General features: G+C 43.7%; 1 protein-coding gene across 3 annotated transcripts; it reads left to right on the forward strand.

The window, feature by feature from the left end:
- Positions 1-9,616: 9,616 nt before the first annotated feature.
- Positions 9,617-52,941, forward strand: EHF (ETS homologous factor). 3 transcript variants are annotated; one of them, XM_040258997.1, is made up of 9 exons: positions 9,617-9,785; positions 31,183-31,282; positions 34,956-35,201; positions 37,638-37,700; positions 40,985-41,053; positions 41,173-41,241; positions 46,862-46,924; positions 48,599-48,794; positions 48,898-52,941. In XM_040258997.1, the coding sequence occupies exons 2-9, from the start codon at positions 31,186-31,188 to the stop codon at positions 48,995-48,997; spliced, it is 903 nt and encodes a 300-aa protein (XP_040114931.1). In that variant the 5' UTR covers positions 9,617-9,785; positions 31,183-31,185; the 3' UTR covers positions 48,998-52,941. The 3 variants fall into 3 exon arrangements, with proteins under 3 accessions (XP_040114931.1, XP_040114930.1, XP_040114928.1); XM_040258996.1 differs by lacking the exon at positions 9,617-9,785 and adding an exon at positions 18,995-19,317 and having other exon boundaries at positions 46,865-46,924; XM_040258994.1 differs by lacking the exon at positions 9,617-9,785 and adding an exon at positions 18,999-19,317.
- Positions 52,942-71,834: the final 18,893 nt, after the last annotated feature.

Consider the following 71,834-nt stretch of genomic DNA (forward strand, 5'->3'; position numbering starts at 1 on the left):
AGCAACGGTGTGCCCTCAGAGAGCTGGGACTGTCTGCCTTTGAGCCTTTATTTTCCAAATTTTAATCACTCCAATTTTATTAACTCTATTTTTCACTATGTCTATGTACCTGTTTATATTATTTGCTTACTAACTTTCATTTTGACTTGCACTGACTCTCTTTTACTTTACTAAGTTAGTTTTCATGTGACAACATGTAACTGTTAAAATAAAAATTATTATTTGTGCTTAAAAATCATCTTGTCATCCTTTGAGGGCCACAGCTCCAGGGAATGGGGAAACTGGTAAAGACTTTTTTTTGTCTGCCCTGGGTCTTCACTGCTGTACGTGAGCTTTCTCTAGCTGTGGTGAGCAGGGTCTGTCCTCTAGCTGGGGTCCGTGGGCTTCTCACTGTAGAGCATGGGATCCAGGTGGGTGAACTCAGTAGTTGGGATGTCCAGGTTTAGTTGCTCGGTAGAATATGGGATCTTCCCAGGATTGAACCCATGTTCCCTGTGTTGGCAGGCAGATTCTTAACAACTGGATCACCAGGGAAATCCTGGTAAAGATTTTTGAGCAGGAGAATGATCTAGTTGCTTTTTGAGAAGGCGGCAAACTGAAGAATGGTGGTGCGTAAATACAATTCTGGTTCATTTGTGACTAGAATGGTAAGGAAAACTACCAAGGTGAGTTTTGGGGGGCAAGTCAGTTTCTCTAAGGGCTTCAGAATGAAGCACGCAGTAACTGCTCTCTGTCTCTTTCCTTTTTGGTCTCAGTTTACCCTCTTTCCCAGCAACTCTGCCCTACCACCTGCTGCTTGCTGCCAACAGGTCTGAGGAGTGGAGATAGGTTAGAACAAAGAGTTGTCTACTGGGGGTCAGGCCATGGGCTGGGTGTGATCCATGGTGGGTCTTGATGCCCAACAATTAAGTCCATGGCAGCACAATGCCATGGCTTCCTAGGCCCATCTTACCTGGTTGTTCAAAGAATGTTACCCCCAGCCAAGGCTCATGTTCATGGAGCCTTGACCCATCCCCTAACAAGCCTATTTTTCCCAGCTGTGCATTTAGTGTCCAAGTTAAGGTGACCTGCCAACTGAAAAGAAAATGGATTGGCAAAAATCAGAAATTTTCCAGGGGCTCCCTTCCTCCAACACAGCCACATACGATTGTGAGAGCTAAGGTTGGACTCCCTGAGGTTTTCTGCTCTAGTGAGTCTGGCAATTCCTGGAGAACCACGAACAGGTGAACTTGAGGATGATAAACCTCGGTGAGACTTTGAAGTCTTTTGGTGCTGATGGAGAAAGCCCCTGAACCATCTGGTTTTGGGGTTGATGGAGAATGTCTATGGCAAGCTGACCATGCCCTTTTTGGCCTCCATACTTTCCACTGTAAGGAAGCGAGCAGACTGTGGCCAGTCTCTTTCGCTTGGGGCTGTCCTCCTGAAAGAAGTTTTCAGATGAACTGACTGCAGATTTTTGGTTCAGTTTACAGAGGAGTTCCTTATTTCAGTTTTACTGTATACCCACCTACACAATTGTCTTTTGGTTCTCAGAATTTCAGAGCTATTAACCTCCAACCTTAAATCAGGATTCTCATAAAACTTTCCTGGCTCACAGTCATAAAAGAAACTAGGTCTCAAAATAGGTATTTGGTATACTGTCCTTCTCCAGGAAGACAAATTGACTAATTCCAAACCCTGTTCTCAACATGTGGTTGCTAAGAATGGAGTTGGGGTGGGGTGAGAAAGGGGAGAAAAATCATACACATGCCATGATACATGTGGGGAGATTTCAGTTGGATTTCCCCCAAATATGGAATTATTCATAAATAATTCCAAAGGCTTCTTTCTTGACATTCCACCAACGTGCAGGTGCATATGTTTTGAATGGATTAAATGAATAATTTATTTATGCAAATGAGGCTATTTGTATAGTCCCAGCGGTTGTGCTTGTCAACGATCAGATATCATATCCAGGAGGTTTCTAGGTGCATTCTTTCCAGAGGCAAGAGCAAGTCTAGAATTTCTAGTTTCTATCTGGAAGGCATTTAGGAGCAGAATCTGATTGATTAGTATTTTACATTTTCTTGAGACACTCTCAGTTGCTTATGAAGAATGGGATTGAGAAACTGATGACAACCCCCACCTCTAATGAAGTTCCACTGCTTCCCTCAACTGTCATTAGTAATACTTTGATCATCACTCCAACTCTTGACTATTCTTCTGCCATTTCTGCATCTAGAGGCTGTGGGACTTAGCCTGCCTAGGGCTATTAGGCTGGGTGGGTGGCAGGGTGACCTTTGTGTCAAGAGACTCATGAATTCCCAGGCAAGACCAAGTCACAGCTTTTTCCAATGGGTTTCCCCTCAATTATTATTCTGGGCATTTGGCTTTTTAAATATTTGGTATGGAAGGACAGGGGTTGAAGACTGTCTTAGAAGATCCAAATCTGTTTGCCTGTCTTATACTTTTTTTCATTTCAACTTTACAATCTCGCTCTTACAAGAAACAGTCACATCTCCAATTGCCTTCCAGAATTGAGCTTGGCTTTTCCTGTCCCTGTAAGATATTATGGGCTTCCCTGGGAGCTCAGATGGTAAAGAATCCCCCTGCAATGCAGGAGACCTGGGTTTGATCCTTTGGTTGGGAAGATCCTTTGGAGAAGGGAATGGCTACCCACTCCAGTATTCTGGCCTGGAGAATTCCATGGACTGTATAATCCATGGGGTCGCAAAGAGCTGGACACTATTGAGCGACTTTCTATAATCCAAAATTCAACACACCGTTGAGCTTCTCTTTTTTGAAGATGGTTGTGGTTGACTTGTTTTGGAATGACACTGGCTTTGTCTGAGCTCCAGCAACTTGCTTTACTGTATGGCCTTGGCCAAGTTACTTCTCAGGCTTAGGAGGCTCAGCTCCCTCCTCTGCAAAGTAAGAAGAGAGTTAGTACCTTTCTGATGGAGTTTTGTGAGGATTAAATGAGGTGATGCAAGTTAAATTCTAGTGACTGGGACGTGGTTAAAAATGAATAAATGTGAAGAGCCATTATCATGCTTCCATTCTCCTATAACGTGTCCAGCATCACTTCTCACCTTCCCTACTTTGTTTTTTGAAATGTGGAGAATTAGTTCTCTCATCACCCTTATGTTCACTCTTGCCATTCCCTGCTTGACCACGTCCAATGTACCTTGATTCATGAACCTAACATTCCAGGTTCCTATGCAGTATGGTTCTTTACAGCATCAGACTTGACTTTCACCACCAGACACATCCACAACAGAGCATTGTTTCTGCTTTGGCCCAGCAGCTTCATTCTTTCTGGAGCTATTAGTAATTGCCTTCTGTTCTTTCCTAGTAGCATCTTGGACACCTTTCAGCCTGAGGGGTTCATCCTTTGGCGTCACATCTTTCTGTCATTTAACAATGTTGACAGGGTTCTTGCGGTGAGAATACAGGAGTGGTTTGCCATTCCTTCCTCCAGTGGACCAGGTCTTGTCAGAACTCTTCACTATGACCCGTCTGTCTTGGGTGGCCCTGCATGGCATGGCTTAGCTTCATTGAGTTACACATGCCCCTTCGCCACGACAAGGCAGTGATCCATGAAGGGTGGCAGAAGATGGGATGGTTGGATAGCGTCACCAATTCAATGGACATGAACTTGGGCAAATTCCGGGAGATGTTGGCAGATGGTGAGGGACAGAGAAAACTGTCGTGTTGCAGTCCAGACACAGTCAGACACAACTTAGCGACTAAACAACAGCACCCTTATGTAACTTCATACATTCCTAAGGGGATCTCTTGAGATTTAAGCTCCATACTTCAAGGAGAGAGTAAGCATTTCCTGAGAGCCCACCAAATGCCAGACGCTCTGCTAGTGCTCTGTACATTTCTAATTTAAATATCTAAATAGCTCACTGAAAGTATTTATATACCCAATAAACAGATGGGAAAGTTGAGAGCTAAAGCGTAAGTAACTGCGACAAGGTCATCCTGGTCAGTCTGACTCCAACATCTCTGTCGTTTTCACTGGACCTGCTGCTTCCGAGAAAGCTGAGTTGTCTTTTTTTTTTTTTTTTTTTGAGGATGAGGAAATAGGTTCCGAGCACCCTGATCTTGCAAGACCACAGGTTCTCCCCAGTCATTAGACATTTAGATTGTGATTTTACGTGTTTTCTACTTGGATCTGAGAGTTTGCTGTCTCTCATGACCCCTGGCTGAAAGAGATTAGGGACTGAGAACTTCACTCAAGTTCAGCCCCATTATAATGAACCTCTTGGACAGTAGGAACCTAGTCTTCTGATTTGTCATTAGTGGAATAATACAGGAGCCCACAAAATATAAATAGATGGTGATGAATGCAATATTAATTATTGTCTCTGCTGTCACTCACCTTTGGAGGTGTCAATTTGGTCGGTGTAGGCAGGAGCCCCTGAGTTGTATGGGCGATCCTGATGATGCATTAGGGCAGAGCAAGGATACATGGGTCAGAAAAGGCTGAGTGCCTGTGGGGGCAGGGATGGGTGACTGATTTGGGCAGGCTGCCGTCCCTCACCTCTTGATGTATCTTCAGCAGCATCTCCTTACTCTGTTTTAAACTTGGAGGTTCCATGATAGTGGAAAAAGTTCTCACAGTTAAGTAATACATTAAAATAACCTCTATAATTGTAAGAAGCTCTTGCCCACACAAAAAAGAAGAAAATATAGGCTGCAAGAAGGTGGCCTGGAAGTGGAGAACTTTTGCCTTGTCTGGTCTCTTGTTGTGAGACGGAGAAACGAGCCTTCCTGAAGACCCTGATGGAAATGGTGTTTAGACTCTCAAAGCAGTTTGATTCAAGAAGCAAAGTGCTTATGCCAACAGTGGAGTTGGCGTTAAGTCAGGGCACCATGTAAAGTTGTCTGGGAAAAGAGAGAAGGCCAGAAAGAGAGTTATAAGATATAGGTGAAGCAGAAGGAATGGGTCAGGAGTGCGTTTAAAAAGGCAAGAATCGCGATGTCTTGGAGAATAATTAAAATATGAGAGGAGAGTTCAGAACACTTATCTTTGGTGCATTGGTGATGCATCCAGATGCCTGAGGTGTATTGGTGGGTGTGTGTGCACATATGTATACATGCATTGCGTCATTTGTTTTTCCAAAAATGGTGAACGACCCACCCCTACTCCAGCACCAAGTTTATCCCCACCTCAGCAGGCAAGTAGGACGTTCCATTGGCAGAGAATATTCTCAGTGTGTAGGCACAAATGTTACAGCAAAAGACAAGGTCACAAAGCGCTTGCATAGCTGTTAAGAGCTATCAGTGTCAGACCTTCCAAATGGAACTCAAGTGCGACCTTCAGAGCCCAGGAAGCTGCTCCCCAGAGGATTTGTAGACCCTTGGGAATTAGATCTAAGAAAGATGGAAAGATTCTGGAAGCACAGCTCTTAGGAGGGAGTAGGGTGTGAGGCCAGATGATATTTATTAACCCTAGTTCCTTATTTAATTCTAGCCAGCCCCCTAGTCAGATAATTCTTTACATCAGCCCCCTCCTCTCACCAGAGTTTCTTGTTCCTGTCAATTCTAGAGTAATATTCTTGTGTGGCTCTCACTAAATTGCCACATTCTGCCCTGGAGGTAATTCCATGTCATCAAGAGGGGATGATAGACAGAAACATATATAAACACACATTTGCTTTCAAAAATAAATATAGGGCCTCTAGTTAAAAGGTGCTGTGTAAAGTAAGCCAGCATCCTTTTTTTTTCACAGCAAGCACAGTGCTCTCATTAACCTTGTAACCACAGCCTGTGTTGGTATTAAGACTCGACCCCTTAGGGCTTGATACTTGGCTCAGAAAGATTCTTTGTCTTGGCCTTGGTGTAGGAATTAAGGTCCCTGGGGTTCATTGATTCTGAGATGTGGATCTCCTGGTAGACATTTCAACTGAACTCAGGGTCCCCAGGTCACTGCACATAATCTGGCTTGGTTTGCTCTGCCCCACTCTTTCTTTTATGGGAACTAGCATTACAACTTGACCCAAGGCCTTGACCTGTCTTTGCACAGGTCTGAGACAGTGTTACAGCCTTGAAACCAGGAAGGTTTCTCTTCAGAGTAATTGAGTTTGCAGAGTTGGTTCCAGTTCTCAGTTTTATCTCGATCTTAACCTGAGGGCAGGCTGCTTTGCCTCTCTGTTTTATGTCTTCACATCCTTAAAACCTAGGCAGTCATCTCATTGCTTCCCTTGGTCTTTATCAGTCTCCAGGAGATCCTGGGAGCATAGAGCAAATGGAACCTATACTGGGGTTAGAACTCTGATGGAATAATGAGACTCTTACCTGATTTCTCCTCGAGAAGGTAATGACTTTCAAGAAATTAACAATGTGTTTATAAACAGACTCTGGTATGTTTAATGGTTTTGTGGTTAAACTTTTAAACTTACCCATGAACGACATGCTTGATATGTTTAATGCTCTTGCAGTTGAAGGTCTCATCATCAAACCCAACTTTTGGCATTTTCAGTTAAAAATCGAGTAAGTAAGTAGTGTTAGTCAGTCGTGCCCGACTCTTTGCGACCCCATGGATGGCAGCCCACCAGGCTCCTCTGTCCATGAGATTTTCCAGGCAAGGATACTAGAGTGGGTTGCCATTTCCTTCTCCAGGGGATCTTCCCAACCCAGGGATCGAACCTGGGTCTCCTGCACTGCAAGCAGATTCTTTACTGAGTGAGCTACAAGGAAAGCCCTTGTAGCTTGATTGTAAAAATCAAGCTTGTCTTGAGTGTAAAAATCAAGACTGCCATCCATTCTATCATCTCTATCTATCTATCTATCCATCAATCTAATATGATATAAGTGCTGTCTCTTTTACCATAGAGTAAAAGACCTCATACTTTAAAGGAATTTCTCTATGGATGTGATATCCGTTGATTCATCTGTCTATCTTTGTAACCATACATCTGTCTAATTTGATGTAAGTGGTGTCATATTGAAGCTAATCATAGGGTAAAACACCTCATACTCTGAAGGGATTTCTCTATGGATGTAGCAGGCCTAAAAATCTTTTTTTTTTTTTTTGATGGAGGAGGATGTTTTTGCTCTTAAGGGAGGCTTAGCCAAGTTTCAAGTAAAGAAAAGAAACAATGCTTAGTAAGAACCCATTAAGGACCAAGCACATTGTTAGGTACTTTGTACATATACATACTGCTAAGTTGCTTCAGTTGTGTCCGACTCTGTGAGACCCCATAGATGGCAGCCTACCAGGCTCCCCCATCCCTGGGATTCTCCAGGCAAGAACCCTGAAGTTGGTTGCTATTTCCTTCTCCAATGCATGAAAGTAAAAAGTGAAAGTGAAGTCATTCAGTCGTGTCCAACTCTTAGCAACCCCATGGACTGCAGCCTACGAGGCTCCTCTGTCCGTGGGATTTTCCAGGCAAGAGGACTGGAGTGGGGTGCCATTGCCTTCTCCATATATATATATATATATATATATATATATATAAAGACTCCACAAATAAAGTGGTTTATGACACTTTGTGACACTTAGTGACACTTAGTGACTTCTTTTCTTCCCCTTTCATCATTTCCATCCTCAAATGACTTCTCAGGAGTGCCTTAATGGAGTAGTCCTCATAGAAAATGAGCAGGGTAAGAGTGGATGAAGACATTGGAGATGTAACTGGAACTCTTCAACTAGAAATATTAATAAAAGAGCCTGGAATTCAAGGTGGCTGGGACTGGACCTGAGAATCACATCACTTTTGGAGTTGTTTTTGAAGTTAACCACTTCCTGATCACACCCCCTACCTCCCACATATGTCCCTGGTTAATTTCAGGCAAAACTGTAAAGAAGATCAAGTTTGCTTCCCGGAGTTACACTGGTACTCATAACACCCCACCACCCCTTCCCACAAACACACATACACACGCACACACACACACACACCTGCACACACACACACACAGCACCCCCATGAAGTGAGTGGGGCTGCTAGTTCAGATTGCTCCTGATTCATCCTTTAAACAAAACCCAGTCTGTTCCCTGAGGGCCCTGCTCTCAGATCTGGAGCTGATAGACTAATTAGGGCTAATGTGATAATGGGCAATAATGACATTTACTGTGTTTATCAGATATTTGTGTTTTAATAAGGCCTTTGGAAAACACGCAGGTTTAAGGTAGGGAATGGTGGGAATGTTTAGTGAGAGCCAGGGAGATAGAAGTGTTTTTCAGAGCCCCTTTAAATTGTACTTACAAAACCTTTAAAACCTTCGAGACCTGCCTGAGTTCTGAGGCCCTCCTGGACCTACCCTCCCACCAAGTCTTTTACACCTTCCAGAACCTCAGCAAACATGGTGCCCACACTAGGACAACCAGCAAAAAAAGAGGGCTACTGTCCACTTACTCGTCCACCTCCTGTTGGGCAATGGCTTACTTTTTGTTCTATTAAGTTGTTCCCCATATACAGACTTTCCTTTTTTTTTTTTTTTTTTCTTCAGACTTTCCTTTTTTGCACAAGGAACTTCTTGGTTTTGATCACAAAATCTTTGTCTCTTTGCCAAAACTCAAATTCCCTTTCCCCTCCCATAGAGGGGAGGCCTGGTGAGTTCAAGAAATCCGTTTAAACACTTAGCTCATGCCAGGCCAGTGTCTAAGGAGACCCAAGACAGAAAGTTCATAGTATTTTTCCTTGCCGGGAGCTGACATTCGCCTGAATTGGAGGAAGAGCATCTGTGAGCCAGTGAAGCAGGCCTCTGGCCAGGGCGGGTGGGAATTGTATGGATATTTGAAATCCATGGATCCTCCTTCAAATTCCATCTTCTTGCCCCAAGCGTGTTGTTGTATTTCTAGTTTCAGCATCTTGGTTTTTCTCTCTCGAGCTCCTATAGGGAGGGTTGATTTATAGTTAAAAAACAAAAGACCATGGAAGTGTCAAGAGGAAGGATCTGGCTAAGCAGACAACCAGATAGTCAGGCCTTTGCGTTGTTGACAGCTGACTCTTCTACTTTGTCAACTCAGGGTAGACTCTCCCTCCCAGGACACTTCCTTCAAATTTTCCAAAGCTCATTACTGGGACTGGGGGGATTGGCTTTTCAAAGTCCACTGAAATTACCAAGGGTCCATGACAAGGAGGTAATCATGGTGCCTGGAGAGAGAATTTATGCTTCCAGCAACCTGGCCGGGAGCCCCATAAAAACTTGGTGTCTGTGTGGCAGGAAAAAGATTTTGATGTTGAAGCAGAGTGGACTGAACATAAATTAGTACATGAAGACAGAGGTTTAAGAGAGCCCCTGAATCCCCTATACCACCATCTCCTCCAGATTTGAGCTTCTGCTCACATTGCATTTACATTCTCCCCTCCTGGTGGTGTCTTTGGGGAGCAAGCCTGGTGTTTTTCACCTGAAACAGCCTCTAAGCTGAAAAGAACAGTCACCACCGAATCAATTCCTCATCCATTAACAGGTTGTCTCTCTGTTCTCGAGACACAGGCATAACCTGGTTAGACCTGTTTTGTTTGAACACTAACGTGTGAGTTGGCCAAATGCAAATGAGCAAATGTTTGTAATCCTTTATTTTATTTTTTTAAAGGGCCCGGCAGCCAATCAGAAGAGGGGGAAGTGACTTAGGGAATTCCCGGTTGGTGGCTTATTGCTTAACATCCTACAAAATGATTTAAAATTATTGTCATGTGCATTGATCTTCACTCTGATGAGGGCTCAGACGTGATAACACTCCTGGTTCCCTGTCCCCGTACAAGCTGGCGTGAGTGCTTCTAGCAGTCTTCCCTCCATTCGCCACAGCTATTGGATTTCCCATCCAGAATCTTTAGGTAGATGAGGTAAGTCCTTATTTTTAAACCTTCTTTGGAGTCTGGAATTCAAATACCTGAGTGGAAAGAGAAACCTGCCTTGAATCAGACAGAGGAAAATAAAAGAGACTCCCCGAGGCAGCTGGCAGGAAGTGAACACGCCTCAGCTGTGTTCATCTCACTGGGTCGTCTTAGGATTTGATTTTGGAGGGCGTCAGGCTGACTTTGAGTGCTATCTGAACTCCCTGCGTGGAGTCTGGGCTTCCAATCACTGAATTTAAAAGTCCCCTAGTTTCCCTCTCTTTCTGTGACGAAGCTATTTCCCTGGATTGAGTTGTGAAATTCTGAAAGCTGGGACAGGTTCTTCTCAGTAACGAACTGGTTGGCTAAATTGCTGTTGGAGCTCAGAACACACGTTCTCATTTTCTAGAGATGTCTTCTGTTGGTGATTTTCCTGACTCATTCCATTATTTGTAGGGAAAGGCAGATTCATCTTCAGTATATTCTGGTGTTGGAAAATGGCTGGAAACAGGCAAAGGTGTATGCATTCAAATTAGAAAAAGTGTTCAGGCAGTGTGGGTAGGCAAGGGTATGGGGGAGCGTTGCACACCTCTGTCCAGAAAACAAAAGCAATTTTGGCAAAGAGTTTTGCCATATCATAAGGAGACAGACCAGCCCTTTGTTCCATGACAGGATACTGTGACCAGACAGGCAGACATGAGTCAGCAGCACCAAATGTCTTCTAAGACAGGGGTTCTTTTGATTTTGTTTGGTCACAATGGAGAAGTATTGGCCTCCATGTGGATAGAACTGGAAACAGTGGGGAGATCATCTTTGTGTTGGTAATGACAATGCCGAGTCAGGAAAGTGACATTTTCACCATCTGTCTTTGCCAAGATTTAGCGTACTGCTGGGATTGTGGGAGCATGACCTTGTTAAGATGAAGCGTAAGCTTCTGGGCCTAAGTTCACAGGTGTCTCGCCACACTGACCTTAGTAACAGGGATAGAGTGAGTGAGTGTTTGGACTGGAGAACTTTTCAATGGAAGGTCTAATTCAGGAGTTTGTTCTGTAGGCATGGTTGTGAGGATGTGTTTAGACAGAGCTTTTCACTGCATAAAAGTATAGTTGGGGCTCATGAGTGGCCATGCGCTAATTCCACTGAAGTCAAGGGAAGAGTTGATTTCCAACAGGAGAGATGAAGTTGTGTTATTAGGAAGAATTTTAGGGGTAAGGGATGCTACCAGGAAAGGCTCTTAAGAGATTTTAAGAATGATTTTATGTAGCCCTATAAAAGTGAATAATCTTTAATTCTAAAAAAAGGAGAATGACTTTAATAGCTGCATTTGGATTTTGTAGAAGGCTCCATTTAATCTTCTTTTTGAGAACTTGAGTACAGAGACTATGAAATAACTCATCAAATTCATCTTTTTATAACCTGAAATCGTGCAGGATTACATTATTTCTGCACTATCACTAATGGCTTATGTGGACAGACTTTAACAGAATTGTAAAGTAAAAATTAAAAATAAATAAATAAATTAAAAAAAAAAAAGACAGTGGAACGTGAAATGAAGGTCATTTGAAAATGCGTGATCACATTTGAAAAAATAATAAATATAATGGAGATAATCCTCCGTATTTCCAAACTGTTTTAGAAAGGCACTTTAGAAGAAAGTAACTTTGAGGGAGCAACTGTGCTTTCAGCTCTCTTGCGTTACTGTTCAAAATGGCGGCATTATTTGGAAATCTTTTGGGTGATTGTGGGGAGATCCAGGCCTTGTACATATGAAAAATATCAAATTCAATTATATTTTTTCTTTTGAGTTAAAAAGCATCTATTTGTTAAATTTAAACAATGCCCTTTGATTATTTTTTTTCCTTTTAAAAACAAATATACTATGCGTGCCCTCAGATGGAAATGCCTTGGGTCTTTCTGGACCTCTGAGAAGTCTTATGTTCACACTCACGATTCCACATTTGTGCTCCCTTTAATTTACTAACTTTATGCAGATCCTCTTTCAGTACCTTTTTGATGATTTCAGAGGCCGAGACAAAATGGAAACTGAGAGGCTAAAATATTTACTCCACTGCATTCAGTTAGCTAACCAGAAACTGGAAGGAACTCATATCAGGTCCTAGGCCAGAATGTGAGGGCTGTGGGTCAAAGTTCACTTCTAGGAAGTAGAATTTAGTGTTGTGGATTCTTGTAATGTTATATTTCTTCTTCATCCCCACCTACCCCCTGCCCCTAAATTAAGGTTAGCCCTGAATTGTGTTCTTTAGACCATCTTGCTTTTTGAAAACTCAGTGTAGGAACCCTGTTTAATGTTCAAGCATCAAGCCCAGTCGCAGAGGTTTACACAAATCATTCAAAAGTGATTCAGTCTTTGCCTCGCTTCCTCCAGTTAGAGTCCTCCCTAAGTCCTTTGGAACAGATGGGATTTTCAAAGACCTCTGGGAGATGGGGTGGGGTGGATACCGAGAACGCCGTGGTAGAAACTGCTAACACACTTGAGAAGCAATGCCACGGTTTGGAGGAATCAAATACAAAGTCGGAACGTGATTTTCGGTGATACCTTTTTCTGCCGTTTCAGACCATTTCTCTTGTTAAGATCCCTCTCTGGTAGAATTGAAGTGACAATCATTTCTGTTGTGGGAGAGGCCCCAGTTGGGAGGCTTCGGCTCCATGCAGCTTTGGTGTTGGAGACCTGGCTTCTCACCCTGGTTGTGTTACAGGGTAACCAACCGTGCTGAGCTCTTAGCTGGGGTGAGGCATGCCGGCAATGCGCGGGGGATGGTCGTCTGAAGACTGAGGCAGGACGGCAGCCCTGTCTTGGTGGATTCTCTTAAATCTGTTGCACAATCACTGAAGCGACAGGGAAGATAATAAACTTTGTTTAATATTTTCTTATCTAAGTTTTCATAATAGGATTTTAAATCATATGATTTGTTTTGAGGAGCAGCAATTGTGCTCTTATTAGATATATGTGACTATTATGTTTATTTAAATCAGACAGGGCTTTAGAGGTCCAGGCTATTAAGCTGTGCAGGAATTAGAATGCAGTGAGGGAGAATGGGTCATGTTCAGATGGAACATATATTCAAGCCAAGTGGCTTTGACATCAGGAAGTTAAGATGTGCAGGAGTAGAAGTTTTCATGGATCCCTCAGAGTTATTTGATTAAAGAATTATTGGACTTCAGAAGGAAAAAAAATGTCTTTACGAATTCTCCTTGAAGAATCCCAGACTCATGTTTTGAGTGATGGGAGCACGGTGTAGACAAGGCCGGGTGCAGGACAGTCCCGGACTGGCAGTCAGGAGACCTGGTTTTGTAGTCCCAGCAAAACTATGTGCCCACAGCAGCACACTCCACCTCTCTGGGCTTTTGATCCCTCATTTTGAAACCTGATCATCCTGAAGATACACTTCGGTCCTCAGAATCTGGTGACTGGGGAAAGCTAGCTACGTCTAGAGGTCAGCAGGTTTAACTTGAGCCTGTGAAAGCTGAGAATGGGATGAGAGATGCCCTCCTGAGGATGAGACAGGAAGGAAGACCAGTTGGAACTCTTAAATGGCTTCCTTGGGGTCTACAGAACTTTGGCCCAGGGATATGCCTGGCTGAGGTACTGCAGACTGGATACCGGGAGACTTTCCTAGGGGTGCTGGAGTCAGTTCCCATGACAATATCCCGTCTTTATCAACTGTCTCATTTATTTGAAGTCAGCGTGAGTATAGAAGCAGATGCAATTTTGTGCAGTTTTGTGACCACTGGAAGCCCCTGGCATACACGGGTAGGCACTCTAATGCCCTCTTCTGTAAAACCCCGAAGCAGCTGGCTGAAAAGTGGATATTCAGGCCCCCCTGGAGGCCACTCAGATTGTGTGGTGCTGGTCAGCTCACTTGACTGATTGCCCATGAATTACTGGGTAGATTGGATGGGTGTGGGCTCACCTCCTATAGAGGAAGACCTGAGGAGTCATCAGAAGAGGAACATGGCTGGTCCAGCCACTGGGCAGCCCACCTAGAGACTCCAGTCTTTACAGAGGCCCTCGGCCTGAGTCTGGAAAAATCAGAGCTTGTAATAGAGTCAAGCAGGATGGCCCATTTAAAGAGGCTCCCAGGGCTTTAATTGGCCTTGTTTTAAAAGAGATACCCTGTAAAATACCCCTTTGAAAACTGATTTCACTAGCACCTAACCACACTCTTTCTTTGGGCTGTTTTACGGGGCTGAGCCCCTTGTTCTGGTTCATTGGATTCATATTATGTCTTCTCTTCCAATTTCCCCCAATACCTTGGCCCTGAGAGTTTCCTTCCTGTCCTTTTTCAGCAGCGTCTTTGTTATTATTAGGGGTATCTGTTTATTTATTTTAAATATGACCAGCATTTTAAACATGCTTCATACATTCCAAATGTGCCTCTGATGAAAACCAAGTCCCAAATCAAAAGGAGCCAAAAGGCCTACTATAATATTTTGATTACTGGACTATTAGACTACCTCATGAACCCCACTATTATAATAACTACTTATTTTTACTTTTGTAGGTCCTTCTCCAGATGCACGCTTTTTTTTTTGATGTTGTGATTGTGGTGAATTTAAAAGTTCCTATTTAGCCACGTACCCCTCACTCTATCATAGTCACCACACAAACGGCCTTGGGGGCTAGGGCTTTATGGGCGTGATTGTGACAAATTTAAAAGTTCCTATTCAGCCACATACCCCTCACTCTATGTCATAGACACCACATAAAGGGCCTTTGGGGCTAGACCTTTTTTGGTCCAATTGTGGATTTGAGAAATTTTAGCTCACCTGCCATCCCTTTCTTGACCTGATGCAGACTTCTTCCAAAAGTCTATTAAGTCTCTGTTGGAATATGAAAGAGGTCTTCTATTTCTAAATATGACAATGGGGCTTGGAGCATACGACTGTCTCAAAGAGATTTTGGGGGGGGGGTCCCTTTGAGGAAACTTAAAAAAAATTCTCTCATAACAACTACTGATATATTCTATTGGAGGAGGTAAGTGGGGCCTGAAAGGTGAAGATTATTTCAGCCTGTCTCCATGGTAACTACTGACAAGACTTGTTTTCTTCACAACTGGACTTTAGATTTGGCCTCAATTCAGCCTCTGTCCCAGTTATGTCCACTGAGAAAATCAGAGGACACCTAGCTTACCTTTCTAACTCCCTTGACCAGAGGCTGTGGCTTGAGGAACATGGGTGAAGTGTAGACTTTGGCTGCTTGTGTATCTCAAAAGGCAGGAGGCTATGGGTTTTTGTTGCCTGGAAGCAGTTGGAATGTGGTAGAAAAAACATGAGGTTAAAGTCAGAACACCTGGGTTCACATTCGACTCTGTCACCAAGTAGCTGAGTGACATTGGGTGAATTATCTAAGCTCCAGAATATAAGTTTCCTCATCTGGAAAATGGGGCTAATAACATCTGCACAGGCTATTATAAGGATTAAATTAGACAAAGAATCTGAAAGCATCCGGACCCATGCTTGTGAGTAAACAATTAGTAATTGTGGAATGGAATCGGAGGATCAGTCCTCAACCTGGGTGTTTTCAGTGAGTCTCTCTTGACAAGGAGTGTCTGGATAATTCTGGGAGTTTGTTTGTCAAAATGATCGACGTTGGCTCTGTACTGTGACTCTGGGGAAGAAAGGCAGCGGGGTTTTCAGTGGGGAAGGTGGGCAGCAGGGAGGTAGGATGAGGCATGTGAAGGGGGATCTCTTAGTGGAGCCTTGTGTTGAGCTGGCTGCAAACCACCACCCACCGGAGCCTCAAGGAAGACCTGGGATAGGTACATAGCACGTTGTTTTTTAATCCTGTCTTGATGCCTGGCATGTATAGGCCTCCAGAAGAAATTGATCTTTCCTGCAGTCCACATGACTAAGCACAACTTTATATATGTTGCCCACCCCTTAAATTCTTGAGAGTCTCCAGATACTTACTGGCCACGGCAGCTAAGGCATGAATTACTCTGGATATTCTAGAGGCTTTGAAAAAAATTCCTACTTATTTTGGCAAGGCACTATGGGGTCTACCTCCTGTAAATTGTTCAAATGAGGCTTCTGGCCATGTAGCAGTGGTAGCTAGAGGCTCTTTGAATTAAACAAGCCGTCCTTGCTACAAAAACAGGAAAGGTTTCTAACCTGGGATCCAAGGATCTCTTAGTGTCCATGGGGAGAAATCAGAGGCTATGTGGACTTGGATGTGAAAACAAATAAAATTTTTACTTTCAGTAATTTAAAATTCAATATTCAATGTGAATTCAATTCAATTTCAGTACAAGTGTGGCATACTAAACTCCTCAGTAGCAATAGCTATAACTGATTATCATGCAGAAAAATTACAGATATTTTTATATCACATTGCACTTGTTACAGATGTCTTAAAATATCGATATTCATCACTACTTTGATATCATGGAAGTTATTGAAACTGGACTAGCTATTCTTGTTTAATGTACTAATAAAGAAGCACACGGCATCATTGACTCAATGGGCATGAGTTTCAGCAAACTCTGGAAGACGGTGAAGGACAGGGAAGCCTGGAATGCAGCAGTCCATCGGGTTGCAAAGAGTCAGACACGACTGAGTGACTAAAGAACAACAAAGAAGCACGTATATTTTTATGTTATCACACATTTATTTCTAAAAGTATTTTGAAAATTGTATTTCCATATAAACTTCCTTTCTAATCTTAGTATTTTACTTTGTCATTTCAAAAGTGTTATTTTGAGGAGTCCATAATCCTCAGTGGACTGCCATATGGGTTCACAGTATAAAGAGAAGGCTAAGAGCCCCTAACTTATAGCATTCTCTCACACACGACTGAGGAAATGAACAGCAGTAGCTAATAGTTTCTATCAGAGTGGGGTGTGTTTTCTTCCCACCCATCGTTCTTGTCTATGGGTAGCTTTGGAGTTGTCAAGGGACCTTGGCATCATGAAGATAATAACAATAATAATAATCATGCTAATAATAGCTAACCTTTGTTGAGTGCTGCCATAAGCCAGGTGCTATTACAGGCATGTTCCATGTCATATTTTGTTGGACTCTCCTAACTCCTTTAGGAGCTTTAGACAGCAAAAGGTCTCCCTGCCTTCCATGATGATAGAGCAAGGGCGTAGGTAAAGGCAAGAGTTGGGACTGACGCCTTGGGACAGGGCTGGGGTCAGCGTAATACAGCCACCTCAGTCATGCAGGGTCCAACACTTAGAAAGCACCTGTGCTTGGTTTAACACTCTGTTGTTGCTGTCTTGAAGTTCTTAACACATTTGGGACAAGGGGCTCTGCTCTGGATTTTCCTTTTGCACTGAGTCCTGACAGTCACGTAGCTGGGCTCCCTTGGATATGATGAAATTATTCAAATGTGTGACAGCTCCTGATGCTGGGAAGCTGCGGGGAGAACCCCGGCTCCTCCTTATCGTGCTCATCTAGCTGACCTTAGCTATTTTGATTTGATCATTTTGAGTGTCAAAGATGTCCACTGAAGCAAGGGGAGGAATATCTGAATGATCAGCTGGAAGGAGTTTGATCCCTGGGAAAACCTTTCTGATTGGAAGTCGCTTGCCTTGCTAAGGAGTATTTTCATGTGTTATTTTCCAGAGGGCTTACTCTACAGGTCAGGGAGCTAGAGGAAGCAGAATGAAGTGTGTTCTGGAAGAGAAAATGAGACTTGGTATGCCTAGAGTCTATAGGTCTTGCAGCAAGGCTCTAGAAAGGAATATGACTTTCTTGTCTATGGTTGTTTAATGATGGTCTGTACAAAGAGAAAACCCTACTTCTTCTAAAGAGGAGATGTTCTAATGCATGAGAGAATTCATGTATTATTTGTTTCTTAAGTTGCAAAGATGATGCTGGAATGAGTCTAGTGAAGTCCTGTCTGTTTTATGGCTACGTTTTTACAAACATTTGCAGGGTCATGGGTGTGACGGAGGTCGGGGAGAACTCTCCTAGACTTCTCAGAGGGATGGAATGCAGGCTCCCAGAGCCCTCCCCTCATTGGCGTGACGTCCACGACACAGTGGGTCTGACATCAGGACCCATGTGTGTTGGCTTAGTCGTCAGATGCTTTTCCAAAGGAGGCATAATTTCCCCTTAATGTTTCAATTTCCTTGTGATTATTACCACTCTTTTATCACGGCTAATAAGTCTGAGGTGACTTTAAGCAGCCAAACCCAATCGCTGAGTCAATCTGGGGCTTTCAACTGGAAGCCAGGCTGAAGTTTTGACAGATGGGTTTGGGTGGACATGAACGGGTGTTTCGGTAGCATCCACACAGATGGACACTAAAATAACTTTCAACTAAGGGCACAAGGATGATTAGTATGCTTCATGCTCACATTTGGGGGAAAAATTATACAGCTGTACTTAAAAGGAGCTCAGTTTCAAAAATAAAAGTGTGCAATCCTAAAAGACAATCACCTTGTCTTTGGAAATACAAGAGTCCATTTTCAAAGCTACGAAAAGTTATATGGCACTTTCCCCTCATACCCCAATACATTTATTATAATACATCCAACCATTTACTAGCTTCGTGTCTTTGAGTAAGTCACTCAAGTTCCCTGTGCCTCCTTTGCTGTAAAAATGAAGATATTAGTATCCACGTCTGGGGTTATTGCAAGGAGTGAATGAGACAATTCCTGTAAAGCCTAGTTCAATGCCTAACACATCATAAACACTCAATTAATATAAACTGTCATCCTCGTCATAATTTTGATTGCTGTTTTGTAATTATACCATCTGTGAGATCCCAAATCAGCGGCTGTTGATCTTTCCCTGACTGGGGCATCTCAGTCTTTCTCTGGGAAGAAACTTTAATCTCGACCTGGTCAAATCCATTGTCCCAGTCCATCGCAACCCTCCCTGGCTCCGATTCCATCCTCTTAACCTCCCTCCACCCTTCCCGCATTCCTGCGTCCTGGATCTTATTTATTTTTCAGTCAACTGAGGGTGTTGTTGAATCTTTTATTTTTCTGGCTGCCCAATTTGGTTCTGAGGCAGTCCACTCCCTGTCCTGTTCATGACAAGAATGCTTGGGAATGCTCAGCCAGCCATATCCCTCCTCTGTCAGAACACTCTGTTCTTAACGCTCCTTGAGAAGAGGCGTTTCGGAGGCTTCCCCCTACTGCTGTGACCTCCCCTCCCCATTAAGCCAATGGTCTGGTGATAATGAAAGCCCTATGGCTGAGAGAAAGCTGCGGGGAGGTGGTAATCTCGGGGAACATCACGCATATCCTAGGTTTTCCGCTCAAGGCTTAAAAAAGAGATACTAAGAGGCTTCGCCTGCCAGTGTGTGTTGAAGGCTGGGTGATGACACCACCGCTTAATTAGTGTTGTCATGATCTCCATTTGAGTGATTTGTTTAGCTCTTTGTAGCCCTTTCTGGCTTGAGCACATCATGTGATATTGACAAACTGTTGGGAAATGAGAGCACGGTGATGCTTGAATTAATGCGGGCATCATACAGTGAACATCTTAGGTCCTTTCGAGAGGACACCTGGGATCTCAAGTCACTTGGCAGGACATGAGTGAGTCTACACAGCTTGCCTTGGAGGTAGGTATGGCTAACCTCCTTTCCCCATTGGGAAAGCTATGGTCCAGGGACTGGGGGTTTTCAAATTATGCTCATTGCCCAGGGCTGGATGAAAGAAGCCTTTGGGAGAGCCACGCTGAGTCTCTGCTTGGGGACGTAACCCAGAGACCACACCTACTCCCTGAACTTACTGACTTTCGGAAATCAACCATTTGGAAGAGTGTGGTTTGGGTTATGATCATAACCTGGCAGCCCCTTCTCTGGCCTTGTTAATCTGATTCAGGATCTTAACCTGGGCTGGCTGGAGGCTGGCCATGTCATTCTACAGATCTCAGATACCCCTTAGCGCCTTCGTAGAGCCAGCCAATGGAAAAGTACAGTGTCTTCTGGCTCCTGGGCCCTGCCAGCTCTGGCTGGTCTCTTCGATACCACCTTTTCTTCTTAGGGAGTGGGAGGATAGCATTCAAACTGAAAGCACAGGTTTTTCTTTGGTTTTTATAGGAAAAACAAATTGGCATGAACGCTCTGTCAAACCAGCTCAGGCTGTTTGGGCAGATGCCTTTCTTTGCTTTTTTCTGTTTATTTTCCAACAAATCAATGCTTAACTGCGTTGTTATTGGAGCAGAGCAACAGGTGCAAAAAAATAACTCTGCTGCCAACTCAAATGAAAAGGTAGGACTTATACCCTCTGGGAGGTATTCAGAAGATAACAGAAGCCCCTGCCAGCAACTGAATTAACAGCTCTGTTTACGGTGGGTTTTATGTTAACCTGCCCCTAACCCTCTGACACATAAACACACTATTGTCTCAGGGAGAGACATGCAGCCATCCAGACAACCAGCTGCTTTATTCTGTCCTGTGCGGAGATTAGTTTTGGCTGAGGCTGCTTTGCGAAACTCATGGCTGCCAACTCCAGGTCTTGGTGAAGGTTTCCTGTGAAGGCAAGGGTTTGGGGTTGTTGGAGAAAGGAGGACCAGTCCTGGTTTTTCTTTTAAATTAATTAATTAATTTTTAATTGGAGGATAATTGCTTTACAATGTTGTGTTGGTTTCTGCTGTACAATGAAGTGAGCCAGTTATATGCAGACATATATTCCCGCCCTCTTGAGCCTCCCTCTCAATCCCCTGTCCCTCCCATCTAGGTCATCACTGAGCACGAAAGCTGTTTATTTTACACAAAGTAGTATATGTATATGTCAACGCTACTCTCTCAATTTGTCCTATCCTCTCCTTCCTCCACTGTGTCCACAAGTCTCTTCTCTACATCTGCATCTCTATTCCTGCCCTAATCTTGTTTTTTAAGGGAGTTGAAGTTCTTCCCAAGCTTGGTCATTTCCAAATGCCAAAGCAGGTCACCTGGCTCTCCCTGCTCTTGTTCTACTGTAACTCCAGCAGGAGATGGCCAATGAGGCCAGATGACCTTGAAAAAAGCTATTACAACATTTTCAGAAGTGGTGCCCTTGCTGGACAGTCCAGTTGAGCAGGGCAGCTTCTGTGTTTTTTTCACTCTTATGCCCCCAGCACCTAGTACAGTGCCAACATCTAGTAGCTCGTCAATGAATATCTATTAATTGGAAGGGATCAATATACTAGCAGGGCAAACATTTCTTGATGATTGTTTCTCTCCATTGAAGGCTAAGATACCAGGTTTCTTTGGTATGAGGTCTAAAAGCTAGGGTGGTTAATCTTTGGAAGAGCTGTGGTGGGGGTGGGATGGAATAAGGAGTGACTCAGCCAGCTATGAAATCCCCTTGATGAAAATAATCATTACAAAAATCCTCCACAAATGCTGTGTTCTGAGGACTTTGTTTGGCCTTCACAGACTCATACTTGTTAAGTTGCTGAGCACTGTTGCATTGAACAAGATGGTATTGGATGTTAGGAACTGCTTTACTTCTTCAAGTTAGGCAATAAGACAGGGAGAGAATCACTGCAGATGAACTGAAGCTTGAGTTCTTCCGATTGAAATGTATTGCCTCTGACTTTACGAGGACTTCCTGGTGTTTATGGATGTTTATTTTAGGGCCAATATCTGCTGGAGTTCGTTATCGTGTTTTGGGAACTTGAGAGAACTCAAGTAGATGAGTCTTTAACCAGAAGCTCTTAATGGCAAGAGTGCTTAAGGATTGGTGAAGGTGGGGTCTTAAAAGCATAGATTCTGATTCACAGGTCTAGGTGGGACCTCAGGAAACTCCAAGTTTAACTTCTTCTTAGGTGCTGATGATGCAAGTGGCCCATAGACCAGTCGTGTGGCCTCTTCAGCCAAGTAGGAAAATAAGCATTGTAAAGGTAATCTCCCAGTTTTCATACGTACGCCTTTCCAAACACCTATGGAGACCTCAGTTGTAAAAGTAGGCTGGTTTTTTTTTTTGGTTTGTTTGTTTTTGCTTTTATTTTTTGCCATGTGTTGCTTATGGCTACTGTGTTTTAGAAGAGAGATCAAGGATTGGTCAGGAGAGAAATACTGAGGTTCAAGGTGGTGGGGTATACGGTGAATTTTTTACTACATTGCTGAACAGAGGTCCAGAATGACTGTCCTGGGTGCAGCATGGTTCCTCCTTCAGCTGCTGATGGAGAGGGAAAGGGGAGGGCCTTCCTGCTGCCATTGTAGGGAAACTGTGCAACACTCACATCAAGAAAGAGCAAGAATAAAAACTCTCAGGGCTTCTCTCAGAGGTCAGGGTAGACTTTCTTCTGACCCTGACTCCACTACAAGTTTTCTTTTTATTTCAATCCTACATGAGTGCAACAGAGATTTTGATTTAAAGATCCACGGTGTCAATAGATTTGTAGGGGTCAGTGGATGGTGTTTGGAGGGCCTTTTGCACAAAATATGTGCAAAACTTGGTGTGAGTATGCAGTCTGGGGAGGAGAGAACCATAGTTTCCCTTAAGGGAAAAAAAGACTCCGTGACATTCATGTTTCAAAGCTTGCCCTATTTTTAGTTTGCCATACCTGAACATGGTTGATAAAGGCCCCTGAGGTCATGTAAGGGAATCTTGTTTTTTGATCAATTTTGGTTCCTGTCCCCAGTCAGTGTCTGTTTCTTGTCTGAACTGTCACTAAGACTGATAAAATCAGCATAAGATGTGTCTTTTCCACTGGCTTATAGTTAGTAAAGTGTATCTATAATGAATCGACTCTTGGGCTCCCACTAAGGCATCATTGCTCATGTAAACGCTTGAAAGCCCAGGAATAATGCTTCCGATGTTGCCCCTGGGAACATGAAATGTCTGTCTTGAAACACATTATGAGGGTATGAAATTACCTGTGATGTAATGCTGAGAGGATCAAATACATTCCCCAAGCTTGATTCATATTTTGATTCATTTGGAAAACATGAATTATCATCTTCGTTACATTCAGTTAGATTTCACATGTACTTGAATTTTCTTTTCTCCTCACTGGGAGTAGTTCTTTTGAAATGACAGTCATACTGAAACAGGAAGTCAGTAAGCTGTTGCAACATTCTTTGGGCAAATGCTGTGAATTCACCTGCTGGTAACTTTGATTAAGGACTGAGAATGGTCTGGATAGTGCTGTCATTGCAAAAGTGATTATTTCAAGTGCCTAATTGCTCCTTGTGCTTGAGGAGTAAAAATACCCACATGAGACAGTATTCTGAGGCAGTTTGGCGATGATGTGGTTGAATGAATCAATGATCTGGGAAGAAGGCAGACTGTGGCTTTGACACTCGGTCCCCTAGGGCTGGGGACAGGGAATGCAAGCGAAGCCCTGCTTATGATCTGCACTGTGGCCCTGGTGGCTTTCAGTGTATCTTCACCCTCTCAACAGAAGAAAACACTACTTTTTGAACGAATTCAGTTCTAATCCAGATGAAGCACAAAGCATTGTGGATTGGTTTATTTCTAAAATATAAATTAAAAATCATTTTATTGAATCATACAAGGAATATTCATATGTGTATGCAAATATATTCATGTATTTACATGTCTAGATTAATATATTTGCATGAATATATAAATACTCCTTTTATGATACCTGGGTTTGATCCCTCGATTGGGGAAGATCCCCTGGAAGAGGGCACAGCAACCCACTCCAGTATACTTGCCTGGAGAATCCTAGGGACAGAGGAGCCTGGCGGGCTACACTCCATAGGATCACAAAGAGTTGGACACAACTGAAGCAACTGAGCACACATGAATCTATTTTAATGGCTAAAAGTATCATAGATAAAACTGGCCCTAAATATTCCTACCTGAGTATACTGTAGGTATAGAAAAATGATAACGGAATTCTCCCCTTTCATGCTAAAAAGGACTCTTGAATATATTGAGAAGAGAGATGACTTTAGGTTGCTCTGGCAAAAAAGAAACATGTTTCAATCAGGGTCCCTGCATGATCGAATGGACGGAGAGAGCTTTGAAATCCAGGAGAAACCTGGTAAAGGTGTGAGACCCCAGGTGGCACAGGGAGAATGCTGTGACGGTGTGTAGGATGGGGCTGGGGCTGAGGATGAGCTGAGGGCATCTTTCTTCTTTGGCAAAGCACCCCCATCTCAGCAGAAAGTGCCCAGGGTTTGTTGCTAGACACTCGGAGTTGAATTCTCTGCTAGATTCAGTTCTTTCAAAACTGTGTGAGCTTGAACAAGTGACACAACCTCTTGGAGCACCAGATGTACCATCTGCTAAATGACATAATGCCTTACAGAGCAATTGTGAGTATTGACTGAGATAATGGTTTTAAAACTATGAGAAAAGAGGCAGCACATTTACATGTTCAAGAAGCCCTAGCTACTACAGTATATAGCTACTATTAGTAGTAGCAATACACACTTGGTCTTAGGTCTCAGTAGCCCCACCACAGAGCAAAAGACACACCTTGGTCCAGATGAGCGAGCCCAAGCTGGGCTGTGTTTGTCTCTGCTGGCAGGTCCTCTCTGTGTGTTTAAGAGAGACCAGTGGAGCAGGGCTTGGCCTTGTTAGGAGTCCTGAGGCTGGGCAGAGCCTCCTGGGCTCCGGAAGACCTGGCTCTGGTCCTTTGCCAAAGTTCCAAGGGAACCTCCTTCTGCTCACTTTTCTGTCCTTAAGAGGTCAAATCCCAGACCCCTTTCTTCTAGTAATTGAACAATTCATGTGCTAAGAGACCCTGTAGGATAGAGATCCACAGGCCGTCTTCCGCCAGGAGCCCCCATCTTAGACGAGCTGCTTGCCTGTGCACCTGCAAACCAGCCATGGTGTGTGGGAGCAAAACGCTGGGGCGGTAACCCAGGGCCTGCAGAGGTGTGCCCTCCCACTGCTGCTGGCAGCCTCGGGCAGTGTATGTCTGGTGGCACGAAGGGGAGCAGGAAGTGGGCGGAGGGGCAGAGCATGGCTTCTGTGAGCAGGGGCTCAGAGATGCTGTCCATCGCCCAGCCTAATGGTGTGTCACCCAGCAGAGCAGGATGGGGCTGGGGAGCCCGAGTCCAGCCCTAGGCTAGAGTGTGCCAGCTCACTGGGACTGCTGAATATGATGTAGACGGTAGAAGTTAGAAGCCTTGCTTGAAATGAACTTAACCCTCAATTTCCACCTTGGAGACTCAATGAAATAATAAGTCACAACACAACAAATAAAAGATAATAATAATTAGGGACTTCCCTGGTGGCTCAGATGGTCAAGAATCTGCCTGCAATTCAGGAGACCTGGGTTCAATCCCTGGGTCGGGGAGATCCCCTGGAGAAAGGAATGGCAATCCACTCCAGTATTCTTGCCTGGAGAATTCCATGGACAGAGGAGCCTGGTGGGCTACAGTCCACGGGGTTGCAAAGAGTCGGACACGACTGAGAGACTAACACTAATTAGCTTGTATTCACCAAGTACTTAATACGTATATTGTGATATGTGTAATATGTACTAAGCATTCTACTGGTATCACTTCATTTTGTCTTTCAACAACCATTTTTATATAATCCCCATTCTATCAACGAGGAAACTGAGACCCAAAGAAGTTGAATCACTTGTCCAAATGATTAGTCAGTTGGCAAAACCAGGCATTGAACCATGGCCATTTGACTGCACAGCCTGGTGCTTCCCACCATTGCACCATCCTGCCTCTGAAGAGTCTACCTCAACCCTAAGAATATTTCCCAGGCCAACCAACACAGTTCAGAGAGAAGCTTCTGGGCAGACCCCACGGTGATAGCTAATATTTCCTGACACACTGTGAGAATTTTACAAACGTTCTCATTTGATCCACACGTCAACTCCATTTCTCCCACTTTTTATCATGGGGAAAAGTGAAACTTTAAACAGGATGGTACTTCCCCAGGGTCAACACAGCCTGCCAAGGAGCAGAGTCAAGACTTCAATCCTCACCATCTGAGTCACCATGAGAACTGCCCTCCAGAAGCATGGCAACATTGGGCTGGGTTTGAAGCTCCTCACACCTTGAGTATGTCCTTTCAACCCAGATGTTAGTGAGATTCTGTCTCTGCGACTAGTCTCACCCACTCCGAATTGAGCTGCTGAGCAAGAGTTAAAATGTGAGACTCTTAAACTTTAGGGTCAGGCTAGGCATTCTGCTGGCCCCCTCCCTGATCCATTGATCTTCCCTGTGCATGGTGGTCAAGCTGGTGCTGGAAGGGAATCCACTTTTGATGAAGGTCTGGTGCGGTGGGTACAGACGTGGTGGGTCGTCTCTGTATGTGGGTGGCTCAGAAGTAGTCTGAGTCTGTAGCAACTTGGGGCACTGCGGGTGCTTCTGTTTAATCCCAAGGGGCCCCTTAACCAAGTGGGGAATAAAGAGTGATTCTGGCCACCCCAGCAGAGCACAGTGCTGCCTCTCTGCCAAATTGAGTTCGGATTGGCCAAACCCTAGTGGCCCAGGGAGTTGCTGCCTAGGACAGAAGAGTGTCCGACTGGAAGGCTGGCATGAGGGACCATCTGCTGTAATTGATTGGATCCCACCCATGGTTCCTCCTCTTGAAATAAAGAGCAGACTTCTGTCATCCAAAGTGTCAGTCTTAGAATTGTGGTGCAAAGGGTGACATCTTGGGCAAATGTGGAGGAATCAGTGAAGAGAATGCAGATGGAAAAACCTCGTATATCTCAGTGCATTTCAATCTTTCGGTTTGAATTAAAATTTACTTTTTTCTTTTCTTTGATGTGCATTTTTCAATACTCCAAGTAACAATTTATGCTGTGTTCCCAGAATACATACTATGTAAGAATAGACAATGGGGGGTCCAATACTCAGTGAGTTTTCATAAACTTCCACCTAGGAGGCACTTACCAGGTATGGGTATGATGAGGCATTGTGCCAGGGGCCCCATGGTCCTGAATCTCCTTCAGTCCTCCAGCAAGCCTAGGTGGCAGTTTCCCAAGAGAGGATATAGCAGCTCAGAAAGGCTAGTCCAAAGTCGCCACACCAGCAAGAACAAAATCTGAGCTGTTGTTTCCATGGGCTCTGATTTGACTGGTGCTCATGACTAGGCGTGATCTGGCTCTGGGGCTTTTTTTCCAGGGTTGGTGAATGAGTGCTGCTAGAATCTAGTGGGAAGAGGCTAGAGATACAGCTGGGCATTCTGTAGTGTACAAGATAGCCCTTCCAACCAGTACCATCCTGGACCAAAATGCCAGTCACACCAAGGCTGAGAAACCCTGCTTTTCACCCTAGAATTCTCTCCTTAGCTGGAAATGAGGTGAAGCGGATCCTTCTCCAGCTTGCTTTTAGCTCAAAGGGTGGAACTGTTTTTCCTCAGGCTCTGAATTTACTGCTTCCAATCTTGGATCTTCCCGACCCAGGGATTGAACCCGGGTCTCCCGCATTGCAGGTGGACTCTATACCATCTGAACCACCAGAGAAGCCCACGGACCTTTAACTTCATAGCATTACTTATCCTTCCAAATAGCCCTTAAGCTTGGAGGACATCCACAGTCCCCTGACTCCCTCTTTGGAATCAGTAAAGATGTTGAGCTCGGAAGGAGTAACACACTCAAGGTTACATAGCTCAAAGTCAAAGATGGGGAGTCTGGGTTCCAACCCAGCCCTCAAAGTCTCCAAAGTCTCAACCTCCCATAATTGATACTTTTTTTTTTAAAGAAAATAATAAAAGTTATGCTGAAGGTAAAGTAAAAAGATTAATGAGAAGCATTAAATACTTCTAAATTAGAAGAATTGCTTTTCATACTCCATCAGGTAATCACCTGGGCTTCCCTGGTAGCTCAGCTGGTAAAGAATCTGCCTGCAAAGCAGAAGAACCCAGTTCAATTCCTGGGTCAGTCAGGAAGGTCTCCTGGAGAAGGGATAGGCTACCCACCCCAGTATTCTCAGGGTTCCCTGGTATCTCAGACAGTGAAGGATCTACCTGAACTGTGGGAGACCTGGGTTTGATCTCTGGGTTGGGAAGATCCCCTGGAGGAGGGCATGACAACCCACTCCAGTATTCTTACCTGGATCCCATGGACAGAGGAGCCTGGCAGACTACAGTCCACGGGTCACAAAAGGTTGGACACACGACTGAGTGACTAAGCACAGCAGAAGGTAATCAGCGTGTACCATGGAAAGTCCACATTTGTATACGGGAGTGTGGCTGAATTGGTTATAATAATAATGCTTTTTCTTTCTTTCTTTCTTCTTCTTTTTTTTTTTTTTACCATTCTCAAGGCACATTTATTATCTATTATCTCATTTGATCTTCTCAACAATCTTGTGAGGCTGTTGGGGGGCAAATGTCCTTATTTCACACTTGAAAAGCTGGGTCTCCAAGGGATTAGAACTTGGTAAAAGGCCTTCAGCCATGCTAGCCCCAGGGGCCTTCCGTGCCCACCCTGAGGGCATGGTCCCTGCCGCCCCAAGCTGGGTTGAGAACACTGACCTTCTCTCCTCAGCAGCCTGGGTGAGCTCAGTGAACTCTGACTCACTAAGGAATAAGCCACATAAACTCTTTTATGGGTGCTAACCATTTACTGGGCCCTGTAAAAAAGGGCCCCTCGTTGTGCTGGCTGCTTTCCCTTGGAAAGGGGGTGCCAGCAGGGAGTGTGCTTAGCCTCCTGGGGGCCCAGATGGCAATGGGGCAGCTGTGACCTTGTAATCCTCAGGACTTCTCTCTGGCTGAGAGTAGTTCTGGATGTCTCATGGTGAGAAATGATGTCCGCCTGGAGGAGAGGGGCTTGTGGGACATTGAGTCATGAGAGGAAGTCTGGCCCATGTGTTCCTGCTAAATTTATTGAATTCTTAGTACCCGCTGAGCTCTCTGTGCACACAAGCTCATTTGATGCCCACAGCCCTTTGAGTTTGGGTTTGTTCCCATTTTACAAGTGGGGAAAGTGAGGATCAGAAAGATTCAGGTCGGATAGACTTGAACTTGTTTCAGGGTCACCCACCGGGAGCAGGCGAACTAGGATCTGAGCCCACCTCTCTCTAACTTCAAAGCTGGGTGCTCGGTCCTTACCCCACTCTGCCTTCTAGATTTTGGGGAATTGGTGAAGAGAAGCCCTGAGCCAGCCGGCTGAGGAAGTGGGTCATAGTTGGCCCCAGCAGATCTGACTTCCACTGAAATAGCCACTTTGAAACAGCCCTGCAGGCAAACCCTTGTGAAAGAATTTCAGGGAAGCCTCCCCTGCACACCCCACCCCCACCCCCAGCCTGGAGGGTACACGGACTGGGCTCTGAGCTTCAGCCCTTCCAGGGTTAAACAGTAACCTTTCTACTGCTTGTAGCTGAGCAAATGCTGGCAAGGAACAAGCCTAGCCTTGAGCAAACAGGAGCTGGTGCCATGCCCTCTCCCTCTCCCAGCCACCCCTCTGGGGACCTGGAAGCTTTCTTTTGCCTTCAAGTCCCCCATCTGATTGCTTAGCTTAGGGCTATTGCTCTAGAAAGCTCAATGGGAAAAGAAAGTTTGACTTGGGTTGGTTTTCTCTGAGAGTGAGAATCCAAGACATTTCTGGAAATGAACTTCAAAAGCAATTTACTAGCCCTTCAATTTCTGCCCGGGGAAACTGAGGCCCACGGTTACTTCCGGTTCAGGTTGTCCATAGGCATAGTGTCCCTCCTCATCATAACATACCTGCTATGCAGTTACGTCCTATTTGGTGCCAAGTGCTCGAGGTATGGAGACTCACTTAAGCCCCAACCAGTACATACGGTGGCTACAATGGTCTGTATTTTACATAAAAGGAAACTGGGGTTCAGAGAGGCTAATAACTTGTTTGACTCGGTATAAACCAGCTAAGAACTTAGCTGGTATTAAGTGGCGGAACTTGGGATAAACTCCAGCTCTTTCTGACGCTGAAACTCATCTCTACGGCACCACTGCATACAACTCAGCTCTGCTACCTCCCCTCCCTGTGGGCTCATCAAGAGCTCATCATTGCCACCCCATCTTGCCTTCTCCTACCTTCTACTCAGGCTGGATTCAGGCCTAATTATTTGCCAAACAACCAGGATGATGATGTTAATGATCATCATAAATGTTTCTGTTTAGCCTAATTCAACTCTTAATCACTGCTCTACTCCCTGTTCCTAGAACTGTGCCCAACCCATTGCAAGGCTAATAAATATCTGTTGAAAGAATGAATACATGAATGAATTTTTATGTCTTTTCCAGATCCCTTTTCTCCCCTCTTAAGCCCTACATTGACCCAAAGCAGCAGTAGTTAAATTAGAGGAAGGGGTTTTGAGGGAGTGGAATGGCTCTGGTTGGGCAATTTCCATCCTGGGGATGTTGGTGACACATGAAGATGCAAGTTTTCACCCAAACAGGCAGAGAATTTTCCATGATCTTCTACTGTAATTCTAGCTTCTCCCCACTCCAACATTTAGAAAAAGCAGGTTACCCTTAGAGGTCCCGGGTAAGGTTCAGTCACCTTCTGGAAACAGACTGTTCATCCTTTGAATGATTGAATGCACTTCTGAGGCTTTGAGTCTGGCATGAGGGTAAGAACACTGTAAGTGCTGGAGGACCGAGGTGAATATTTCTAAAGCATAAAATTTTCATACAGTTCAAAAAAAATCCAAAAACAGGCTCATGGAAGAAAGGCTGTTCTCCTTGATCCTTTACTGAGAAAATGAGCCTCATACTGAGAAAGTCCCATTCAGGTCAGCTGTGAAGCTTGCAGTATCCTCCAGGTGGATGGCATCATTGATTCAATGGACATGAGTTTGAGCAAACTCCGGGAGATGGTGAAGGACAGGGAGGCCTGGCGTGCTGCAGTCTATGGCTTTGCAAAGAGTCGGATATTGACTGAGTGACTGAATGGTGGTGATAATTAAAAGGAAAGGGAATGTGAGGATGAACTTTTTACCAAGAAGGAAGGGTCAGTGTCTTGTTGGAGAAACCAGTTGATTTATAACGTTATCACAGAGCTAAGTGCTTGAAAAGCTCTAGGTCAAATATGGCTGAGGTCCCCTGAGACCAGCCCATCTCTTGGCAGATATTCTTACTGAGGAAATTTACTGGATGCTGAGGGGCGGGCTGCTCAGGTGTGTCAGAACTCGTACATGTCTGATTTCAAGTCAGGGTTCCCACACAGGTGCTGGGTCTGTTCTGCTACCCATTTGGGATTTTACCGAATGGCAATTCCACCTTAAACAAAATCTCCCTGATATTTTCACTTTTGTAGAAAAAAAGAAAAAGTTGGCTGCTAGCCAGACTCACCCGGCGAGCAGGTATTACATTTTCCTCCTGTTTCATTCCCGATCAGAGATTATTCATTTATGAATGGGTGGCTGTAAAAACTTGCCTCATGCATATGAAAATTGAACCTGGAAATTTTTAATTGCCAGTCAGCTTTGCTTTTACTGAAAGGGCTATGGCAACATGCTTGGCAGGCAGTGGTCGGGAGGACACGTTCTTTCTTCCTTCCTAAATTTGCTCTATGATCCATACTGTGAAATGACGTTTGTCCCAGAGGCACTGACGGAACGGCCTTTTTGATCCCCTTACAGATCATGATTCTGGAAGGAAGTGGTGTAATGAATCTCAACCCCAGCAACAATCTTCTCCACCAGCAGCCAGCCTGGACAGACAGCTACCCCACGTGCAATGGTAAGGGGGCTGCGTATGTCCTTCCCCATGCAGCTTCTTCCAGCTTCTTCTTTTGCTCTGATTAGACTTTATTCCCCAATTTCATGAAGCTTACAGGGGGTGTGGGAGCCAGGAGGCCTATGGGAAATACAGGGGATGTGGGAGCCAGGGGGACTGGAGAAAACTCTTTAAGCAGGAGATCCCCACAGGTCCCCGGAGCCCCAGTCAGAAGCCCACTTGAGATATTCTGTGGTTTCCTCTCAATATTCAAAGTTCCAGGTTGGCGAGCTGACAGAGAGGGTGAGAGAAGAGATACCCCAAAGTAAGGCCATTTTAATAGTGTTGGCTGGGATATGAAGATGGGATAGGAGAGAAAACTCTGTGTGTGTGTGTGTGTGTGTATGTGTGTGTGTGTGTGTGTGATGTGGAAGCATGGACATTAAGGAGAAGAGAGTTAGAGCAGCTTCATCCTTCTGTTTCATCCTCCAGTGACTTCCCTCTATAAAGGGTGGGTAGATTTGTTAGGAGACCATGTGCCTGCCTGTGATGCTTTAATCTAAGATTGGTGGATTAGAAGAGGGAGGGCTTAGTCTGGGGCCTACAGAGGGTGGATCCAGCCCTGGCTTACTGTAGAAGCCAGGCTGAATACAGTGGTTGCTAATCAGCGCCGTGCACCTTGTTGTGAAGGCAGTCAGCTGGGGCAAACTCCTATGCACTGGACCGCAGCAGGTGTAAGGAGGTCTGGGCCTTCTCTCACCCTCTGCCTGCTACTAATTTCCTCCCCAGAGACTCTGCTGCCCTTGCTTCCCTTGAACAACAGGGAAGTGGCTCTTGGTGAACAATGTCTGGGAGGCAGAAGTGGGATGCTAATGGAAGGTTGCATTCTCCAAGAAGCAGCCGATTCCTGGGCAGCTCCACCTTTCAATTTGGAATCCCCAGCTGCCCAGCATGGAAAACAGAAAGGGGAGACCTTCTCTTGTTTGATCACCTGTCCTCCTGAACTGCTGTCTTTTCTGGGCATGAGCTTCCCTGTGGGGACCTTGAAGGATAATTCTAAACAGGGAAAAGCTCTTCAGGCTGGAAAGTCTTTTGCATCCCAAGCCCTTAGACCCTCATTATGGCAGCATTCCTCTTGTTTGCTGTGCACGGAGTAGAATCCACTCATCACTGTTACATTCTCACTTCCAGAAGCTCCTGGTCTTGATTGATGGGACTGGGGAGACCAGTTGAATGCCAGAGAAGCTGAACTCATAGGCTTTTCAATGCTTTTCCCCAAACTTCTGCAGGCTAGTGGGGAGTCTGCCCTGTTCAACTTCAGACAAAATTCTCTGGTTCGGCCAAGTTCTAATAGGCTGCACTATCAGGAACCCTCCTCTCATCTGAATCATGTGACATTGAAAGAAGAATGTACTGTAGGCCTGGTGTAGGGTTATTGAGAGTTGTTGTCCCTTGTTTGCAAACTCAGAGTTGCACAGTTAGCAAAACAATTAATTTCAAAATAAAAGAACAGAGACTTGGGGGAGCTTCAAAAAATATAGCCCACCCTTCAACAACTGTATTGGTTGGTGAGACACCAAAAAAAGTGGGAGGAATGAGAGACATCCCGTTTAGGCTCAGTGTGTTAGTATATTGGGGAATATTTCTATGTAATTAAATTTAGGGACTAGATTCTCCCAATCCTTATCCCTTCCCCCTTCACTGTTGGCTTCGCCTTTAGGACCCCAGCTGAGGGTTCAGGCCTACTTTTGTGTGGTTATGAGGTACGAGGAGTAAGGCACCTAATGTGAGCAGCAAGTATGACCCAGGACAGCACCTTTGTGCCCACGTGATCTTGACCCCCTGTTCTTAGCAATCCTTAAGTCTGGGAGCAGTGGATGAAGTCCAAGAGGGTGAGCAAAAACGGGAGTGGGTTGGAAGCATTCCCCCTTCAGCTTCTCCTCTGGGAGTCTTGAGGGCCAGGCTGTGGGTATTATGGGGATCAGACCTTTTGAAGCTCTGTATCTCCTTGCCATGCAAACTGTGTCTACTGACAAACATCATCATCATCCCCATTCCTGGGACACTCACCAGGAATGCAGAGTCTCAGGCCTCATCCCAAGTCTATGGAATCAGAATCTGCATTTGAACAACATTCCGTGGCGGTTCATAATCGCTTTAGAGTTTAGAGAAGTACAGATCTAGCAGGACCTTGAAGAAAACGTTAGGGACCATTTTCTTGCGCTACATTTTCCTTTCTTGGTCCATCCTTGAGTTGGTGGGAATATCTGTGTGTCATGCTCAGTTAGATTTCCCCTTCTTCAGCTTGGTGGGCTCTAATAGGGTCTCCCCCTTGTTCCTACCCCTCACCTCTTCCAAGAGAGTGCTCCCTCCCTTGGTCCCTGCTTTAGAAGGGATTGTAAGAGCTCTCAGCCTTGTCACATGCCAACAGAAGCTGGCTCTTTCTTCTCCATCCCTCCAGGACTCTGGGTTGATTTAGTGATGCTCTCTTAAGTGAGTATGAGAGTCACATACGTAGATAGTTAGTCCATAGTGAGCTCAATAATATTTATTGACTTGGAGGAACTCCTCTTCACGGGTACTTGAATTAGCCATCCTGTGAATAGATCTCACAGGCTCTTCCAGGTTCCAATGTTATTCTTCAACAATAAATTTACTGAAGAAGTGGAGAGAAAGTACCTATAATGGCAAAATCTCTAAGTAGTTTTTATGGGAGATACAAGGATGGGTAAGACGTGTATAAGGCTGGGTAAATTGAGCATACAGTTTACAATGAAGAATAGGACTGTAAAGACCCATCAAGAAAGGCAAAACAGGACAGAAGTCATGAGGAGAAATGGGAAGTATGTTTCCTAGAGATTTAGAGACAGCAGCCCTCAGCAGTCGGTCGGGGGGTCTCTGATGGCTTTATGTGTGGTCGGAGTCAGTGAGTTGGGCAGGAATTCAACAGGGAGGAAGCCATAGGTAGACCTCAAACTGGCCTAAAGGACAATACAGAGAAAAGGCAAAAGGTCACTTGAGGAATAGTGAAGAGCCTCAGTACCTGGCTTGGAAGTTTTGGACCTAATTTCAGTGGATAAAGGGAAGTTGCTGAAGGTGACTGGGTAGGGAAGTGACATCATAGTGGCTGTAACTATCAGAGTGGGCAGGGGGACATCAGCACAGCGAGCAGATGAATCAGCTGGACCACTCTGGGGAGAAACAAAGGCATCATAAAGAGGAGAACCCGAGTCTCAGGCTTCTGGTTGAAAATGGTTTGAATTGGGGGTATATGTGTGTATATAGGTGTGTGTGAGAGAGAGAAGGGAAAAAAAAAAAAACATGCGAACTCTGTGGGTGTGGGCAGGAAGCCAATATGTTGCTGAACCTGTAGCAATGCATTAGCTTTCATGGTACTTTGTGGGAGATGGGGAAGAAGCTCATGACCTCAGAGCGTTTCAAGTCTTGTGTTCTATCCAGAGCCCAGGCGTGAGTATACGAGGAACAATAGGAAGATGTAGGGAGGCTGAATGACTGGCTCCTACCACAACCAGGGAGGGAATTGCATTTCCCAGAGCCTCCTCTCCAAACCCAACCTCTGCTGATGCGTGCACACCTCGGGAGCCATCCCTGTGACTTCTGGCAGTGCACCTCCCTGTCTGGGATCATGCTCAGAAACAAACACAGCTCACTCACAGGGCTGCCTCCTCTTTTGCAGTTTCCAGTGGGTTTTTTGGAGGCCAGTGGCATGAAATCCATCCTCAGTACTGGACCAAGTACCAGGTGTGGGAGTGGCTCCAGCATCTCCTGGACACCAACCAGCTGGACGCCAGCTGCATCCCTTTCCAGGAGTTTGACATCAACGGCGAGCACCTCTGCAGCATGAGTCTGCAGGAGTTCACCCGGGCGGCGGGGACGGCGGGGCAGCTTCTTTACAGCAACCTGCAGCATCTCAAGTGGAATGGTGACTCTCTTTCACTCTCTCTACTCTGTTGAGAGCCAGCTGGGAAGGGCAGAGACTCCACAACTGGCAGGGTTCCTGTTTAGGGACATCTGAGGATGGTCTTACCTCCAAATGACTGTTTCCCAAGACAGGGAAGAAGAAGGGAGGTGAGAGGGGACAGGCTTGAAGCCTAGGGTACAAGGTGTGCCAAATCCCATACAAATCTAGGGTAATGTAATTCTCTCCTTACGGTTAATTTCCAAGGAGACAAGGGTTAGCTGGATAGTCACAGAATACTTGGTGCTCTCAGAAAACCACTTATTTCTCTTACAAATGGGGTTTGATTGTTTCATTCCCAATCACTTGCTGGTTAAGATCGCCATGGCTATTTTAAAAAATATTTCTATACTTAGGTTCTTACAATGGGACATAAGTATGGTAAAAAAAAAAAAAAGGTGAAATTACATCTAGTTTGTTTTGGGGGAGGAGAGAAAGCTTATGTTATTACAACAGATTCTTAAAAGGTCCTAAATGAAAAAGGGTTAGAACGAATGGTCTGGACAGGTTTGGTATGTTTCTGCAGTGACTTCTGGGATTGGAGCTATCCTAGAGCCCCAGATGTCTCTTCTGACGCCTCACCCAGCACATAGACAGGAAGCATTCAAAGGCTATCCATCAGTGATAGCTGGTTCACACACGCATGCATGCTATACTGGCTTGGAAGGCTTGGTAGGGGAGACAGCTATCTTGCAGAATGCCCTTGACACCAGCCTGAAGTTCTTCTGATAATGGTTATTTAAAAAACTAGCTTCTCTGAGAACCCTTTTGGGAAGCAGTGATATGTATGTATAGTGGGCTGGCCTGTCTACTTTGGAACGGGCACGTCTATCCAAGCAGAACCTGTGTTTGGACTTGGAGCTGGGGCTGTGGGAAGCATGAGCTCCAGGGCTATGGACCAGATTCAGATCCCGACAGCTGCCATCAACACTGAAGAGACCCAGTGTCTGGCCACTGAGCTGGCAGCATGGTGGCCGTTTGAGATGACCTCATTCAGCTCCGGGCGCTCCCTGCTTCCACCTCAGAGGTGGTTGCTCATTTTTCTTTTACTAGAACCAAACCAAACAAGGCTCTAAAAATAACGCCCAGGAGTCTTCAGAAAGAGCAGACTTATACTTGAAGAATTAAAAATATTTACCTCCCCACCTCCAATTAAATCCACTCCTTTAAAGCTTTGCTCTGATTGAAGCTTAAGACAGGGAGGCGCGGGAAGGGATGTGGTCACCCTTGACTTCCCAGCTCTGGCCTTCCATCTGTGGCCTTCCATGACTTGTCTGGTCCCACTGCGTATGGCCGGTGCCTCTGACTGCCTCCTGGCCAGATTTCTCACCTCGTTTTTGTCATTTGCCTTTTTGTAAACGTTCTACTAACTTACATTTATTGAGTATTTATTTATACAAGGACTCCAAGTGAATAGATTCATTTGGTGACCTTATGAGAAAATAAACATCGCACCCATTTGATAGGGAAAGTTTTCATCTGGGAAAACTGAAGGTCAGAGATGTTAAAGCCTGACCTCTGCTCCTGAGATATTTGTAATCTGGCTGGGAGGACAAACATACAAAATGAATTTACATGTATATATGTGCTTTAATGGGGCTTTCCAAGTGGCACTAGTGGTAAAGAACCCGCCTGCCAAAGCAGGAGACATTAGAGACACGGGTTCGATCCCTGTATCAGGAAGATCTCCTGGAGAAGGGAATGGCAATCCACTCCAGTATTCTTGCCTGGAGAATCCCATGGACAGAGGAGCCTGGCGGGCTACAGTCCACAGGGCTGGACACATCTGAAGCTACTTTGCACACATGCATGCATATGCTTTTATATATGATACATCTGAAGAGAAGCTGTAAGGCATACGTAAGAAGAATCACTGCACGTACTGAGACGTGTCTCACAGATTGGATCTAACCAAAAAGGGTTACATTTAAGATCAAAAAAGGATTAAGATGGCTTTGTGTTTTTGTTTGCATTTTGTGTCAGATCTTAGTATGGGAAAGCACCCTTAGAGGCCATCTACTGACTTTATCCAGTTTAATCCCCTAAATTTACAGTTGAGGAAACCAAGACCGAGAAAGCTGAAGTGACTTGCAGCTATTAGTAGAGAAACTGGTCTTCTAACACCTAAACTTCTAGTTCCCTTATATTGGATATCTTCTCTTTGAAAAGCCAAATAATTCCATTTGAGGTGGGTGCCCCAGCTACTGATTTTCTGGGCCAAGGACCCCAGGCTTGAGATTACAGATGCAGAGAGGGAAGCTCCCTCTCAGACGCAAAGGATAATGGTCAGGCAGTGGGCTCGGCAGAAACTCTTCCATGAAGCCAGCTTTGTCCTTAGCCAAGCAACACATTTTGGCTCCATGTGGGCCCACTCTGACTTTCCCAATCTGCCCTTCACAGGCCAGTGCAGCAGTGACCTGTTCCAGTCCACGCACAATGTCATTGTCAAAACTGAACAAACCGGTGAGTCGTGGTAGATGAAGGGAGCCAACTGGGGAAGCAAAGGCCTGGGGAACACAAGTTGGGAGGGAGTGTGAGGGAGAGTGTGGGAGCAGGATGGAGCCGGCGTTTCGGCAGGAAATCCAGGGATGCCTCTTCCCTGGGCTCTCTCCAATGGGCCACCCACCCTGCCAGGAATCTCATTCCTTGTCCTTGGGACCATGCCTGCCAACTGTTTCTGACTTCTAGACTGGTGGTGAGCCTAATTCCTCCCACACATCTCTGCTTCCCATGGTTGGTCAGGGGCGCATCCAGGCTCTGATCCAAGAGCCCAGAAAAATGCAGAGTCTAAGCGCGCATCCTCCTCACTGCAGAGAGTCAGGGGGCTGGACTTAGCCGAGTCAGGAGAAGCAAGAGGAGAGAAGAGGAAGCGTCAGTGTCTCCTCTCCCCCTTCTCCCTTGGAGGGAGTGTGTTTCGTTAAGAGGAGGAAGCACCGGCCTGGGTGTCGTAGATTCTATGACAGATAACAACAGGTATACGAGGTGACCCAACGAGGAGAGAAGGTGTTACCCCAAGAGACTGGGCTTGGGGAGAGATTGGGGACCTTGGAGTTTCTGTAAGGATATCCAAAGCAGCTGTGGAACCAACTCCTGCCTTAAGAGCACTTTCAGACAAAAGCTGCTGTTCTGAGCTCCGAGTGGAGTCTGTGGTCCCGGAGCCATTACATTCATTTTGTACTCCTCCTTCTGCCCAATCATCCCTCCTTTCTCTGTCCTGAATTCTCTCTCCTGGGGACTTTCTGTCTCCCCACCTCCCCCCCAGGGGATCTTCAGAGAACAGTAACTGCCTCCAGAAGCTGTACCCCGGAGCCTGGTATCAATCAGAGTTTCCTGGCATATTGCCCTTTTATGACCTCTTAGTCTAGGGAGAACTCTGCAAGTTGCCCCAAGTCCACAGGAACTGCTCCCGCCCCAGGGTCTCTCCCCATGCCCACATCAGCGAGAATGCGGGCCACATGGGCCAACCACAGAGTCTGCCACAGGCCTCCCTGAGGCTTGCGTGCCAGTCACCAAGGACAAAATTTGACCTGGGGTGATTTGTGAGTCACTAGGGGCAGAAACTGGCCCCATGCAGTTATTTACTCTTGTATAAGGGAGCTGGTCTACCATTATTAAAGAAAAAACAATAGCTGCTAAGCATGTTAATTAGGTTTTCCAGCCCTGCCCTTCCCCCCCACTCCCCCCCCACACCCCGCCCACCGCCCCACCCCAGAGACCAGGGGTTGAGTTACCCAGATGGTTTGTGCTTTATGGGCCTGAATGCCTTAGAGGCAGGAATAGAACTTGGCCAAGAGGATGGTACCCCCTCACCTCTAATCCCCACTATTGGCCAGACAGATAGTCCCAGTGGAAGAGCCAGAAGGTGGTACCGGAGAGGTTCCAAGTACTTGACAATTCCTCCTCAACCATCCAGACATTCTTGTGGTGCCAGTTCAGGAAAACTGAGCTGAAGGGTGGGGAAGAAGGTGCACCCTGGGAGGAGGGGAGAGGAGGCTCATGCAGGGGCCAACACCCCCAAACCTCTTTTGGTTCAGTTTGTTTTCAGAGACAACAACAGGTGTACGAGGCAACCCAATGAGGAGAGAGGGTGTAACCTCAAGAGATTGGGCTTGGGGTGCCTAAGCATGTAGCTATTAGTTCAAATACCAGCTAAATCCCTATGTCGTAAACAAGAGGACTTAGCCAGTGAGTCAGGTTTTATACCGTTTATGCTATAAAAACAAAATGAAACTTGGCCAGTGGCTTACCATCCCAGCCCTGAAATTCAGATGCTGGGCAGGAGGGAGCTGAGGGCATCTCTACCTGTGAGGAGGGGTGTGCAGGAAGTTCCTGTTGGGGATGAAGTGACAGCTCCTGCCAGATCGCTCAGCTCTTGTCCAGCCAGGAAAAAAAAGAGATCTTCTGTTGGAGATCAGCCAGATGTGGGGGGTGTGTAGGAGTTGGGCTGCTTTTGGGGTAGGTGGAAGGGAGTTTCCTTTGAGTCTGAAATCTAAAGAGTCAAGAGATGTGCTTACCCAGTACTCTGAAGAAAGAAAGAACTTCTTTTCCAAGATGAGGCAATGAAGCCCTACTCTTTTTTTTTTTTAAATTTTTTATTTGGTATTGGGACAGAACCAATGAACAATGTGATAATTTCAGGTGGACAGCGAAGGGACTCGGCCACACATACACACGTGTCCCTTCTCTCCCAGACCCTATTCCCATCCAGGCTGCAATGCAACATTGAGCAGAGTCCCATGTGCTATACAATAAGTCCTTGTTAACTATCCATTTTAAATACAGCAATGTGTACATGACCATCCCAAACTCTCTAACTATCCCATCCACTCCTGGCAGCCATAAGTTCATTTTCTAAGTTTCTAAGAGTCTCTTTCTGTTTTGTAAGGTTCACTTCAGATTCCACATATAAGGGATGTCATACGATATTTCTGCTTCTCTCTCTGATTTACTTCACTCAGTATGACACTCTGTAGGACCATCTGTGTTGCTGCAAGTGGCACTATTTCATATAGCTGAGTAATATTCCATTGTATATATGTACTGTGTCTTCTTTATCCATTCGAATGAGGTTCTACTCTTAAAAGCTGTTTATTTGATTCAGATACAATCTCCTCCTTTTCTCTTCAGTGTTATTTTGAAAATTTTATGTCCACCCCTTAAGACTATTGGAGATGTCCTGGAGGGAGGGAGCTGTCACCTAGCTTAAAAAGAGTTTCACTCTGGATTTTAGCAATAAAGATTCTACGGTAAGACTGAGCAGACTTTTTATGAAAGAAACATAATTAATTCTCCCAGGAAGATATTGCTAGGAAAAGATGCTCATTCATCATGAAATTTTTTTGTCCTTACCGTTTTTTTTAAACTAGTATAAAAGCATTTTGGTGACAGTGTAATAGAATGGATGACGATGCCAGGGCCCTGAACTCCCCCACCCCCAAATGCAGATGACACACCCCCAGGAAAGCGCTGGGCTAGGATAGGATCCCACCGCTGCAACTGCTCTCACGCCCCAGGCGTAGAACACCTGATGAGGCTGTAACCAAGTCCATCTCCCCCAGGGCGCTGGAAGAAAAACTGGGCTAGCATTATTGTAAATCAACATGTGACTGAAGTAGAATCTGATCTCTTCTCTCTGAAAACCACCTTCTTGTCCCACACCTTTTTGATAATGAACAATGAGTAAGAAAAGGCAAACTCCCCACCTGGGGAAGGCGACTGCTGACATTTCCATTTTCTGTCCTTTGTAGACCCTTCCATCATGAACACCTGGAAAGAAGAAAACTATTTATACGACACCAACTATGGTAGCACAGTAGGTAACTAACTCCCCAACACTTAAGACCCCCGTTACATTCTGATTCTGTTTTTCTAAAAGCCAAAACCTTATGTTGTAAGGAGGGGGATCTTAATGTCCCTTACGTTTTCACTGCCACAGATTTGCTGGACAGCAAAACTTTCTGCCGGGCCCAGATCTCCATGACAACCACTGGTCATCTTCCCATTGGTAAGTTGTCCTGACACCCAAGGCTGAGTGTACCACATACAAGTGCTTATTGAGAATTAATGAGAATTACCAATGTTCTACATTTCCAGCTTTGCCAGAGTCCTTCCTAATGAAGGACTTCCCCGGTGGCTCAGACAGTAAAGCGTCTGCCTACAGTGCGGGAGACCTGGGTTCAATCCCTGGGTCAGGAAGATCTCCTGGAGAAGGAAATGGCAACCCACTCCAGTACTCTTGCCTGGAAAATCCTATGGACAGAGGAGCCTGGTAGGCTACAGTTCATGGGGTCACAAAGAGTTGGACATGACTGAGTGACTTCACTTTCACTTTCACTTTCCCAATGAAGGTCTGGGAAAAGTTTATAAAAGAACTGCTTTTGAGTCCATATTTATCTATGGAAAATGATCAGCAAAGTTGCCTCTAGAAAAAGTGTTTTCCTCCTGTAAATCCAAATCACTCTCTTGTGACAAGAAAAACTTTCTTTTCAATAAAAACTTGCTTTTGTGAAATTATCTGATAAAATTATTAATAAGTGGGTATATTAGGGGAGAAGGCTCTATCTAATTTTCAACAAGCTGTCTTTGGCTTTAGAAAAAGAATGTCTCACAATGGAATCCAGAAGTCAGTGAACTTGGGAAGATGGTCTCTGGGTTGAAGGTGCAGCTGCTGAAAACTTCTAGAACCTTGGGAATCATGGGTTGGTCTTAAAGTCTGCACTTGAAGGCTCATCAGGACTCTCTAATTAGTCAGACCACCTGCACATTATGAGTTATGTTCATATTAGTTGTGTTCAAAATTGGATTCGTCTGGAGGCTATCTATCCATGACTCAGTCAAAGTCAAACTGAGTGAGAGGGTTGGTCTGTTGGGAGTCTGGGAGAGGGGCTTTCAGATTATTCCTCTTCATCCACTTACAAATAGGTCCATTGGTAGGAATGAGTGCACAAGGAAGGTGAAGAGATGGTTTCATGCCAACTCTTTATCTCATTGGGAACTTGTGGCTCTGTCTGGCTCTGTAAAATAGAGCTTAGACCTGTTACAAGTGACTCTGTCTTTTCCTGGAACTTAATTTGGGGCAGCTTCAGAACTGGGATTTAAAAAAGTGTGTTTGTGAAAGGCAAGAGTCAAACAACAACCCCTTCTCTCTTTCTCTCTCTCTCTTTTTTTTTTTTTTTTGGCTTTTGTTGAGTGTGTTTTTGAGAACTGAAAAAACGAAAGCTTTCGGTTTGAGGTTTTGTTCAGTTCAAGCCCCTTGAATGAGACAGGGCTGGGAGCCAGGGTAAATGCTTCTGGAATCGAGGTGAAGAGTGAAGGCCAATTCATTTTTTGATTTCCCCCTCCGGAGCCCCGGTGGCCCATCCCATTGTGTGTCACTCCAAATATTTGCTGAAATTAGGGAACTAGATCAAACACTGGAAACGTTCTGCAGTGGATTTGCCATTCTGGGGGAATTGAGCCAGTCAGGGTAAAATTTTGTTGCCACTCAGTTAAGACTAAGGTTTTCAGAGCTGAAGAGACCACCCTCGTCACCCTCTGACTTCCTGCCACACTTCCTAAGGTATTGCATCCCATGTCCTGAGTCTTTGGCTTAGGGCAGAAGATTGCAACTAAGAATGAAGTTAAACCAACCACTTCCCGAGCCTCAGGGGCGTTTAGATCTCAAGGCACCTGGGAAATCAAAAGCAGTCATCACAGCTCTGCTGCCCTCACGCCAGGCGCCCCTGCTCTCTTTTGCATCCTGACTTACCTGCTAGAATCTCAGAATCAATAGGGACCAATGTCTGTTTTCAAATTTGTGGGCATCCCTGGTGACTCAGGTATAAAGAATTCACCTGCAATGCAGGAAGTGGAGGAGACATGAGTTCGGTCCCTGGGTAGGGAAGATCCCGTGGAAGGTAATGGGGAACTCACTGCCTTCTGAGTTCACTTACTCAACTTTTGAATAGTCCTTCTTAAAATGAGCTTTATAAATCTACTCTCCTTCACACCCCTTGATTCTTTTTTTTTTTAATTTTTTAAAGTTGATATGTTGTATTTTCATTTTTATTCAGTTCAAGAAATTTCCTTTCTTTTTTTCTGGTATTGGGCATGTGGGGATCTTACTTCCTTGACCAGGGATTGAACCCACGTCCCCTGCAGTGGAAGCACAGAGTCATAACCACTGAACCGCCAGGGAAGTCCCTTCATTGATTCTTAATCTCTTTATCCTGGATTCCTATCCTGAAATTGTAACACAGGCTGAAAAAAGAGATAAGCCATTCAGGAGCTCTATCAGAATGATCACTTAATCAATTCAGTGTCTGGGCTGGTAAATTCTTTGGGGTAACAAGCCCTCCAGGTAGAATAGTTAATTATAGCCTTGTAAGGATCAATCCCTTTCAGAATAGTTTAGTCTCTACTGAATGGGACCAGGACCCCTGAACCTCCATCCTTCACCCTGCCGTAACCCCTCAGCCCTGCCCCAAAGACCTGTCATTTGTCTGAGTTTTCAGATTTCCAGCTCCCATGAAATGGAGGGAAGTTAGGTATCTTTATGTGTTTTAATGCAGGTTTCCAGCCACACTGAGGCGAGGCCACACATAAACTGATGCCCTCACTGATAAACACAGGTGGGGAAGCGGGCCATGTTTTGATTTCTCTGTCATCTGCTCATTTCATAAAATGGCTGCAGCCAGTGTTCCTGATCTGCCCGATAGTCCTCAAGCTAATCATGCCAACGCAGGCTTGATGTGTTTATTCACCGACTCGCTGAGCCTAGAGCAAGGGTGGCATGGTCTATTATAACACTGAAATTTGTATATCCCGTAAAGAAATGGCTCACAGCTGAATCATATGCAAATACTTCTAATCTTTGCTTCTTGCGAAGCAGCTTAGCTGAAGTCATGCTCTGGAGCTCTTCATAAATTTGTGCCTTGGTGCTGCCCCGGTCCAGACTGGACCTTGGCCTGAGGTGTCTGGAAGCAGAGCAGGAGAAAACCAAGCTGGACGACTTCCTCAGAGCAAGCTATTATTTTATAAGGATGAGTCACCTAACCACACGGCTAACTTCAAAGGTTCTGACTTTTATTTGAGGGCCAGGGGAAGAGCCAGGGGGAGAGGCCATCATATTAAGGTGAAGTTTCAGATCAAAAGATTTTAGTGCTGAGGCAGGTGGGTGATTCTACAGCTTGTCCCCCATGCACTGGGGACTAGAAGAAGAGGCTGGAAGAAATTCGAGGTTTTTTTTTTTTTTTGCCTGTGGCTGTATATTCTTCCATACGATGATGGTCACATTTTTATTGAGGGCTTTTTTTTTGGCTGAGGTTCTTCCCTAAGATGGATGGAAGTCTAGCTTGGGTAAATGGTTGACATCTTAAAGAGAACACTTCCTCTTGGTGTATCTGGTCTGGGGGTTCTTAATCTGGAATCCATGGACAGCTAAATGACCCACAAACTCCTGAAACTGTTACAGAATTTCATGAGTGTATACACACATATGTGCCTTTTTCTGAGGAGAAGGTCCAAGGTTTCCAGTTTATTCATAAAGATACCTTAATCTCCCAAAGTAATTGATTCTTGCATTACTGTGCTTGCAACCCCTAAGTAAGGATTGAGGCCAATAAGCTGAGAGACACTTACACTTGGGTTTTTCTGACTTCAACCCTGGCTCTGAAATAATGGCCCTGTACCACTCCTGGATGTCATTTGAAAATAAGCTTTGCTTGTGGCCTGCTGGGTAAATGCCACTCTTTGTCTGTAGAACAACGTGGCCCTGTCAGCGTGATGCATCACTTGGAAACCGGGGTGGGTGCCAACCTGTCGCAATATTGTCACATCCTGATGGGATGTCGCAACCTCACTGCGAAACCTACAGAGAGAGAGAGAGTGTGTGGAGTCTCCTTGCATTTTCTGTGAATTTGTTTTTCCAAGTTTTAGAGAAATCTGAGTCAGGTGCAAACCCTCCTGCTGACATTGTTGTATGGGGAGGAAGTGGGAGGGGTAGTGGAGGGTGGTGGTGCATTTAACCACCAGAAAAAGAGGTTTCTCTTCTAACCAGATCTTATTAAAACTCTTTCATCCATCCCACCATGACTTTCAAGCTGCTGGGAGCTCTGAGTTGTGACAATCTGGGTGCTCAGATAGGCGAATGTGTCTATGCACGTTGGGAAATACAGAATCATCAAATTGGAATGACTTCTCCCCACTGACTAGAGTGTTGCAGAACTGAACCTGATTCTTGGCAGGGAAGGCATTTATGAAATCTGTTATACGGCACCATCTTTGTAAATGGCATAGAATAGTGGTTATGAGTAAAACCTCTGGATCCCACTAGTACTTTCCTCATAGGGTTATTGTGTGAATCACATAAGGTGCTTCATGTAAAGTACTGACCACAGTGCCTGGTATATAGTAAGTGCTAAAGAAACAAGAGTTAGTCTTTACCATTTTCATTAGGATCTAATGATATTCAAACCTTATTGAATAATGGACCAATCTTGACAATCTCGAATGCTTGGATCCTCTTCTTTTGCCAGCAGTGTTGGTCTGATTAAAATGCTCTTGAAAGCCACACATGGGTCAGCAAACCCTAAGTGAGGGAACTCTGATGTAATGCTCACAGAAGAGATGTGATATACTGGCCCAATTTCTTATCAGAATTGGCTACCACTTACGAGCAGCTCTGTATTCAAGTTGGCAGATTTTTGATGGTGGGCTTTTTTTTTTTTTTTTGGTAAGATCTGCTTTAGTTCTTCTGATATTGGACATGCCCACTGATATAAATACACACATACACACACAGAGGCACACACAAACACAGGCATACACACACACAGACACACACACACTGCTTAGTCATTTAGTTTTCTTTTTAACAAGTTTTATTTCACAAATTTGCCTCTGTCATTTTCTCTTGTTGATAATCTCAAGGGTCACCATCATGAGTCATTTGTTAAACTAATTTGTGTTTCCACAGTCCACTGTGGCCCTCTGTGCTGAGCTCAGGCCAGTCAATGGCACCTTTGTCTGGCTGATTAAAATGTAACTTTGCATGCCAAAAAAAGGCACTCCTTTGGCTTAAAAGTCATCTTTCTTTGTTTTAAATGTTTACATTTTGGAATTTCATTAAAAAAAAAAACTGATGACATAAATCCTTCAATGGCTTCTTATCTCTCACAGAATAAAAACTAAAATCCTCAAAATATCCTATAAGGCCTTAGTGATCTGAACGTCACTGTTTGCCCTCTGCCCCTTGCTCACAGCCACAGTGGCTCCCTTCTATTCTGTGCATATCAACCTCAGGGCCTTTGCACTTACTATTCTCAGGCACAGTGGGTTCTTCCACAAGCTCTCTGTGTGGCTGTCTCCTTCACACCCTCTGGTCCCCTTATCAGTTCTTCTGTGACCACCTTATATTTAATTGCAATTTATTCCCATTCCCACATGTCTACCCTTTTTTTCTTATCCTGAAATATTTTCTCTGGAGCACTTATCATCTCTGCTCTGTTTTGGTCATGACCAACTACAAGACCAGTGCCAGGCATGGAGTAGGTGTGCAATAAATCCTGGGGAACTGAATGGGTGAATGAAGATAACAATTGTAGGAAACAGGGAAATGAAGCAGTTCTCGTTTTTTTTCTCTTTAGCAGAATCACCTGATATGAAAAAGGAGCAAGACCACCCGACAAAGCCCCACACCAAAAAGCACAGTAAGTTGGCTGGCTTCCGTTGCCTCCTGGCCGTTCTTTTCGTTCAAGTGGAGGATTGCTGGAGGCTACCAGTTTTAAGGCAAACACTGCCTCTTCCTGCTGCCTGCATTTCTTCACCTCAGACTGGGTGGGGTCTGAAAAGAGAGGCATCATTTGCTGACCAAGCAACCCCTCTGCAGTGGTTTCTCAAAGTAGAGAATGGATATTTCCTCTTCACTCTGTTCTATTTGTTCTAACACTGAGACCTCTGTGATTGGGAACTTCTTACAGGCATGTGGTGGGCTATCTCCCTTTTCCAGAAAAAAAAAAAAAAAAACGGGTGGGGTGAGGAGAAAAGTGGGAAGAAACAGCTGAGGTATATTCTTTTTTTCTTTTGCTGAATGTTGGCTTCTTTCTTTTGTTGGGTTACTGTTCCAAGAAATATTGTTTATTCTTAAGCATCAGCAGTGCTTTTGTGGAGCTATATTCCCCCCCATAATAAAATCTTATGAAAGTGTATGAAATATCAGAGATGTGGAGTTGGTGGGGAAAAGAGATCAAGGCGGTATAATCTGGAAATTGTAGTGGTTGGACATCTTTGCTATCTGCTACTCCATGTCATCCTGAAGGAACACAGCCTCACTAACTGGGGCTTGGGGAGGGAGTTGTGTGTCACAAATCCAATGGGGATAGAATTGAATTTGGTTGCTAATGTCATTACAGTTGCTGTTTTATTTTCAGATTGACTCCCTCAACCCCCTGAGACCCCACCGCAATATAGTCTAGGCCTAAGAGTTCTAGAACCCTGTGTATTTGGCTGACACACAATTGTTGGGTTGCAGCTGTCGAATTGGTTGAGATCCTATTAATAAATAAAAGTGGCTGAGCATTGTTCTCCTGGGAAGTAACAAGTTGAAATGAGTCCCCAGCAATCTGTCAACCATATTTTGAAGATACTCCCACTAGCCTAGGTGATCGAGGACTGATTTTTTAAATTTGTTTTTTTATTGAAATTTATTTACAATGTTGTATAATTTCTGCTGTACAGCAAAGTGATTCAGTTATACATTTACATATATGTATAAACACATTCTTTTTCATTATTTTGTTTATTTTTTACTGGAGGATATTGCTTTATAATATTGTGGTTGTCTCTGCTGTACATCAATAGGAATCAGTCATATCTGTATCTATATATATATATATCCCCTCCCTCTGCATCCTTTTTAAAAATATTTTTTCCATTGTGGTTTTTTTAATAGGATATCTAATATAGTTCCCTGTGCCATACAGTAGGACCTTGTTTATTCATTCTATCTATAACAGCTTACATCTGCTAACCCCAACCTCCCACTCCATCCATCCCCCAACCCCTTCCCCTTGACAACCACAAATTTGTTCTCTAGATAAGACCTATTCTTTTGTCTTGGCTTTGCCACTAATTTGCTTGTGTGACTTTGGTCAAGTCAGTTAACTTCTCTATGCTTCAGCTTTCTGATTTGTAAAATTAAAAAATTGTGCTAGTTCATTCTTAAATACTCAATACTGGAGATGCTGTGGTGTGGTATCATAGGTGGTAGCAAGGTATTGAGTATTTCTTACCTGATGGAAGATGTTTCAACTCTAGGCTTCTTCAAGCTGTTCTTTGCTGTGACTTAAGCTGTGAATAAACTCTTCTTTTCCACTTGGCCTCAGATCCGCGAGGGACTCACTTATGGGAATTCATCCGCGACATCCTGCTAAACCCAGACAAGAATCCAGGGTTAATCAAGTGGGAAGACCGGTCTGAGGGCATCTTCAGGTTCTTGAAATCAGAGGCTGTGGCTCAGCTATGGGGGAAAAAGAAAAACAACAGCAGCATGACCTACGAAAAACTCAGCCGAGCCATGAGGTTAGGAGTTTTATGTCTCCAAACATGATAAGACCACACGACCATTTATTCCCCCAGCCGTCTTAATAAGACCAGGCCCCTTATGCAATGTCTTTTGTTACAGATATTACTACAAAAGAGAAATTCTGGAACGTGTGGATGGACGAAGACTGGTATATAAATTTGGCAAGAATGCACGTGGATGGAGGGAAAATGAAAACTGAAGCTGCTGACACCTTTGAACACAAAGCTAAACACCCCCCCAAATGATAACCAACCATGAAGTTCCCGGACGTAAATATTTCAAAGACTACTTGTTTTCTGATATTTATGTACCACAAGGGGGAAAAAATACATCTACTTCTAACAGGAAGAAGGAACATGACAGTTGATAAAATTATTTTGTTACTTTTGAAGTATGTTCTATATGGGGAACAAACGTACACAGTTTTCTGTGAAATATGACGCTGTGTCTGGTTGTGATTTCTGACTCTATTGTGAAGTTCTTTTCTGCTGCAAGAAGGACAGAGTCTTGTGCTTCTTGTTAAGAGAAAGAAAAATAATCAGAGGGCATTAAATGTTTTTATATGCAAAATGATTTAGGAAAAGGTGACGTGTCCTCCACATGTAAGCATTCACGTGGCCTCCTCCAGTGAGGTGGATGTGGTCGCCAGGATGAACTTCAGGGTCTCAGATTGATGGGATGAACCAGAAGGATGGTTGGGATGTTTACCTTGACCTTCAGGAGTGAGTGAGTGGAGACTGAGGACTTCCGCAGTCCAGGGTGGACTGTAATCACTGCATAATCACATAAATTTCCTGTTTAAATCAGAGAAGAATAATGGTGCAGGGGGTTTTATACTCATTCAGGAATGATTTACCTGGTGTGAAGTCTATCTTCCCTCCTCCTTCTCGACTCATTGGTGAAAAACTTCAATTGCCACCTCTGCTTGCTTTTGGTTGTTTAAGAGAAGGTCTGTCCTTGGTTATTTTTATATTAATTGCTTAAAAAATAAGTGGGAAAAGGAGATGATGAGTTTTCTCTGGCATTCCCATTGTCTGTGGTTTCAAAATTGGCACAATTGACATTTTTGGCTGAATTCTTCTTCGTTGTGTATTATTTTGGCTGTAGTGTGTGTTTTGAGATGGTTAGCATATCTATGACCTCTCCCTACTATATGCCAATAGCACTGTGGTCATCAAAGTTGTCACAACCAAAAATGTCTCTAGACATTGCCAAAAGTCCTGCAGGTTGGGTAGGTGGGGGGATTGCCCTTGACTGAGAACCACTGGTTTAGCTAGTCAAGATGAAGATGGTGATTTACTCTCAGAACAATAGCAGCAAAAATCCCTGGAGTGAAGACTTTAAAGTCAACCTAGTTTTCATTTTTAAAATGTTGGGACAATGGGTTGAAATTGCTAGAGGGACTTCTTTTCAGAACCCCAGATGAGAGCTAGAATCAGATAACTTAAACAAGAGCTAACAATACAACACATTTTCAGTAGAATGACAAAACAGAGAAAAAATGATGTTGTGGAAGGAAACACAGAGGAGAGAGAGGGAGACAGACAGACAGAGAGAGGTTAGTGCCAGGGAGATACATTCACAGATATTGCTTCTTATAATCTTTCCTCTTTTGGATAATCTTCCTGTCTCATTTTAACTCATTCCAAAGTGAATGCTGTCTTGCCTAGATTTGGATCTAGAGGAATGTTAAACAAACAAACAAACAAACAAAAAGACTAAAGAAAGGAAGGATGGAAGAGAAAAACAGAAAACTCAGTTCAGGAGCTGTGGTCAGGAAGGAGTTAGAGACTTTCCTCAGTATCTGTACTTTGACAATGCTGAGTGGCACCTCTGGAGGTGACCAAGCCAGGCAGAAAGAAAAACAACTCAGTTGTACCTTCAGAAGGTCATTCATCTCACTAAGCTGTGCCCCAAGGTCACTGGCCATCATGGCTCTTGTCAGAAGGATGATGAGCAGCACAAATCTGAGACGTTCCCACGAGAAAGACAAACCTCGCTCTCCAAGCAAGGCTATAGAACTGAGGCTTTCCCAGCAGTTGACCATACTTTCCACAGAAGAGATTAAACTTCCAGATATTTGAATTAATGTAAACACGTGAATGTCTGCATGTCTGTGTGTAGTTATTAAGAGACATCTGCTAATTTGATCTCTGCTGTCCTCTGGCTTGGCCTGTTCATCATCTAAGCTGCCTGGATCATTCTCTGAGCTCTCCCTTCTCCAAAACTGTAAGTTTCTTTCTCATGTTCCTCCAAATTGGTCTTGGCTCTTTCTTCACCCTCTCTGTTGAAGAGCAACCCCTGCTAGGTAGTGAGTCTGGGGTGTACTGACTGGAACACTGCAGATAATTAGCAGATTGTGTTATTTGTTGAAAGTGACGGTTTCTTGGCACCTGGTTCCTACTTAAATAGGTTGGTGTATTAAGTTCTCAGTATATCTCTCTATTGTCTTGGCTTGAGTTTGATGCATTTTCTATGTGCTATTCGTGACTTGGAGAACTCAAGGTAATTGAGCCATGCCAACTTGGGGTGTGAGCAGAATCTTTCCCACCCCAGTGTTGCAAGGGAGAGCAAAATCTCAGCAACAAGCCAGCAGCAGGTGAAGCCCCCTTCTTTTGGCAACTCACAGCTTCTCACTTGAGAAGCTCTCATCTGAGCCAACACTCCTATGATCACTAGACATGGCCTCCTTAAAAACCCCTCTTACACTAAAGGCTTGGGCTCTTATTTTATTTTTGCACGGGAACCTGAGGAAGGAAATGTATTGCTAAGACTTTACTAGATTTAGATCATCTGGGGCCTCTAGATAACTGACCTGATGAAACAAGCAAAGCTCTGACCCCCAGCGACATGCCTACAACTTCTGGAAGTTGCTTTCTGAGCAGCACAGACCAGGGCAGTGAGTTTTTCTTTGAAATGTGCTTGTTCTTTTTCAAACTGTTCTCTCGCTAGACTGTAAGCTCTGTGAGGGCAGGGATGATATCTTAGCAATACTGTTTTTTCAATGCCTACATGAGATAGGTCCTTAGTAAACTATATGATGAGTTAATGAATAAATGTCTTCTGGAAGACTCCTCAGATTGGGAGCCCATATCCATAATTGTGATGTAAATTGTTTCTTTACTGGACAAAGAGCACAACAGCCAAAACTTCAAGGACTTACTATCTGTCAGATGAACATTTTACTGTGAGGTTTTTTACTTTGCCTTCCTACCTGCGCTGAAATAAAACCAAAACAGGTTATTTGGTTCTGCAAATCAACCTATGTTGTGTGAGAATTCTGTCACCTCACTGGGAACTGTGAGAATTACCTGGTATATGAGAAGCCAGTCATGAACCTTGAACCTGTCTTAAACGATGAAGATTATGAATGTTTATATGATGTAAATTTCTATTTAAGTGTAAAGCAGTTCTAAGTTTTAGTATTTTGGGGTTGGTTTGTATTTTTTTTTCTTTTTGAAAAATATTGAGGGATCTTTTGATAAGGTTAGTCATGCACGTTAGATTTTAGCTTTGCAAGTGTGTTGTTTTTCAAATGTATAAAATATAGGAGAAGTTAAAATAGTAAGAGAAAAAGGCAGTTATATTATTCTTCTATAGTTAAAAAAAAAGTTTGTTGAGTACCTACCTGTGTGCACAGCATGGAACCATCTTTGGGAGGAGTTTATCTAACTATATGGGGTGTAAGAGAAACTCCATAGGAGCCCATGGAATGGCTACTTCTTGTGTGAAAGAAAGTACGTGAGCTGAATTAGCCTCAGCATTGCTTCTCAGGATTCCATTTCTGGAATAAGAGAGAGAACATTGAATAAAAACATGTTGAGACTAGGTGTCACAAACCACTGAAATGTGTAAGCCTTCATGAGTTTAGCTTACTTGGGATTAATCTTTCTGTAACTGTCTGCCTAATTCTTGCTTTTCTTCCCATCTGGCTTCTGGGTTGACATTTTTTGGGGAAGCAACCCTACTGCCGCTATTTTTTTAACAATCAGAAACCTTGCCCTTGAAACTGTGTTAAATTCAAACTGAGTATTTCTGTTTTATGAAAGAATTATTTTTTTCAAAATACAGGTGTTTTTTTTTGTTTGTTTGTTTGATGGGTCCCAGAAAACACTAATAAAAACTACAGAGACCAGCCTGTAACTGTGTGTTTCATGCTTCAACAAGCCATCCAAAACTGGGCTTAGAGGAATGCACTTAGTCTGTAGCCACACAATGTAGGCAGTTTCTGCATGTGTTTATTCAATAATCATTTACTGAGCATCTACGCCTACATGCCAGGCATTGTCCTAGGCACTGAATTATGGCAGAGAATGAAAGAGACAAAAAAATTCTGCTCTTGTGACATTATGTTCTGTTGGATGGAAATAGACAAGAAACAAAATATTGACAAACACAACATGGTGTATCGGATGTGTAGTCAAGAGATGTAGAACAAGGAAGAGGAACAGAGTATGCTGGAGCATGTAGGGGTGATTGCAAGTTTTGGCAGGGTTAAGAAAGATGGAAGGAAAGGAACCGTGGCGATAGCTGGCGGGGAGGGGATGGTACCCTATTGGAGGCACCGCAAATGCAAAGTTCCTGAGGTTCTTGACACCTGTTCCTGAGATGTCCAAAGAAAAGGAGGGTAGTCTGTTTGCAAGATAGACTCAGCAATAGTAGGAAATAATGTTAGAGAGCTTGGAGGCCAGGCTGAAGTCTCTAGTTTGAGTGAGATGGGGAGCCAGAGAGGAATGCTGTGCTCCATTGCTGGTTTGAAAGGATCCTTCTAGCTGTTCTGTTAAGAATATATTGCAGGAAGCCATTCAACGCTGAGTATACATTCTTAGTGAAGGATGAACAAAGGGAGGCAGAAAAGACCATTGTTACATCCAGCTTTCCAATACCACACTTAAAAATATTTCCAGGCAGGACATGCGTTCTACCAGTTCATAGCATATTTCTCCTGGGGGCGCAGAGTCTTCAGTCCTTCAGTCACTTTAGTTCATAAGTCACAATGAAAATAACTTGGGGAAGAACCAGTTGATCCCAGGAACTGGGATGTGTTCTTTGTATACATGATTGCATTTAACTTACATGCAACCTGTTATATATAAATATTATCTCCAATTTTCAACTGAAGGAAATGACAGTCAGAAAGGTTAAACGACTTTCTTAAGGTCACACAGTTAGTAGTAATTGGTAGAACTGGCATTGTTCACCCAGCTCTTTTTTTCCAAAAGTCCACATTCTTTTTTTTGGCTGCACCAGGCAACTTGCAGGATCTTAGTTCCCTGACCAGGGACTTAACAGGGGCTGTGGCAGTGAAAGCACCAAGTCCTCTCCACTGGACCACCAGGGAATTCCCCCAAAGTCCATACTTATAACCCTAACATTTCTCTAGTGCATCAGAACACTAATGTTTTACACACACACGCACATACACACACACACACACACACACACACACACACAGAGTTTCATGGTTAAAGACATTGAAGAAATAGTACTGAGTCAAATGATGTATTACAGAGTTATTTACTGTAGGATTTTCCAGAGCCTTTGTGTTATGATGTGCATTGTGAATCTGTAAGAGAGGTAAAAAAGCATTCCCAATTCTCCAAGCCTATTTGGGAATGGAACTTTTTCATCAAAGAAGACTTCATGAAATCAGCACGCTTTGGAACACTGTTAGGGAAATGATCTTTTGAGATTACCTCTCTGAGCTACAAGAAGCAGTATTTTCATTTTCAGGCCATATTAGTACGCTGATAATATTCAAGCACATCAAACTCAGCCCACTTTATATAAATTCCATTTTTTTCCAAGGAGGAGAAATTCCCTCATTGCCTTAGGAATTACTTGCACTGACACATTTCTCAGTAATCATGAAGAGCTCGCAGAGTACATCCTCTTTGGGAAACAGGAACTCTCCTGAATTTTAACTCTTTAGAAATATCTGTCTGTCCAAAACCATAGGTACTAGGCACATGTGGTGATTAACATTTAAGTTTATTAAAATTATATAAATGAAAATGTAGCTTGTTAATTGAACTACCATATGTGTAGTCACATATGGTTAAAGGTTTCTCTATTGGATAAACAGATATAGAACATTTCTATAATCAAAGAAAGTCCCATTGGACAGCACTGCTCTAGAATCTGACTTGGGAGGATGGGATAAGGGTGAAAAGGGGAAAGGGCAGTAAGCAAAAATAATCAACAGTGAAATAAGATCCACTAAGCCTTAGAAACCAGAGGTGACCCTGAATTCTAGAGAACAAAAAATTAATAAAGATCCAAAGCAAATATCTCCGTGTTTGCTGGAATGGCGACAGTTATCTACGAGTGCAAACAAGTTCCCTGCTGTCAGTGGAGTCTTGGAGTGGGAGGAATTGAGTATGCTTATCTCCAAATCCCACAAATACTTTATAGTTCAGTTCAGTTCAGTCCAGTCGCTCAGTTGTGTCCAACTCTTTGCGACCCCATGAACCGCAGCACGCCAGGCCTCCCTGTCCATCACCAACTCCCGGAGTCCACCCAAACCCATGTCCATCGAGTCGGTGATGCCATACAACCATCTCATCCTCTGTCGTCCCCTTCTCCTCCTGCCCTCAATCTTTCCCAGCATCGGGGTCATTTCAAATGAGTCAGCTCTTTGCATCAAGTGGCCAAAGTATTGGAGTTGCAGCTTCAACATCAGTCCTTCCAATGAACACCCAGGACTGATCTCCTTTAGGATGAACTGGTTGGATCTCTTTGCAGTCCAAGGGACTCTCAAGAGTCTTCTCTAACACCACAGTTCAAAAGCATCAATTCGTCAGCACTCAGCTTTCTTTATAGTCCAACTCTCACATCCATACCTGACCACTGGAAAAACCATAGCCTTGACTATACGGACCTTTGTTGGCAAAGTAATGTCTTTGCTTTTTAATATGCTGTCTGGATTGGTCATAACTTTCCTTCCAAGGAGTAAGCGTCTTTTAATTTCATGGCTGCAATCACCATCTGTAGTGATTTTGGAGCCCAGAAAAATAAAGTCAGCCACTGTTCCCACTGTTTCCCCATCTATAATGTGAATGTTCCAAGAATGTGGCTCTCTGGTTGAAAATTTTGATACTGAAGAGATATCACTGAAATGGGAAGGGAAATGAAACATCCAAAACAGGAATAGCTGGTATTGCCCACTGTCAGCTATAAATGCCATGAATACCACTTTCTTCCTACTTTTCAAGACCAACTTCTTGAGTGAGTAGTTGACCAATGGTGGTGGTGGTTTAGTCACTAAGTTGTGACCCCATGGACTGTAGCCCGTCAGGCTCCTCTGTCCATAGGATTTCCCAGGCAAGAATACTGGAGTGGGTTGCCATTTCCTTCTCTAGGGGATCTTCCTGATCCAGAGATTGAACCTGTGTTTCTTGCCTTAGCAGGGGGATTCTTAACTGTTTAGTCACTAGGGAAGCCCAGTTGACCTATAGACTCTCTATTTCCTTATGTCTCAATTCTCTTCTGTTAACCCATAATCTGGCCTCTGTTCATATCAAGTCACTGAAAATGCCCCCTGAAGGTCATAGTCAAACTCATCCATACCTCTGGGACTTGGTTTCAGTTGTTCCCTTCACCTAAAATACACTTTTGATGGTCTTGTGGTTGGTAGATTCCTAAAGCCACCTTTGTTAATCACTTGAGCTTCAGCTCCTCACCCACCTTCTCCATGACTTGCTATTGTACTATCCTCATTTTATCTTCTTTTTAGAACTATCACTGCTTGAAATTACATTTTTAGGATATTAGATTACTCTTACAGTATTCATATTCCCTGCTAGAATGGGAGCTTCAAGAGAGCAGGTATCTTGTCCACCACGTTCACCAACATATTCCTAGCGTTAGGATGTGCCGAACATGTAAGTATCTGGCTCAACGAATATTTGTTGAGTAAATGAAGGACTTTTTTTGCTTTCAAATTCTAAGACCTTTCTTTTGACTTCATGATTTTTGACATTGCTGACCCCCCTCTCTGCTTTGGAAAAGACCCATTTCCTTTCCTGCATCAGCTTTCTTCTCCTGCTTTCCTCAATCTTAAGTTCTTACTCTTCCCATCCTTCTAATGACATGTGTTCCCCAAGATAAAATCCTTAGCCTTTACCGTCTCTTTACATTCTCACCCTCAAAGCTTAGGCTCTTGAAAGCTCAGTTTAGAGACTTTGTGATGATATGAGGGATGAACAGGCTATTTTCTTTCTGGTCCTGGCTTCAACTCTAACTGGCTGGAGACTGCAGTCATGTCAGTTAACTTCTCCGTTCTTTAGTTTCTTAGTCTCCTAAATGGAAATACACACTTAATTCCCAGCAGTGCTGTGGGAATGGAGTGGATGGAATCTAATATTTATGGAGGGTTTATACAGATAGGCACTGTGCTAAACACTTTGCATTTGTTTATTTGTTTCTTTAAATCTTTGTCCAGGAGATAGAATCACTGTTATTTCCATCTTGTAGTTGAGGAAACTGAGGCTTAGAGAGGCAAAGAATCTTACCTGACTTCACCCTGCTGGTGTGTGGCAGAGCTGAGATTTGAACCTCTGCCTGAGTGGTAAAGAACCCATCTGCTAATGCAGGTAGATGTAAGAGATGCCAGTTTGATCCCTGGGTCAGAAAGATCCCCTGGAGTAGGAAATGGCAATCCACTCCAGTTTTCTTGCCTGGGAATCCCATGGACAGAAGAACCTGGCGTGCTGCAGTTCATAGGGTTGTGAAGAGTGGGACACAGCTGAAGCCACTTAGCTTGCAAGCACACACTGGCTGAGTCCAGAGTTGGTGTCTCAGTCCTGATGCTCTATTGTCTATCTTGGAGAGTGCTATGAAAAGAATGAACCACTAAACAATGCAAAAGAATTATTACTAAATTTGTGACAACTCTAAGAGAGGCATTTAAGGTCTTTAGTCTGGGACCCCAATGATCTCTAACCAACACGGTTGTTTTCAAGCCAGTTTACCTTGTGTTAAAGTCATACTTGATCATCCCTAGCCAGAGATGATGATTCAAAGAGTATTCAGTATCTGATCTGACTTAATGTCTCAGAGTTAGTCCCAGAGATGCTTGGAGCTGGAAGATCATTTGGTTTAAACTGCCATCAGAAACCCCAGAGGAGGAAATGGCAACCCACTGCAGTATTCTTGCCTAGAAAATCCCATGGAAAAAGGAGCCTGGCAGGCTACAGTCCATGGCGTTGCAAAGTATTGGACATGACAGAGCAACTGAGCACGCAAGCACACACACCATAATAAAAGTGCAGAGAACATAATATACAGACCCAAGGTGGTCACACAGGCTCTTAACTAAGAGCAGAAGCCAGTTTTCCAGTTTTCCTGTTCACGAATCTTTTCATGCAAATGTGAGCTTTCCTGATTGTGGATTCCACCATCCCCTGCAACATGGAGATATCCTTTACAAAGTTTTTTTCTGCTGACCTTCATGGTGATGCCATGTGACCTTCTTATGCTGACCCTTTGAATCTTATACTGGTTCTTCAACATCACCTCCCCTCTGGGTCCCAGACGGTTCAGGAGGACAAACTGCACATCTTGGATGTCAGTAGAAGAGCAGATGTGGAACCAGAGGAACCAAGTCAGAGCTGCTAAAATGTGATGAATGCAGAGATCCCTAGCACTGGGAAGGAAGGAATATAAGAGATTATGAAATCTGGTAAAAATTCCATTAATCACCAGCTCTCTGACGTTGCACCTTGGCATCACTGTGTGTGTGTGTGTGTGCTGAGGCACGTGTGGGCACGTATATGAGCCTACCCTCCTCTCTCTCACTCTCTGTATCGCTTTTAGAGTCCCTGTTTCTTTCCCATACCTTCCCTTCTTCTTGCTCACCAATCCTTTTCAGACTCCTTCCCTCTCCAAACCTGTCTTTCCAGGTTGTTGAAAGACGGAGAGCTGACAAGACGACAGTTCCAGTCCAGGGCCCGGAATGGTGCCATCTCTCTGAAAGCCTCACTGGTGACAATAACAAATGGTATTTACGTAAGAGTTATTAACACATCAACTGTTCTCCCCTTGACTATTTAGTCTTGTCATTCAGCACTAATGGACTTTTCCAATGGCAAACAGAGAGACAAAAAGGAAAACAAACAGGGTATTCACACTTGATAGAGCCAGTGATCCCTACTGAAGCTGTGAAAACAGAGGCGATCTCTTCATTTTGACCTGAGGACACGCCTCACCTGAGTAGGGAGGAAGACACAGGATTCCGGGCTTGTGATGGACTCTCTGCTGAGGTGTTCTGTGAGAGGGAAAACAAGAAGTAAAGAATGTGGCTATGTGGTACTGGGGGAAAAAGGCTTCCCACAGTCAACAATTTTCAGCTCCATATGGATCTCCATGGCATCCCAGGTGCCATGCACTGCACTAGAGGCTGCCACAGTCTTGCTGCTCAAGACACAGTACAAGGCAAGGTCAAGGGACTGGTCCAAGCTCACACAGCAAGTTAGTGTATGAGCCCACTTGACTTCCTGTTCTACACCACTGTTCTGCATCCACCATTGATGTTCATTCTTTCTTGAGAAAGGAGATATCTTTAAGTCACTGAGACTAGGAAACAGGCTAGTAGAATAAAAAGTACAGGCTTCTGAATGGGAACAATCCAAGTTCCAAATCTCATATGTTCGCTGACCTGCTGGGTGACCTCAGTGACCGATGATTTAATCTCTAAACCTCAGGTTCCTCATGAACAAGCAGGTGTTCTAAGCTGGTGCTTATACTTTCTGGGGGAGACAGCCAATTAACCAACATATTACATGGCAAAGCAATCCATAATAGGGACTTGCAGGAAGATGGGACCTGGGTTCCAGGCATGGCTCCATTACTAACTAGCCATGGGCCTTTAGGCAAGTTTCTTAAAAGCTCTTGCTTTGGTTTCTTCATTTGTAAGTCAACAAGTTGGACTAGATCATGTCTGAGGTTGTCCCAAATAGAAACTTTCAAGAATTTACTAAAGTAAGTTTGAATGTAGTCTGAAATATATTTAAGTATTTATGATTCTGCCCTGGGAAGCATTGATGAACTAAGGTAAATGTGAAATTATCTCTGATGGTTTTGTAAGGCTGTGAAAGTGGGAGGGGAGTCGAGACAAAAGCCGCAGAGCCTAGATCCTTGGACATATGTGGTCAACTCCAGGGAAAGCTGCCCTTCAGGATCTAAGAAGTATATCTCCACCTGGGAAAGCAGCTCCTGGGAATATGACTCAAGGGTAACAGTGAGGGCTATGGAGTGCTTACTCTGATAGGGAGAGTACCATGCACTTTACTTCTATGATCTCATTTAACTCTATGAAGTAGGTAAACAGTATTGTTACCATCTTTCCCTTGGGAGGAGGAAATGGAGACTTAGCATGATTAAACAATTTGCCCGGGTAGCAGAATTGGGACCTAAATGCAGCTCCCAAGCAATGACATTTCTATTGCATGAACCCTTAAGCTGCTAGAGGAAGAACGTCCTAAAATTTAAACAGCTGAGCAAAGTCCCTTCTTTTGTTGAGTAGGCTTTCTTAGAAACAGGAAGTCAAATTTTGCCAAAAATGCAAATATAAACAGCTTCCTGGGGCACTGAGTGTAATTTGAAACTCAAAATTCATAATAGATATCATCTTTTCTTGAGGTTGATTGGTCACTGTAATGCTTACGGTAGAAAATTCTCAAAGAGATGGGAATACCAGACCACCTGACCTGCCTCTTGAGAAACCTGTATGCAGGTCAGGAAGCAACAGTTAGAACTGGACATGGAGCAACAGACTGGTTCCAAATTGGGAAAGGAGTACATCAAGGCTGTATGTTGTCACCCTGCTTATTTAACTTATATGCAGAGTACATCATGAGAATTGCCAGGCTGGATGAAGCACAAGCTGGAATCAAGATTGCCAGGAGAAATATCAATAACCTCAGATATGCAGATGACACCACCCTTATGGCAGAAAGTGAAGAAGAACTAAAGAGCCTCTTGATGAAAGTGAAAGAGGAGAGTGAAAAAGTTGGCTTAAAGCTGAACATTCAGAAAACTAAGATCATGGCATCTGGTCCCATCACTTCATGGGAAATAGATGGGGAAACAGTGGAAACAGTGTCAGACTTTATTTTGGGGGGCTCCAAAATCACTGCAGATGGTGATTGCAGCCTTGAAATTAAAAGACGCTTGCTCCTTGGAAGGAAAGTTATGACCAACCTAGACAGCTTATTAAAAAGCAGAAACATTACCTTGTCAACAAAGGTCTGTCTAGTCAAGGCTATGGTTTTTCCAGTGGTCATGTATGGATGTGAGAGTTGGACTATAAAGAAAGCTGAACACCAAAGAATTGATGCTTTTGAACTGTGGTGTTGGAGAAGACTCTTGAGAGTCCCTTGGACTGCAAAGAGATCCAACCAGTCCATCCTAAAGGAAATCAGTCCTGGGTGTTCATTGGAAGGACTGATATTGAAGCTGAACCTCCAATATTTTGGCCACCTGATGTGAAGAGCTGACTCATTTGAGAAGACCCTGATGTTGGGAAAGATTGAGGGCAGGAGGAGAAGGGGATGACAGAGGATGAGGTGGTTAGATGGAATCACTGACTCAATGAACATGAGTTTGGGTAAACCCCAGGAGTTGGTGATGGACAGGGAGGCCTGGTGTGCTGCGGTTCATGGGGTCGCAAAGAGTCGGACACGACTGAGCGACTAAACTGAACTGAACTCAGTGCTAATGGCGGACCCACAGATTGGACTTCCAGGGAGCTGCCACAGCAGGAATGCATTGCATGTCTACAAATAGCATTGGTCTCAGAGAGTATGTATATGATGTGTGCGTGCTGCAGAGTAAGGGATATGGATGATGGAGAAGAAAGAAGTAATTTCTGGTCCTGACAGTCAGCAAAGTCTTCACAGAACAGTGGGATTTAAATTATATCTGATCACTATTTGTAAAAAGAAGTATGGAAAAACATGAAGAAAAAAAAAACCCAACTCAAATCCTACCACTCCAAATAATCATGTACAAATTTGGTGGATGTAATTCCAGGCTTCTAGACTAATAAAAAGATAGATGAATTAAGGGCTGGGACATGGGAGGTTGGAGGATCTTGGTGAAAGCATGATTTCTCACTGTAAAACCTTACATATAAACTTTATTAACTTTCAGTAAAAAAAAAAAAAAAAGAATAGATAGGTTATATAGATGGAATTATTTTATATTATTTTTATAATTTTAGTTATCTTTGGCTACACCAAGACAAATACTGAAAGGAATTCTTCGGGGACAAAAAAAATTATTTCAGTCAGGAAAGAGCTGAAAAGTCTAGTCCTTTGCTCTGTCTTTGGGAACACAAAACTCTTTGCTTTCAAGTAGTTTGGGGCCCAAAGATAATCCATGTAGTGTCTGCACATTGCATAGAGTGAGCACTCAATAAATGCAACCAAGAGTTGCATGGTCACTGTATTTTATCTATAATATTTACCTTTCTGGTCTCACTGGACAAAAAATAGTAGAAAAATGCCTTTGTTCTGGTACATAAAGTCTTGGAATTCTACCATATCTAAGTTGGGAGGGTGATGGTCTGGTTCACTGCTTTGGTGTTTTTCCTGCTCTGACAAGAACTAGAGGAGGGATTCCCAGGATTCAGGACTTCAAGCTGCTGCACTGTCATCATTTGCCACACTGGGACGAGTTTGGAAATTTTTCCTCTGTGTGTGTGTGTAGTTGTACTTACACTGGACTGTAAGATCTGGGGCAGACGCTAGTCATATTCCTTGTTCCATCTTGGTACCACACAGTTCTGGGCACATGGGAAATGCTGAATGAAAGCAAGGATGTGGATTTTAAACATATTATTTATTTCTTTATTCGGCTGCACTGGGTCTTAGTGGTGGGACACTGGGTCTTCAATCTCCATTGAGGCATGCCGGATTTTTAGTTGAGGCATGCAGGATTTTTAGTTGAGGCGTTCTGGATCTCTCAGCTGCAGCATGCAGCTCTCTTGGTGCAACACTCAGAATCTAGTTTCCTGACAAAGAATCGAACCTCGGTGCCCTGTGTTGGGAAGTCTTGGCCACTGAACCACTAGGGGAGTCTCAGGATGTGCATTTTTTTTCAGGTTTTGTGATTATATGTGCTTTTTTAAAGGTATATTTTCTTTATTCATTTTAACCCATAAAAATGTTTTCTTCCTTTTATGAAAAATAAAAGAAGCTAAACCTCAGATTGGTGATCCAAGAGCTAACAGTTGTTTCCTTTCTTTTCTGTGTCTTTTACTGTTTGAGGCCATTTTTACCGATTATTCCATTTTCTCTCAACAAGCTTCTCAGGTTGGGATCAGGGCTCCATTTTCCATGGGACAAAACATGCTCAGAAGGATGATTTCCCTTTCTCAAATCAGACATAGGTTAAAGAAGAGAGACGTGATGAGAACCTAGGTCTATCTGATTTCAAAGCCCCATGTACATTGCACTGCCCATATTGTCTCCATCCATGTGCAGAGGGCATGGTCCTTTGTCCCCAGATGCATGGCCTCCTTTCTTACATTAAGAGGTGCATATGTCAAAGTTCCTTGGAGGAGGTGAGGCTCTGGCCCTTCCATTCATTTTCAACAGAGTGGTTTCACTTTTGTTGACTTCACACTTCAGACTTTCCTATAAAATTTCATTTGAGCAAAGTGTTCCAAAGCAAAATCAAACCAAATCAAACTGGAACAGACAAACCAGTCTACTGACCTTGAGATCAGGAAACCTCTAAGGTTTCTCCTATAAAAACCCAGTTCAGTTCTCTCCTTCTGAGCCACCAGTCTTCAGTCTCAGAGAGGCTCCTGCAATGCAGAGGAGGGAGCCAGCCGGCCTGGCATTTGCTGCCCTCCTGCCATGCTGTTTAGGGCTCAGCACGATTTCCCCTGGGAAAGAGGGAACTCTGGCGACATTACACTGAGACTATCCCGTGACTCACAACTTTCGCTAGCTGACCTATGAGCTACTATGTCCTAATGGTTAAAAGCACAGGCTTTGGACTCAGATATTTCGACTTTAAATCCTGATTTCTACTGATAGTCAGCTTTTTGTCTGTGACCAAGTTCCTTTATCCACTAAGCCTCAATATCCTCAATGGTAGCGTTAGTCACTCAGTCATGTCTGACTCTTCGCAATCCCATAGACTGAAGCCCACAAGGCTCCTCTGTCCATGGAATTTTCCAGGCAAGAATGCAGGAGTGGATTGCCATTCCCTTCTCCAGGGGATCTTCCCCAGGGATCATACCTGAGTCTCCCACATTGCAAGCAGAGTCTTTACTGTCTGAGCCACCAGGAAAGCCCAGAGACTTTGATAATAAGCAATTTATAAAGTCATTGGAAAGATGAAAGGGGCCTGTATATAAAGTGCCCAAAGCTACCATTAATTAAACACTTTCTATAGACCACTTGCTCTGGCCAGTGTTGTAGACAGTACCTTATTGCATCTTCACAACAACCTTGCGAAGGGACATGTTTGGCCTGTGACCGGCTACACGGGAAGCAGTCAGTAAGTGGGAGCTGTCATTGTATGGTTGTTGCTGTTACAGTGAGAGGGTCCTGGGTCAGCAGTACCAGGTGACTGCAGGGAGCAGCCACATGTGACGATGCTGGGCTGCACGCTCTCATGTGCTGCCTCTGCCTGGTTCCCTGGCTGCCAAGGATGACAGCAGCACAGAACTAAGGGCTTCTTCAGTGAGCTCTGCCTCTCGGATTTTCTCCCCTCTCGGCCCTAAGAATGTGTGTTCCCCTCCTCAACTTCAATTCTGACTAGGCCTCCATCAGTTGGCATTGATTGGCAAGAGCAAAAGGAATTTTCAGAAAAATGCATTTGATTTTATTTTTGTAAGTAATTTTTTTTTACTTTAATTATTTTCCACATTGCATGGCATCTGGGATGTAGTTCCCCAACCAGGGATCAAACCCAAACCCCTGCATTAGAAACACACTAGACCACCAGGGAAATTCCTTGATTTTAAAACAGGCAACTAACTAGACTTGAGTCCCCATTCTCCCACTTTCCAGACAGGAAATGGAGGTCTGTCATTCATTCACCATTGATGTGGGAGAACTTTGGCAGATCACAGAATCTCTCCTAGCCTTTCCACACTTGAATACACTGGAAAGAGAGTGGATAAGGAATGAAACATTCACTGAGCACTTCCTATAGACCAGGAGATTCATGTAAACTCTCTGAATTATCTCAGCACCCTGGAATTACTGCCACCAGCTTACAGATGACAAAACTGACAGGGAAGCTAAGAGACTTACCCATGATCATACCATCATTAGGCGACAGAAGCAGAACTTGAATGCAGGCTTTCTGAAACCAAGTCATAAGTTTTCTCTGCCATACCAACCAACAATTCCAAAGGCCTTCCAAGAACCCCCTCTCTGGGCACATCAAAGACAATATCTCTTCTTCAGTCTTTTCATAGGGAAACATCTCTCTGCCAGCTACCCAAGACACCTGGGGACAGGTACCTGCAGCCTTTCAGTGTAATTTCAAGAGCTGTCTTATCTCCACCTGCAGGCCGCCTATCACTCTGCCTTTTGCAGGTAATTTGGAATAATATGAGCCTCTGGTTTTTTCCTGAGATTTTTTTTTTCTTCTCTGAATCTACAAGCTTGGAACAAATGTAGCTTTGGTCCCTGTGAACAAACAGTGACACAGCTATGTGACTCACATACCAGTCATTTCCAGTGGCTTTCCACAGCATGGGCATGGCATGGCCCTGACCACCTGTTCTCATCTGCTGGGAAACTGGCTCCAGGACACGTCTGGGAGGACTAGTCTAGTTCATGCATCAGGCAGAGTGGGCTGTGCCATCCTGGTAGAAGAGGTCTGAAGAGGTGAGGCACAAAGTCTGAGAGTGAGGGGAAATTTATGGCTTTGCTAGGAAGGGAAGAGTTCTTTTTTTTTGCTGGAAGAAATTGATCACTGGGCAACCAATTGAGTTAACATCTGCCAAGAGCCAGGTGCCTGGAATATAAAAAGGGATGAGTTCACAGGATCTTAGAGGTAAAAGCAAGGTTGGAGTACAGTGCCTGACCAGCACAAGTGGTAGAATATTCAATAGTAGGACTGCTTAGGAAAATCTGGAATCCTGCCAGAGGTTTACAGACATGAAACTCTGCTGGTAAGCCTATGGTCTTTTGGTAAAAGAAAATGAAGGTGTTGCAGTTTAAAGGTCCTTCTTTCCAAATCTCCTTTCCCAAAAATTGGCCTCCTAAAATTCCACCTTGAGTTTTTTCTTTTTTGTCTTTAGCCTGAAGTTTTGATCTAGTGATCAAATATGTTAATAGTTAATGTATAAATATCCCAGGGAGGAATAATGCATGAGACCAAAGATAGGCTTTACCAGTTTGCGCTATTTCAATTGATTAGAAGGAAAGAGCTGGGCTATGGTTTTAAGGATTGTAAATATCAGTATTACTAGAATTCAGGGTGAGAATCACAGGAGGCTTTGTTTAATTAGCAATGTCCTCAGGCTAGAATAAGAATTGGTAGGTCTGATGCTTTGTAGCCACATTGAGGGTGCATTTGTTTCCTCATTCAATGGTGGTACCCAAGTATGCAAAAAACACCTAGGAATAAATCATAAAAGTAATCAAATACCTTTTTCCCATTAAAATTAATTTTATAGAGAAGTTAGGAAGCCAGGAAAATACAAAAAGAAAAAACAATCCATAGTTTTACCTTTCAAATGTGTATTGTATATGTTAACACATATGTGAAAATTTTGATATATTTCTTTGCAGTATTTTTCCTATACATTACTTAAAAAAATATAGTTGAGATTATAGTAATGTTATCTCTTGCTTTTTCATTACATTATACCATGAACACATACTATATTATTACCAACTTTTGGGGATTCCCTGGTGGCTCAGATGGTAAAGAATTTGCCAGCAATGCAGGAGACCCGAGTTCAATCCCTGGGTCAGGAAGATCCTCTGGAGAAGGCAACCTATTCCAGTATTCTTGCTGAAGAATTACATGGACAGAAGAGCCTGGCTGGCTATAGTCCATGGCGTCACAAAGAATCAGACATGACTGAGCATGCTAACTCTGGGAGCACATTCTATATTCTTACAAACTTTTCATTCATCCTAAAATTTCTAATATATTTTAAGTATCAGTGGCCTGTATGTACTAGTTCATTTCAGTTCAGTTGCTTGTCATGTCCTACTCTTTGCAACCCCATGAACTGCAGCACCCCAGATTTCCCTGTCCATCACCAACTCCCAGAACTTGCTCAAATTCATGTCCATTGAGTTGGTGATGCTATCCAACCATCTCATCCTCTGTTGTCCCCTTCTCCTCCTGCCTTCAATCTTTCCCAGCATCAAGGTCTTTTCAAATGAGTCAGTTCTTTGCATGAGGTGACCAAAGTATTGGAGCTTCAGGTTCAGCATCAGTCCTTCCAATGAATATTCAGGGTTGATTTCCTTTAGGATTGACTGGTTGGATCTCCTTGCTGTCCAAGGGACTCTCAAGAGTCTTCTCCAACACCACAGTTCAAAAGCATCAATTCTTTGGCACTCAGCTTTCTCTATAGTCCAACTCTCACATCCATACATGACTACTGGAAAAACCATAGCCTTGACCAATAGACGGACCTTTGTTGACAAAGTAATGTCTCTGCTTTTTATGCTGTCTAGGTTTGTCATAGCTTGTCTTCCAAGGAGCAAGCAACGATTTCATGGCTGCAGTCACCATCTGTAGTGATTTTGGAGCCCAAGAAAGTAAAGTCTGTCACTATTTCCACTTTTCCCCATCTATTTGCCATGAAGTGATGGGACTGGATGCCATGATCTTAGTTTTCTGAATGTTGAGTTTTAAGTCAGCTTTTTCACTCTCCTCTTTCACTTCCATCAAGAGGCTTTTGAGTTCCTCTTTGCTTTTTTACATAAGGGTGGTGTCTTCTGCATATCTGAGGTTATTGATATTTCTCCCAGCAATCTTGATTCCAGCTTGTGCTTCATCCAGCCCAGTGTTTCTTGTGATGTACTCTGCATATAAGTTAAATAAGCAAGGTGACAATATACAGCCTTGATGTACCCCTTTCCCAATTTGTAACCGTTCCATTGTTTCATTATGTTCTAGACACCATGCTAAACACTGTGTTTTCTTCTCATTTAATCTCTACACAGACTTCTCAGTGGATCCTATTACTGTTGTTTTTTTTTATTACAAATGCTGACACTGAGGCTTAGAGAGGTTAGTTCATGTGTTCACAGACGCATAGCTAGAAGTAGAAGGGTTAGGACATACACCCTAGCTTTCCAGACTGCTGTATTGTTTTTTTAAAGGACTCTATTAAGTCATAGTTAAATTGACAGTGTTTTTCTTACTTAATGATACATAAAATAATGGAATATCTTACACTCAATTAACACAGATGAAATTAAGTAGTGCTATGCCAGAATTACTTATGATGCCTCTATAAATCTATGCCCTCTTCCATCCAATCAGTTTTGAAAAAATATTTTTTCCTGCATGACCTCCTACTGTCAGCAAAAACCATTCTGAATTCCTAAAGAATTGGTAGAAGTGTGGAATTTGTTAAATAATGCTTGCAATGCAGATGAGACAAATCACCAGAGGTTCCAGCCAGAACAACTCATGGGGAGAAACTGAGCTCTGTTCATGGACCTGTGTTTCCAGCCACAATGCATCATCCCCTCCTTAGTGCTCATTCTTCCTCTTCTACTTTAATATATTTCATGAGTCTATAATAGTCTATCAAACGGGAACCATATTGGCTTAGCTATTCTCCTGTTTGGGGGGCGTTTTTGTTATTTCAACCTTTTTACCATTTAAATAAGGTTGTTATTGTTGTTTAGTCACTAAGTCATGTCTAACTCTTTTCGAGCCCATGGACTGCAGCATGCCAGGCTCCTCTGTCCTTCTCTGTCTCTTAGAGTTTGCTCACATTCATGTCCATTGAGTTGATGATGCTATGTAAACATCTCATCCTCTGCTGCCTCCCTCTCCTTTTGCCTTGAATCTTTCCTATCATCAAGGTCTTTCCCAATGATTCAGCTCTTCACAGTATGTGTCCAAAGTATTGGAGCTTCAACTTCAGCAACAGCCTTCCAATGAATATTCAGGGTTGATTTCCTTTAGGATTGTGAATGAAGTGAGTGAAGTGAAAATCACCCAGTTGTGTCCAGCTCTTTGTGACCCCACAGAGTATAGCCCACCAAGTTCCTCTGTCCAAGGAATTCTCCAGGCAAGAATACATAAGTGGGTAGCCATTCTCTTCTCTAGGGGATCTTCCCACCCAAGAGTTTGGACCTGGGTCTCCTGTACTCCCGGCAGATTTTTTAGTGTCTGAGCTTCCAAGGAAGCCCAGCAAATCTTTAAGATTATTCTTATTTAATTAAAGTAGGAGAAGTATTAAAAGATGATGGGGGAGAAATTCTAGAGATGGGAGAGAAAAGAGCGCAAAGGAAAGGTTCATTTTCTTTGTTGGTACTTTTTTCTTCTACAAAATCATAAAATCTAAAAACTTAGATAAATGTAAGTAATATACTGTTTATCGATACTGCAAAAGATAGATAGGCTCACATTTCTGTCACTTATTATCCAAAGTGCTGATGAAGATGGCAATACCCTAATGCATTTCCATCAATTCCCACACATGCATCTGTGATGCATTGCCTCAGATAATTTGTGCTTAGATTTTTATTGAATAAACAGTTCCATTAATATACTTCTAGAAGAAGACACCTAGGATCTTTTGTCCATTAAAAAAAAAAAAAAGATGTTAGTCACTCAGTCAGTAAAGAATCTGCCTGCAGTGCAGGAGACCCAGGTTTGATCCCTGGGTTGGGAAGATCCCCTGGAGAAGGAAATGGCAACCCACTTCCATATCCTTGCCTGGAAAATCTCATGGACAGAGGAGCCTGGTGGTCTACAGTCCATGGGGTCGCAAAGAGATGGGCACGACTGAGCGACTAACACTTACTTACTTACACTCTTTATTATGCAGTAATACACCCTCTATGATGGTTTATTATGATCTGCCTGGCTTAAATAGGAGCATCTGTATAATGAGTATCTCTTCCTTGCCGGATGGCACGTGAATTCCTTAATACACATACAATTTCTTTAATGTTTGTAGTATCTTTTTCCATATGAGAGTATGAGCATTTACAGGGCAAGTGTATCTTCAGTTGCAGAGTTAATCACACTCTTCAGTTTATGGGACATACTTTTTAGTGGCCCCTCAAGGGTTTATTTTTTACTTGACTTACTTATTTATTGTCTTCTTTTTTCATACCCACTTCCATGAATAACCATTCTATTCTATCTATGTGTTTGTTGTGGTGGTTCACATTCACATTTTTTAAAAAATACATGTTCTTCAAGTATATATTGTATGTGCACTATTTCAATTTTAAGTAAATTATGTTTGATTATATAGTAGGGCTTCCCTGGTGTCTCAAATGGTGAAGAATCTGCCCACAGCGCGGAACACCTGGGTTTGATCCTTAGGTTGGGAAGATCCCCTGGAGAAGGAGATGGCAACTCACTTTAGTATCCTTGAGAAGTCCATGGACAGAGGCTACAGTCTATGGGATCACAGAGTCAGACACAACTGAGTGACTGACACTACGTGTATTACTTCTATTTTATGTAAATTATGTTTGATTATATACCTCATTCAGTTTTTTTTTTTTTTTACATTAGGTATGAAAGTGAAGTGAAAGTGAAAGTCACTCAGTCGTGTGGGACTCTTTGTGACCCAATGGACTATATAGTCCATAGAATTCTCCAGGTCAGAATACTGGAGTGGGTAGCCTTTCCCTGCTCCACAGGATATTCCCAATCCAGGGATTGAACCCAGGTCTACCACATTGCAGGCTGATTCTTTACCAGTGGAGCCACAAGGGAAGCCCAAGAATACTGAAGTGGGTAGCATAGGTATAATAGTGTTTTAAATTCTCTCCATATTCTACAGTTTAGTCTATTAATTTTATAGTTTTAGTGCTCACCTTTAGGTTTTTCAGTTCAGTTCATCACTCATTCGTGTCTGACTCTTTGTGACCCCATGGACTGCAGCACGCCAGGGCTCCCTGTCCATCACCAACTCTCAGAGTTTACTCAAACTCATGTCCATTGAGTCGGTGATGCCATCCAACCATCTCATCCTCTCTCGTCCCCTTCTCCTGCTTTCAATCTTTCCCAGCATCAGGGTCTTTTCCAATGAGTCAGCTCTTTGCAAGAGGTGGTCAAAGTATTGGGAGTTTCAGCTTCAGCATCAGTCCTTCCAATGAATGTTCAGGACTGATTTCCTTTAGGCTGGACTGGTTGGATTTCCTTGCAGTCCAAGAGACTCTAAAGAGTCTTCTCCAACACCACAGTTCAAAAGCATCAGTTCTTTGGCACTCAGCTTTCTTTATAGTCCAACTCTCACATCCATACATGACTCCTGGAAAAACCATAGCTTTGACTATATGGACCTTTGTTGGCAAAGTAATGTCTCTGCTTTTTAATATGCTCTTTAGGTTTGTCATAGCTTTTCGTCCAAGGAGCAAGTGTCTTTTAATTTCATGGCTGCAGTCACCATTTGCAGTGATTCGGGAGCCCCCCAAAATAAAGTCAGCCACTGTTTCCACTGTTTCCCCACCTATTTCCCATGAAGTGATGGGACCAGATGCCATAATCTTAGTTTTCTGAATGTTGAGTTTTAAGCCAACTTTTTCACTCTCTTCTTTCACTTTCATCAAGAGGCTCTTTTGTTCTTCTTCACTTTCTGCCATAAGGGTGGTGTCATCTGCAGATCTGAGGTTTTTATCTGTCTAAAATCTACCCTTATTAATGGGGTTAGTAATCTAGCTTCAGTATTTTTTCCTATAATAGTCAATTTTCTAGTTTCTCAATGTTATTTATTAAGCAAATGTCTCAATAAATCTTTCAGACTATCTATCTATCTGTCTTTATATGACACTACTTTCTTCTCTTCCACTGACTGATTTGTCTGTTTCTGTTGAATACCATATAATTTCTATTACTGGTCT

This window comes from Oryx dammah, unplaced genomic scaffold, assembly GCF_014754425.2.
Source record: "Oryx dammah isolate SB20612 unplaced genomic scaffold, SCBI_Odam_1.1 HiC_scaffold_17, whole genome shotgun sequence".
NCBI classification, from domain to species: domain Eukaryota; kingdom Metazoa; phylum Chordata; class Mammalia; order Artiodactyla; family Bovidae; genus Oryx; species Oryx dammah.

What these genes read in the sequence shown, in the direction of transcription:
- EHF (XM_040258994.1), top strand. Translation starts at nt 19,288, where the DNA reads ATGAGTGAGTCTACACAGCTTGCCTTGGAG. An exon ending in CTACACAGCTTGCCTTGGAG is followed by an intron (nt 19,318 to 31,182) that starts GTAGGTATGGCT and finishes ATCCCCTTACAG; the next exon opens with ATCATGATTCTGGAAGGAAG. An exon ending in CAGCTACCCCACGTGCAATG is followed by an intron (nt 31,283 to 34,955) that starts GTAAGGGGGCTG and finishes CCTCTTTTGCAG; the next exon opens with TTTCCAGTGGGTTTTTTGGA.